The 72,089-nt window shown below is 45.3% G+C and overlaps 1 protein-coding gene across 1 annotated transcript; it reads left to right on the top strand.

Annotated features, from left to right (window-relative positions):
* Positions 1-27,057: 27,057 nt before the first annotated feature.
* LOC144371890 (uncharacterized) lies at positions 27,058-65,522 on the top strand. Its single transcript, XM_078035196.1, is given in 5 exon segments — positions 27,058-27,112; positions 61,206-62,225; positions 62,622-63,145; positions 63,530-63,688; positions 65,400-65,522. Coding segments are annotated over 5 exon segments (1,881 nt in total).
* The last annotated feature ends 6,567 nt before the right edge of the window (positions 65,523-72,089 follow it).

Raw genomic sequence — 72,089 nt, 5'->3', positions numbered from 1 at the left:
AGAAAGAGAGCTGGGAGGAGGTGCTGAACACTTTTATTGGGAGAAGCCATTCAAATAGGGCAAGGAGTCAGGTTTACAAAGGACAGGTGAAGATAACTCAACCCCCATGGGTGATGCCTATACCTGGAGCCATGCCTCATTATCTGAGTGAGCAACATCCAAGTTACTGCAACCTGGCACTGCCAAGCCAGACTGAAAAAAATAATTGGTCAGAACCTTGTGCATCAGGACTTGAAGGCATCTGCATCCCAGGTAGCTCCGACCCAGCACCACAGGGTTGATGTCAACATCTGCCACCATCTTGAAGAGTAATCAAGTCTCCAGGAGCCATGGCTGAGGCGGTTTCTGAGTGTCTAGGGAGGTGACATGGTGAAACAACTCCCTTCACCATCCCAACCCCTATGCAAATAGTCTGATTTCTATATTCCAAAAAAGTTGTATAGAAAATGTGTTTGACAGATTCTCATTAAAGTAATGATAAAAACCATAATATTTATTCTTTTACTCAATAAAAAATAATGCTGGGCTGGGATTCTGGCTCAGTGGTAGAGCTCTGGCCTAGCAAGTGGAAGGCTCTGGGTTTGATACTTATCACAACATATAAATAAATAAATAAAAAGAAAGGTATTGTGTCTGACTACAACTAAAAAATAAACATTATAAAGAATGCTGCTCTGCCACCGTGGTTTGGGTGGTGGCGGGCTCTCCGGGAGTTGAGTTGCATGAGAGAAGTGGGAGCCTGACTGTGACAAAAGAAAGAAGAACCAGTTCAGATTTCAGAGCTCACGTATAATCACAGTGAAGCATTCTGGACTCAAAATATATTATCAAAGACCATTTCCTGCCACAACTAAAATGCCAGAAAAACCAGGGAGCCATAAACACTGTTGGAAGAAAATGCACTCTCACAGCTATGACTTTCCAGTTATTTTCCAGCAATTTTTATGGGGAACAGGGACAAAAGATCTGTAATTGGTCCAGTAGAAGACTTCAGAAGGAAAGCAAAGAACTTTAGGCATCTGGTATGGCATGGGAGACTCACTAGAAAATTCCTTGGGATTATCTTTATGCTTCTTAACCAATGTACTTCATGCCAACTTGACAGCCGCAGAAATCAAAAGGTGATCTTCCTGCCTCATATCTGAGATGAGCACCACCACAATTACTTTGTCCCCCAAAAAACTGCAGAGAAGAGAACAGAAATAACACAAATTGAAGTTGTATCAATTTGCAAGTTTGGATGTGATGTACTATTTGTTATTGCAAATATTGGTTCTTCTGCAAAAATAAGAAGCAGTATCAAACAAGTTCAGAAGAGAGTTAACACATTTGTGACATATATTGATAATCAGATCTTAAGGATTATGCCATTTTATTAATTGGTTTGTGTTCTATCCTATTGAAAATTTGCTCAGCAATCAATCATGAATTAGCTAATTTGTATATGGAATAGCAAACAAAAGTTTCACTGAAGAAGTAGTTGATTGAGGATACATTGATGGTTTCCATTTATATACAAGCAACTACATGTACCACTATCTGACTTAAACAATTCATGAATAGTACAGTTTTACTTCATCTTGTTGCCAATGAAATTTCTGCTTTGTTGAAGGCTTCAGAAAATGTCAAAAACTAATTGGAGGGCTAGGGTTGTGGCTCAAAAGTAGAGTGCTTGCCTACCATGTGTGAGGCACTGGGTTCAATCCTTAGAACCACATAAAAATAAAATAAAGATATTGTGTCAACCTATAACTAAAAATAAATATTTAAAAAATGCTTACACCCAGGACAATATTGTCTTATTGATGGTTAAGGAAACAATCTATTATACACTGTTAGGTTACTCTAAGGTGATGATTTCCATATTTAACATAAACATATTTCACATCTGTAAGTGGATGACAAAGAAAATATAATTTATGAGAAAGTGTTTGTAGCACAAGTCTTCATACTGCACTTGAACCCCTGAGCATGAGTGTGAACCGATATATCCAAAATTCTGTTGTCATTTGCACATGTCCTGTGTCTGTCCTGGAGCTGTCACCCACTATCCTGAGTAGGATGCTCATCAGGCCCTGCAGGTGCAGCAGCCACAGCACCAGCCCCCATGGAGGGCAGCCTTCAGGTGCAGCAGAAACAGCTGCAGAGCCCAGGAGATTCTGGACACCAGGCTGGGCTCAGGGGTACAGTGCAGAGCTTTGGAGGAGGACAGGCAGGCCTGAGCCAAAGCATGGACACTTGTGTGCAAATTCCATTCAGGGCATGATCAGGATGTTCACAGAGACCCTTCTCCCCTCATTGCTGAGGGCTCAGGCCCTATAGGCCCTCAAAGGAGTAGCCACATTGTCCTCCCCAGAAGAGCCACTGAGGTACAATTCTATAAACTTTACTGCCTGAAGCTGGTCAAGACACTCCTGCACCCTGACACCACCTACTGCCATCTCATCTCCTAGGGAAACTTCCTCCTCCCTTTGTCTAGTGAGTCCCTCTCACCAGGCATCAGAAATATGAAGAGAGGTCTTCCCAGCATGTCCTGTGCATTTCTGTCAAGGGAAAACACACAGGGTATCACACATGTTTTTAGTCTTCCTTTTTGTGTGACTGTCCCCTGTTGAATCTGAAAGCAGCATCTAGCGTGGCACCATCAGGACCGAGCCTGGCTGCTGAGCTCCTGCTGCCTCCTGCTGCCCTCTACACATCCTGCCTGCCTGGGAGGGCTGTGGTGCAGGGACACAGACCATTCTGTCCCGCAGCAGCCACACTTCCTTCAAGGCACAAGAATCTCCTTCTCCCACAACTGGGGATGAACATCTCCCCATATGCTCCTCCTGCCCAATTGCAGCTGACAATCTAGGGATTCTCAGGAGAGTTAGTTGGGAACAGCTCTAAAATCAAATCCTCTCTTTCTTTTCCATTTCTTTTTCCTTGTACCTGGGCTCCTCCTTGCATACCTGCCTAGGTCTTCCAATCCTGTCCCCTCCTATCTGAGTTCCCAACTGTCAGTCCTCACTTCCCACATGGCTGTCCTCATGTGGGTCATAACCCTCTTCTCCTGCACATCATGGCCCTTGGCCTGCCTCTGGCTCCACTCCTTGAATTCTCATGGGAGAGTCCAATATGGTGCCTGGTGGTCTTTAGAGACCAGAAAGGAGAGCAGCAGATGTTCAGAAGCTGTTCGTGTGGCCAACATGGTCCACTTTGAACAGAGTAGACAAAGGAGCCATCCAGCTGCCAAAGGTACCTGTGTCCCTCCAGTCAGAGGGAGGCCACCAGCACTTGTGGACGTGTTTGTCCTGCAGCCAGGCAGTCACAGAGCCAGAAGTTCTTCTCTGTGTGGGGCAAGCCAGCAGGGAGGAGCTGCCCATGCCCACCTCTGGAACAGAACTTCTGACCTCTTAGGGCCCATAACCAATACTTGACTCTGTGAACTCTCTGTGTAGCTACAGATTCTGAGGTCACCCAGTGTCCTGAGCAATGGAAAGGCCACTGTTCCAGGCAGCAGGAGCACAGGGTCAGCCCTTGAGCTTCATGATCCTCAGTTCTCTGTAGTGGAGAGGGAGACATAGCTTCTAGTACAGACATGGGTTTTCAATGTCCAAGCTCACTGTAGCCAGCTTAAGGTCAGCAGACTCTGTGGCCCACAACTGTAATCCCAGCTACTTCAGAGTCTGAGGGAGGAGGACTACAGGTCTAAAGGCAGTGTGGGCCACATACGTACTGTCCCAAATTAAAGTTTTCAAATACTTGCAGTTTTATTCTGACACTGCATAGCCAACATGAGGCTCCAACTGATCACCAAAACTAAGCAAACAAATAAAAACTTTCCATTGTACAAATAGGCAAAGTAGTATGTTCATGGTTAAAATATTTGGATTTCTGATGCACATTGTATTTAGACTTCTCAATATAGTTTATATTTTAAATAGCATGTACACCGCTTATTTTATTTCTTTTATTTCCAACCACACTTGAACTCTGGCTGAGAGGATTCACTGGGTGGGTCTTTCTGACCCTCCTCTTTGGATCACCAGGGTTTCTGCCCGAGGACCTGTGAGCTAAGCACTGGGCACAGCCTCCCTGAGAGCCAGGTTCTGTCATGACTCCTGGTGCTCCTCACCTGGCTGTGGGCTCTCAGCTTGGCTTAGCCCCAGGTTGTGGAGCTCCTTTCTTTCCTGGATCCCCTGACAGGCAGCTAATAGGCAGGGCCTCTGCTTCCCCAGGTCCTCTGCCCCATTGTCAGGAAAGCCATGTCCTAACAGCCCAGGGCCAGAGCCCATAACTCTTGGGTGGCACCAGCCTGAGCTCAGCCTTTTGAGCCCCTGCCCCAGCCTCTCCCATTTAGTCCAGGCCTGAATGACTGAGCTGGATTTTAATGCACAGACCTCATTTCCACAACTCAAACCAAGGTTGTCACCAAAAAAATTATAACTTACCTCCATTTGCATCCTCAGGTCCTGGCTTGCACCAATCCTCCAGACAGAGATTCCTTGGGTTCCCACTTTCCTTCTGAATTCCACATGAAGCATAGTGAGGCTTACAGGGCAAAGCTCTTCACCATTGCCCAGCTTCCAGCCCCCTCCTCCAGTTTACTGAGCAGCAGCTCTGTGGTGCTGTGCATGGTGAGGACAGGTGAGCCTCTCCCCAGCCCAGGCAGGTACAGGGATAGGGGCACATTGGTTCAGCTCAGGGACCTATGAGAGCAGAGAGGTGTGGGTTTTGTTTCTGAGAGGATTATGATTCCTCATGAGCAGAATGGAGCTGAAGCCCTTGGACGCTCTTCTCCATGGCTCATACATGTGTCTCCCTTGGCCCAGGAAGAATAAAACCCAGGTTTGAATGTCCAATGTGCTGGGGATGGAAAACAAAGAGGGAATCTGGGTCCTTTCTGCTTTCTCTGAGCTATTTCAAATCCTCACACACTCCAACATTCTTAGTTGATTTATTTCTTAAACCTTCCCTGGAGGGATAAATGAAACTCAAACTTGCTTTTAAAATCATTCTTACTTCTCCAGAAAGGATGCTTAAGTGAAAGACATGTCTGGACTTGAGCCCTGGTGCTCAGGAGGCAGTGTCCTGTGTTAAGTGTCTGGGGAGACTGAGGCAGGCAGGCCTGAAATCAGGTTAGGTCCTTTCCTCCCCTGGCATCTGAGTCAGTCTAAGCCAGTTTCAAGTGAAACCCAAATGTCTCCAAAGACTTAAAATTCAACTCTCTTCTTGTGTGTATCGCTCTTACCTTACACATGAAAAATTAATCTTTTTTTGTTTTTTCTTAATCCTGCTGTATTCCAAGGTCCTTTAATAGAATCAACATTAGGAAACAATACAGTCAGGCATGGTGGCACATGCCTTTAACCTCAGCAGCTTAGGAGGCTGAGGCAGAAGGCTCACAAATTTAAAGTCAGCCTCTGCAAACAAGCAATGTTCTAAACAACTTAGCAAGACTCTGTCCTCTCTCTCTCTCTCTCTCTCAAACACACACACACACACACACACACACACACAAAACAACAACAACAACAAAAAGCTATATGTGTATATATACATATATGTTTGAAGATGTTGATCAGTGGATTGCAACTCTGGGTTAAATCCTGGGTAGCCCACTGGAAAAAAAGGAAGAAAAAAAAGAAAGAAAGAAAGAAAGAAAGAAAGAAAGAAAGAAAGAAAGAAAGAAAGAAAGAAAGAAAGAAAGAAAGAAAGACAGAAAGAAAGAAAGAAAGAAAGAAAGAATTATAGACCATTCTTTGAAGAATGAAGAGAGCAATAAGTTAAAACTCACAGGACAGTGACCAAATCTATCCTATGGCTCCAGGGTAAGCATGTATTCTGTAAAAAAATTTATGTTGTCCTATTCTGACCTGCGATGCCTGGGGACATGGGCCTGTGCTGAGTGACATATGAGCCAGCCCTGCACAGCCTGCTCGGCCCTGCTGAATTGCGTGTGCCCACAGCACAGCCCAGTGCCCTGAGCACTTCGTAAGAGGCTGCTCACACCCTGTGCAGTTCAGTTCCTGTCAGAACACTGCATGGCCATGAGGGCCCCTGCTCAACTCCTGGTGCTCCTGCTGCTCTGCCTCCCAGGAAAGGGGGGACAACACTGAGCATGTACTAAATGCACTATGGTCAGTGCTGACTACCCCTGCCCATAAGTTCTTTAACTGCATGTCTAATTATTTGAAACTTTGTTTGATTTTGTCATTTCAAATATTAGCTGCCAAATGTGACATCCAGATGGCACAGTCTCTATCGTCCCTGTCTAAATCTTGAGGAGAGAGAGTCACCATCACTTGCCAGGCAAGTGAGTACATTAGTGATGATTTATACTGGTACCAATAGAAACCAGGTCAAGCTCCTAAGCTCCTCCTTTATGATGCAACCAGTTTGCAATCTGGGGTCCACTCGAGGTTCACTGGCAGTGGATCTGGGACTGATTTCACTCTCACCATGAGCATCCTGGAGCCTGAAGATGCTGCTAATTATTACTGTCAACAGAGTTGGGATTCTCCTCCCACAGTGACACAGGTCATGACAAAAACCTCCCAGGGAGCAGAAGTGTGAGGCTGGGCTGCCTCCACCTGCTGAGGGCACTGCTAAGAGGCAGTCAGGCCCTAAGGGTCACTAGGAAGTTTTCCTTGAAGGAAACTGGGAGCCCCTCTGCACTCTTACTCTCTTTCTCCTGCTAAACACTAGCAGACAGACATGAGAATGTTCCTCATTTTAAAATAAAGAACATGCATCAGTGCACCTAGGAGAGGTGCAATGGCATAGATATTGGTTCAAACCACAGTAAAAACCACTGAAGTTATGACAAGCAGAAGTTGCCCCCCACCCCCACATACTTAGTACTGAGATTAAACTCTGGGTATTTAACCACTGAACCACATCCCCAAGTCTATTTTATATTTTATTTATTATTAGAGACTGGAACTCACAGCATGGCTTAGCACCTCACTTTTGTTGAGGCTGGCTCTAAACTTGTGATCATCCTGCCTCAGATGCCCCATCTGCTTTTAGGGCTGCACCACCATGCCTGGCACAAGCAGAGGTTTATTAATAAAAGTGAATGGAAATATGAATGACAGCTTTCTAAATATTTAATGGGATAAATAATTGTATGCATTTGTGTGTTGCAATGTGAGATTTCCAAACCTGCATTTTGTGATCATGAAATCACATAATTAGTACATTCCTCACACTACATATTTATCAAACATTTATGGTGAATCTTTCCATCCCCAGTGACTTTGACAATAAAAGACACAGATCTAGACATGGGGATGCTCTGTTCCTCCCTTAGCAATCAGTGTCATCTGCCACAGAAGGTGGGAACCTCTACCCATGAAGCCCTTGACTCTCTGGGACCCTCTTCTCAATTATCACTTTTGAATCTCTGGTTGTCTGCTAGTCATTTGTCCTCAGCTACAAGAAAAATCAGTGATATGAGCTGGACATCTTTGTTCCTTACAGAATCTGTCCCAGTGATAGATGCAATAGGGTCAGCTCCCTGAGAAATAGTGAAGATTAGCAGTGAAGCCTCATGGGACCCAGAGTCTAAAACCCTAACCATGTTATGCCTAAGATCTACCAGTAGATGGCAGACAAGCCCAGCCAATCAGTCACCTTGTCTTAGAAATATCCGAAATATCCGAAAACAGAGTGGACCACAACACACAGCATGCTCCTCACACACAGAGTCCACCTAGCAATGGTCCCCCTAGTCCACAGTCACATCCTCGGTGCTCTGGGTGACTCTATTCTACTGCACCTTATTGTAGAGCAAGCTGAGCCTTTCTAGTCCTAATTTCCCATATCCAAAAAAACTCAGAAGCCTAAAGTTTTGGAATAAATTCCAGTAGATTTTGGATTTTTATATGGGAATGATCAGTTAGTAAATGATAAAAAGTTTTCAGAATCTGAAGAAACACTTCCAGGTTCCCACATTTAGAAAATGGATCTTCAACCTGTGTTCTACTTTGCATCATTACAATGTTTGACAATGAGCACATGCAAACAGGAACATCATGGACCAAGATTATGTGCAACTATAATGCCTTAAAATATTTAAAATATTCTGAATAAATTCATTAGCCGAAAATTGATTTAAAAATACCCCTATTTTCTAAAACACTGTTTTAGGAAATGTGCCTCTTGTGCATTTCCAGAGACCCTAGAAGAGAAAGCTGAAGGAATTCTAGTGCAGCAGACCCCAAGTGAAGGTGTTGGGCTTTTCTTTTTTGTGAGTCATTTGACAAATATTATAGAGAAGGTTAAAAGACAAAACAAGGGTCCCCTGAGCAGGAAGGCTGGGACATGGCCTGTGAGGGTTTTCTGAGGTGATGGTTTGAACGTAACTGGTGAGAAAAGTAAAGTGATCAGCTCTAGTGGCTGTGATGGGCAGTCCAGTAGATATTTTATTGCAGATCAAGACAAATAAGTAGAATTCAAGAGCTGAGAGAAGGTAGTGAAGATACCACCCAGAGCCCAGTGAGGCTGTGGGGAGAAATTAAGGCTGAATCCTGTTGGTCTCAGAGAAGCTGCTCTTTGACAGTTGTGAGGAGCATTTTCACGATGGAGACAATGATATCATAAAAAGAACAGAGGTGTTGAGTGTCTTTGGTCAAAGGATCATCTTAATTAACTAGAAGTTACACCTGCAAGGAGGGTAATGCTAGTGTCAGAGCTTCACTGATATGGAATGTGAGTTGAGGGCAGCTGCAGAAAACTCCACCCATGTCCCTTGATCTGTGGGACAGCTCTGTCCCCAACCTGATGGCCTAACTCAGGGCCAGCATGAGAGCTAGGCAGAGTACAGAGGATCATGGGAGGCAGAGCTTCTTCCTGCTGGACAGCACCACCATCTGCCTCAGGAACCTGGAGCCAATCACCAAGGAGCTCAGAGCCTGTCCTACTTCTCTCTGCACTTGAAGTTTCCTTGCAGCTACACTCGCATTGCAGGAGAGTGTTGCTCTTCACTAAATCTCACAAGGGTGAGGTTTCTTGCTCCTCCAATTCCTCCCTAGGGTCAGAGCCATATCAGTGCCTTGGCCAGATCCCTGGGGAGCTCTGCCTCAGAGAGACCCACAGGGAGCTCCTCTGCCTCCTGTTCCCCTGGCTCCCAGCTGAAGAGAACATGTGATGGTTCTGCATGTCTGTGAAAACCCCTTCAATGCTTTGGACCCTTTTCCAGCACGCTGGATCAGCAAGCCCAGTGACCAAAACTGCAGTGATTCAGTTCTATTGTGGAGACTGTGGTTAGACCCTAATTGAACAAGCAATGATTCAGTCTTAGTTCTAATTCAAGTTTCAATTGACAAACTGTGCTGACACAGACTCTGTGAGAATCCTGTCTCCAGGGGAATAGCAAGGTGGAGTGTGGGCAATTAGTGACCTTGGCATCAGCAGAAGCCTGGGAAGACCCCTGGAGGCCTCATCTGTGCTGCAACCTGCAGGCCCAGTGGTGTCTCAGCCTAAGGTGCAGTGGGTCATCGAGAGACTTCCCCCTAACCATCAGCATCCTGGAGCTGAGATGGTGCAGTTCATTACCCTCAGGAAGGCCACAGTGGCCTCCAAAGCAACCCAGATGATTCCAGAGGGAAATAATAGCTGCCATCTGCCTTCAATCTCTTTTTGCCAGTGCATAAGTGTTCTCTCTAGTGACATAAAAGCAGACTTCTGCAGTTTTATGTTTCTTCTGACCCATGGAAGTGAGAATGTAGGAGACAGCAACTTAGCTTAATTCATGTAGGAAAGATGCTTGGTCCCTTATGCCCTCTTTTGCTTCCCAAGGGACATGGCAGAGACAAAACACTATGGGAAGTTCTTGGTGTTATCTGTAGGGTAGTAGGAGGAAATGGAGAGTCAGAAAAATTCATAAACACCCAGGGCTCTGCTCAGGGTTAACAGTGACTACACAAGCCAAATCATGTGCCAGGGTCCCTGCATACAGGGTCCTGACCCGATGATGGCTTCCTCTGTCATAGACAGAGGAATTATGTTAATGATGGGTGCAGCAATTCTTCTCAGGTCCTGCTAACAGGTAATTTCCTCTGCATTCCAGAATAAGGCCTTGGGACACTTCTCTGTATTGTGATCTGGAATATGAGGGTCCCAGCTCCTTTTGGCTTTGAGTCTGCAGAATTCATCCAGCTATGTCTTCTCCTGAACCCAGAGCAGGACACAGGGCTTCATGGAAGTGGGAATTTGTGGACACTCAGACTTTTCTGGAGTCAGTGTCCTGTGCCCATTCACAGGACCTTATATCCTAACAATGTGTTTTGTGTCTCTTTTTCCTCCGACACACCAGAATTTTTCTATTTGCTAGGACCCACCAGTGGAAATTTTGAAATCAGATAAAACAAGGACATACCTGAATATAAATTCACTAACAAAGTATTTCAGGCATTTTTCAGAAACACCATTCAGAATCCACTCAAGGATGGTTTGAAACAGGCTTTTCCACAATAGACCTGGGCATAAGAGGCAGCTTTTGTTACATTCACAAGCTCATGATCCTTTATATTGACCCTGAAACCCTTCTCAGACAAAGCATGTGACTTGTGAAGATGACAATAACCTTCTACACCCCTGTGAAAGTCCCCCAATATATTTCTTACTATATTACAAATAAGCAGCTTCTCCACTGTCTGCAAACTCTGCTGCTGCACCCTAGTGGGGAAGCCAATCTGAGCTTCCTGCTCCTGACCTCCTTGCCAGTTTACCTCATAGCTTAGACTTTCTTTTTCTAAAAACTGATGTCACACTGCTTTCCAAATTGGCTGCACCAATTTGCAGTCCCACCAACAATGAACAAGTGTACCCTTTTCCCAGCATCCTCTTTAGCACTTGTTGTTGTTGGACTTCATGATGGCTGCCAATCGTACTGGAGTGAGATGGTATCTTATGGTGGTTTTGATTTGCATTTCTTTGACTGCTAGAGATGGTGAGCATTTCTTCATGTACTTATTGATTGATTGTATGTCCTTCTCTGAGAAGTGTCTGTTCAAGTCTTTGGCCCATTTGTTGATTGGGTTATTTGTTATCTTATTGTCTAATTTTTTGAGTTCTTTGTATACTCTGGATATTAGGGTTCTACCTGAAGTGTGTGGAGTAAAGATTTGTTCCCAGGATGTAGGCTTCCTTTTTATCTCTCTTATTGTTTCTTTTGCTGAGAAAAAACTTTTTAGTTTGAGTAAGTCCCATTTGTTGATTCTAGTTGTTAACTCGTGTGCTATGGGTGTCCTATTGAGGAATTTGGAGCCCGACCCCACAGTATGTAGATCATAGCCAACGTTTTCTTCTATCAGATACCGTGTCTCTGATTTAATATCAAGATCCTTGATCCATTTTGAGTTAACTTTTGTGCATGGTGAGAGAAAGGGATTTTGTTTCATTTTGATGCAAATAGATTTCCAGTTTTCCCAGCACCATTTGTTAAAGATGCTATCTTTCCTCCATTGCATGCTTTTAGCCCCTTTATCAAATATAAGATAGTTGTAGTTTTGTGGATTGGTTACTGTGTCCTCTATTCTGTACCATTGGTCCATCCGCCTGTTCTGGTACCAGTACCATGCTGTTTTTGTTACTATTGCTCTGTAGTATAATTTAAGCTGGGAATGGAACCACCATTTGACCCAGCTATTCCACTTCTCGGTCTATTCCCTAAAGACCTAATAAGAGCATGCTACAGGGACACTGCTACATCGATGTTCATAGCAGCACAATTCAGGATAGCAAGATTGTGGAACCAACCTAGATGCCCTTTAATAGATGAATGGATAAAAAAAATGTGGCATTTATACACAATGGAGTATTACTCTGCATTAAGACATGACAAAATCATAGAATTTGGAGGGAAATGAATGGCATTAGAGCAGATTATGCTAAGTGAAGCTAGCCAATCCTTAAAAAACAAATGCCAAATGACTTCTTTGATATAAGGGGAGTAACTAAGGACAGAATAGAGACGAAGAGCAGGAGTAGAAGATTAACATTAAATAGGGATGAGAGGTGGGAGGGAAAGGGAGAGAGAAGGGAAATTGCAGGGAAAGGGAAGGTGATCCTCAGGGTTATACAAAATTACATACAAGAGGAAGTGAGGGGTAAGGGAAGAATAATACAAGTGGAATAAATGTTTTACAGTAGAGGTGGTCGAGAGAGAAAAGGGAAGGGGAGGGGAGGGGAGGGGGGATAGTAGAGGATAGGATAGAGAGCAGAATTCATCAGACACTAGAATGGCAATGTGTAAATCAATAGAAATGTAACTGATGTAACTGATGTGATTCAGCAATCTGTATATGGGGTAAAAATGGAAGTTCATAACCCTTTTGAATCAAATTGTGAAATATGATATATCAAGAAAGATGTAATGTTTTGAACGACCAACAATAAAAAAAAAGAAAAAAAAGTCATCTAAATCACACAAAAAAAATTAATAAAAAAATAAAAACTGATGTCACCATATAGACCTCTGTGTGCACCAGGCAGTGAGCCCTTGGTTGGCGCTAATTGCTTTCATAGAAAAGGTTCCGGTTTACAGAACAGGCAGCCTATGGAGTTCAGGTCACTAGAGGAACAAGTCCCAGGAGACCACTCCTCATGAATCTCTGCAAATACTTCCAGGAGAAAATGGACCAACCTAATCCCTGCCCCAAGCACCACAGAGATTCCCGTCTAGGCTTTTATCTCCTGGGCAATGAGACTCCATTTGCCAAAGTATGAAAGTCCAGCTGCTTCTCTTCAGGGACAGGAAGGGGCCTGAGCTCTTATGCCAGCTCCCCTGGGTCTGAGGATGCTGCACCCAGCACACTATGTGTTCATGAGAACCACAAGTGGGTCACAGGAAGGCCTGGGTCAGTCCAAGGTCACCTGCAGAACTGTTGTGCACACACTTCCCCCAGCCTTTCTTTCTGTGGGCTTCATGGACACAGAGCAATAATGACCAAAGAGGACTCAGGGACTTTGTACATGAGTGGTGGCTGAAATCCTGTCCCCTCTGTCATGTCCTATCCCCACACAGTGCAATCATAGGCAAAAGACCCCACAGGAGAACACACACAAGAATGTGCATGAGCAAGCTGGACTGTCCTGTAGGGAAAACTTGTTCACTAGGTCCCCAAAATTTGGTCTCACATTCACCATTGATGGGCAGCAGGTGGACCAGGATCCATGGCCCCTCATCTAGGTGGGAGAAGGTGCTCGCCCTGCAGGTTCTCCTCAGGTCAGTGGCCCAACCTATGGGGTCTGTGACTCAGACTCATGGTTGCTCACATCCATAATCCTGGCTCCAGAAATGAGATGAGCATGGTCTAGAGCCCAGCTCTTCAGGAGCTGAGGACTCTACCAGTTAAACAAGAGAAGGTGGAAATCAGTGCTTCACATAGATTTTGGCTACCAGCTGCCCTCAGGATGGAGAAGTTAGTCCTTCCTTCCTAGGGTCATGTGAGGATGAGGTGAAGACCTGAGGCCACACCCCCCACCTCAGCAGGACTTCGTACAGACAGCTCTCATCCCAAAACTGCAGTGTACCTGTAGCCAGGACATGGACATTAGTGCCCTGTCCCCTCTCATCTCCATGGCATTTCACATGTGCTCAGTCACCGCCTAGTGTCTTCTGTAGCAAATGGTCCAGTGGAGACCCACTAGATGCTGTGGAGCCAGATCTCCTCAGCCTCCTTCAGCCTGGGGTGGCAGCCTCTGCTTCCTTGGATCTCGGGGTCCTGTCTCTGTTGAAGGTGCTACACAGTGGCCCTATAGAATACCCTCACAGAGTATTCAGTGTCCCTCTGGACTGAATTCTTCTCCTGCATCCAGCATTGTGGTCACTCTGCTGCCATAAATAAAGCCCCCACTGGGAAGCTTCACATAAAAAATGGACTTTCCCATGACTGTAGCATCTCAGGCCAACATCAAGTCACCAGCAGGTCATTCTGCTCCCCCTTGACTCTCAGGTGGCCATTCTCCTGTGCCACATGGCTTCCTGGTGTCTCTGAGACCTTATTTCCCCTTCCTATAGGGACACCAGTAACACTGCATTAGACCTATACCCACAATCTTACTTTTATATAATTACCTGTGTCTCACCCTCACCAAGATTGTCACTATTTCATCCGGACACCACACACGTCCTTCAAGGAAAGAAAAAATGTTTACACTCAGGACAACATAGTGGTAATTATGGTTAAGGAAATAACTTATTTTACACTGTTGGGTTACTTCAAGGTGATGATTTCCATTTTAAACACAACAATATTCCATAGCAGAAAGGGGAAAAGTAATCTGTGGGAAGATGTTGGTGGCACAAGCCTTCAGATTGCACTTCTACATGTATGCACACCTATGAACACACACACATCATTGATTCTATGGATGTCACTAACACAGGCCCTGTGTGTGTCCTGGAGCTACTACACCCTTTCCTGAGCAGGATGCTCACCGGGCCCTGCAGGTGCAGCAGTCACAGCACCAGCCCCAAGGGAGGGCAGCCTCCAGGTGCAGCAGGAGCAGCTGCAGAGCCCAGGGATGCTAGACACCAGGCTGGTCTCAGGGGGGGGGGACAGTGCAGAGCCTTGGAGGAGGCCAGGAAGGCCTGAGACAAAGCATGGACATTATGTGCATTATGCGCAACGTCTATACAGGACATGGCTAGGATGTCCACAGAGACACATTGTTGCTCTTGCTGAGGGCTCAGGCCCAAAAGAACTCCCAGGGAGTGGCCACCTTGTCCTCTGCAAAACAGACACTAAGGTACTGTGCTGCTCTTTTGATTGCCAGAATAGTAGTAAAATCCCTCCCAAACATTCTGCACCTTGACACCACCTACTGCCTCCTGATCCTCCAGGACAATTTCTTCTGCCTTTGTCCAGTGATGTCCCTCTCACTATTCATCAGAAATGTGGAGAGAGCACTGACTTCTAGTAAAGTGAGAACACACAGGTTGTCACTCATGTTCATCTTTCTTTCTGTGTCTCAAGACAGAGGTCACTGTCCCTTACAACTCACCTAGAGCATTAGCATCATCGAGCCTGGCACCCTCAGAACCAGGCTTTGCTACTTAGCTCCTGCTGCCTCCTGCTGCCTTCTGCATATCCTGCCTGCCTGGGAGGGCTGTGCGCAGGGACACAGGTAATGCTGGCCACCAGCAGCCACACTTCCTTCAAAGAACTTGAAATTCTTCCTGTCCCCACTAGGGGACAAACCTCAACTCAGATGCTGCTAGTGCACAGGGCTACTGACAGTCTGAGGACTCTCAGGAGAGAAGATTGGGGACAGCTTTTAAGTTACACCCTCTCTCCCCCTCCCATCCCTTCTCCCTGGATTCTGGGCTCCTCCAGTGTCTCTCCTCTGCCCTCCTGCCTGGGTCTTCTCTGTCCTGTCCCCTCCTACTCTGAGTTCACACCTGTCACTCCTCACTTCCCACATGGCTGTTCTCATATAGGTCACAACCCTGTTCTCCTGCACATCCTGGCCCTTGGCCTGCCTCCGTCTCCACCCCTTGGATTTTCATGAGAGAGTCAATGATGGCTCCTGGTGGTCTTTAGAGACCAGAAATTAGAAGAGCAGGTGTTCGGGGCTGTATGTATTGATGCCATGATCCTCTGTTAGCAGAGTCCCTGCATCATGTCAGCTGTGACCTGCCAGAGGCACCTCTGTCTGTCCAGTCAGAGGGGTGACCAGCAGCCGCTGTGAATGTGTTGTCCTGTGTCCATGCAGTCATTAAGCCAGCTATTCTGCCCTGTGTGGAGGAAGCCAACAGAGAGGGCTGCCCTTGATCAACTCTGGACATAGAAATTCTATTTGGGACACAGAACACCTGCTGGTCTCTATGACACTTGCTTCTCTCTGTTACTGGAGCCCATCATGTGCTTCAGTGTCCTGAGCAATGGGAAGGTCACTGTTCCAGGCAACAGGAGAACCCTATGCAGGTCCTGAACTTCATGGTGCTCATGCTCAGTCCTGAGAGTGGAGAGGCAGCCATGGGTTTAGGCAAGAGATGCCAGCTTTACCTGCCCAGGCTCAGGGTGTCTGCACTTAGAGTCCAATGGGCAGGGTGGCATATGCCTATAGTCCCAGACACCTTTAGACCGAGGGAGGAGGACTGCAGTCTCAAGGCCACCCCAGGAAAACTATAGAAACAATGGGTATGAATAAAATGAAACTGATTTGGGTGTAGTTCATGCTGGCCTAGCATGTAAGAGACTTTGTGTAGATCACCAGAACTGACAAAGTAACAAAGGGAAAAAATAAATATAAAAACTCATTTTTGAAAAGTTAAGAAATATCTGTATGCAGACATATACTCATACTAGAGATGCAGAGGAAACACAGGTATATCCACATAATTTATCTTCTATATATTCTATATGTGGCATATAATATTCCTTTCATTCATTTCTAAGCAATTTGAACTCTGGCTGAGATGAGGCTCTGGTGGGTCTTTGCTGATCCTCCTTTCAGGTCCAGCAGAGTCTCTGTCAAGGACAGTGGGCTTAGCACAGAGTGCAGCCACCCCACAGAGCCAGGCCCAGCACTAACTCCTGGACTCTGAACCTCCCCTGTCTGTGGTCTCTCAGCTTGGCTCAGCTCCCCAGGGTGTGGAGCACCTTTCTTCCCTGGATCTGTTGCCCACAGCCTGAGGGCAGGGCCTCTGCTTCCCCATGTCCTCAGCCTCACTGCTAAGTGAAGTTAGTAAATCGATAAAAAAAAAATGCCAAATGTCTTCTCTGATATAAGGGGGGGGCGACTCTGAATGGGTAAGGGAGAAAAAGCATGAGAAGAAGACTACAACTAAATAGGTAAGAGAGGTGGGAGAGAATGGGAGGGAGAAGGGAAATTGCACAGAAGATGAAAAGAGACCTTAATCGTTATACAAAATACAGGTATGATGATGTGAGGGAAAAAAAGAAATGTGTCACATAAGATTGGATAGAGAGAAGTGATGGTAGGGGAGGGGAGAGGAAGGGGGATAGGAAGGGCAGCAATAGACACTAGTATTGCTGTATGTATATACGTGTCTTTATAACCAATGTGATTCTGCAATCTGTACACTTGGAAAAATGAAAAACTATACCCATTTGATTCAAATGTATGATATGTCAAGATCATTGTATTGTCATGAGAAACTAATAAGAAAAATATTTCATTGTAGTATCCCTTCCCTAAGGAACTTAGCAAAAGAACAGGGATATTTAAAATACAGTGAAACTTTTAAACCTTCTCCTTTCCCTTTAATTTACTGCTCACAAGCTCTGTCCTGCTGTTTGTGGTAGGAACAGGTGAGCCCTCCCATACCAGGGCAGGAGGAAGTATCAGGAGACAACTATTGATCCCAGAAATGATGTATAACTGAGGGAGGCAGGGGCTGGGGCTCTGCCTCAGAGGTAGAGAACTGTGCAGTATGCACCAGGCCTTGGGTTCAGTCACCAGATCCAAAGGGAGAAATTAAAGAAAAAAAATGAAACAAAAGAAAAGAAAAAGATTGTGAACAGTTATTGGGAAGGTTTTTTATAACTCTTAGAAGAGCAGGAGTTTTATTTCTGGAAAACGTACAAGAGGACCTGATGGAGGACATGATGTTTAGAAAAACTGCAGCCCTCTTTAGATCTTGAGGCATTATTAAGACTTAAAACACATGTGGTAATACTGGTAAAGCAGAATTATACACAGAATCTGGATCTTTACTGTGTTTACTAAGATGCTGGCCATGCCCTAATTCTCCAAACTTCAAATTCTAAAGTTTTTAAAATCTCTATTGTTTGTAAAATTATTGTTACTTATCCTGAAAGATAGTTAAGTTGAAGATCCTGGCTGGCCTTAGACCTGCTGGTCTGGAGAAGATGAGCACCATGATAGGTATAAGTGTGCTCTGTGGGACTCTGAGGCAGAGAGGGCTGGGTCCATGGGTGGGTCCCTCATTCCCTGACTCTTACCCATGCTGTGGCAATATCCAGAAACACCAAACACCTCAGTGAGTTTATACATCTTTCTCTCTTTTTGTCTTTATTTCTGTTTTTTACCTCCAAAGATAAATTCCATCCCCTTACTTCTGTAATGCCTCCTCCTCCTCCAAGGATCACCAACACAGAACTGTGCTTAAGACACAAGGACAGCCTGTCCTCAACCAGAAAGTGAATACAGATCACCTCTCACAGCTCAGGGGGCTGACTGTGTCCTGTGGCCCCAGGGAACCATGTTCACCCCAAGCAAATATGAGCTGCCCTAGTCTGACCTGGGACACCTGGACACACTGAGCCTGTGTTGATTGACCAGGAGGAGCCCGCCCTGCAGCTGTGCCCAGCCTGCCCAGCCCTGCTGATTTGCATGTTCCCACAGCACAGCCCACTGCCCTGAGGACTTCTTCAGTGGGTGCTCACACCCTGTGCAGGAGTCAGTCCCAGTCAGGACACATCATGGCCATGAGGGCCCCTGCTCAGCTCCTGGGGCTCCTGCTGCTCTGCCTCCCAGGTAAAGAGGGACACTAATGGGGATTTACTAATCAGAAAATCATTGCTGCCTGGCTACACAGGAAAGTGCTCTTGTAACATCACTACTTACAAGGATATTTCCATTTATGTTTCAATGCCAGGTATCATATGTGACATCAGAATGACCCAGTCTCCATCCTCCTTGCTTGTGTTTCCTGGAGACAGAGTCACCATCACCTGTAGGGACAGTAAAATAATTTTCAGTGGTTTCAGCAGAAAACAGGACAAGCTCCTAAACTCGTCATCTATAGTGCATCCAACCCGCAATCTGGAGTCCCCTCAAGGTTCAGTGGCAATGGATATGGGACAGATTTCACTCTCACCATCAGCAGCCTGGAGCCTGAAGATGTTGCCCCTTATCACTGTCAACAGAGTAACACTGTCCTTCCCACAGTGATACAGGCCAAGACATAACCTCTCAGGGAGCAGAAGTGTTAGGCTGGGATGCCCCAGCAGCTCCTCCTGCTGCCTTCACCTCCTGAGGGCACTGCTCATCTGCAGCCAGGCTCTGAGGTCACTGGGGGGTTTGCTGGAAAGGCCCAGGGAGGCTCCTCTGTGGCCTTACTCATTTTGTTCCTCCTTAGCTTCAGAAATGCAGGCCTGACAATGTGTCTACTGATGGAATTAGGTGGATATCAGTACACCTCTCTGGGGTGGGGTTATGATATCAGACACAGAGTTTGAAGAATACATTTGTATTTTCCCATATTTATTGGATTAAATACTCATAATATCCTGGTTATGATTTACTTAGAATGGTAAAAGAGCCTGTCCCTTGCTCCACAATCATCTGTGGGCTCTACATTGTCCCATGAAGCTAATGGATGGACTGACCTGAGATGCAGCTAGAACCGAGGACTTCAGGCCAGTTCTCTGTGAGACCATCACCTGTGTTCTCCTGATACATCCCAATGGTTCTGTGATGCCCAAGGTGGGGAAAAGGGCCACCACCTGTCAAAGCAAAGCACTGGAGACATGAGTTTCTTTGAAATGAGGGGGTGTTTTGTACATTTACAGGTGTTTCTCTGATCAGAACCATGTCCTAGAATAAGCTCCTGCAGGGACCAGTAGAGAGGCTCCACAGCAGCAGGAAACCTGTGCAGGGGACATGGTGTTGTTGTAAAGAAATTTGGGGAAGGGAAGTTGGGGGCACCTTGTTGGAAACTACACTGAAAAAAAGATCCTAATTGTTAAAGAAAAGGAATGAGGACTAGGTGCCTGGATTTGGTCTTTTCATTCATGGGAACAAGGGATCAAAGTGCTCCACATGCAGGTAGAGGAAGTACAACACTGGCAGGTTTCCCTATGACAAGGGTTGAAGGTTTGGATACCTGAAGATTAGACTTACATTGCTCAACCACAGTGTCCTCATGGCCCCAAGACAGGATGGACAGACTCTATCTTCCGAGCTCTTCCCGATGGTGGGCACCATGTCTCACTGACTGAGGAATAAAGGAAAAACACTGCATTTGGTTATATGAATACTGCTGATGATATTCAGAAGCAAATGGGCAGAAATCCTTTGCCTTTTAGTGACATTTATTGTCTCACAATCAAGAGTTTACCTTGAGTCTTAGATCAGAATTTGGACTAGGAGTTTTGCATAAGCAGGAATTGTTAAGATTATGGGGACTCTTGCAAGGAGAGTAAATGTATTTTTCATAGTGACATGATCATGAGTTTCAGGGGTACAGAGCAGAATGCTATTGTTTGAATATAAGGTGGCCCCAAAACTCAAGTTAATGCAGGAATTTTTAGATATGAAATGTTGAGATTATGAAAATGGTAACCTCAGCTGTAGATTAATCCATTTAGTGGTTTTATAATTGGATGGACTAACTGGATGGTGACTCTCGGCGTGCTAGGCATTCCTGGAGGAAGTTAGGCCACATGTCCTTGAGAAGTCTACCTTGTCCCTGTGACTTCTTAGGAACCTTGAGAGGAGCAGCTTCTCTTCTCCATGCTCGTCTGTCATGGGCCTCACTTTGGACCAGAGGAATGGAATCAAATCAGACAACCATGAATGAACCGAACCTCTGAAGGTGTGAGCCCAAGCCAACATGTCCTCAAAAGAAAGAAAAAAAAGTGAAAAATGTTTAACTCTTCCATGAGTATTTTCCAGTCCAAGCCTCAACCCTCATTCAGCTAACTCATATACTGAGCCCCCTCCTATGGCATGTTCACAGGTCCACATGCCCCACTCACCCCAGGCCAGGCCTTCTCTCTCGGGCGACCTCCAAACCCAGCTGCCCCAAGCTCAACAAGCTTCCACCCTATCAATGTTGGAAGTTGCTTTAGTCATTTTTTTTCCTTCTGGGAACAGGAACCTGACAAGGATTTAACGGGACAAGTTTATTTAGGGCTCACTATTCTGAGGTCTCAGTTAATAGACAGCCAAGTGCATTGCTCTGGGCCCCAGCTGAGGCAGAACATCCTGGAAGAAAGGTGACAGGGACAAATACCACTTAGGATGAGGTACCAGGAAGCCAAGAGAGAGGCCCTGCACATAAGGGGCAAAAATCTATCACTCAAAGGCACGTCCCCAATGACCAGCTTCCAGCCACACCTTGCATGCCCACAGTAACCCCCTAGTTAATCTTCAGAGGATTAATGCACTGTTTAGGGATTGGATGACAACTCATAATCTGATTATTTCATTGAACCCTTGCATTGTCTCACACATGAGCTTTTGGTGAGCATTTTATATCCACATCATAACATTGTGCCCTGACCCGACAGGTGGGCTCATGACCACCTCACAATGTGAAATACATTTAGGCCATTGAAGAAATTTGCATACTCTTAACAGTTCCTGGATTGCTCAAATCCAAGTTCAATGCAAATTCTCAGTGTGATCTCCTGTACAAATCAAAATCTTGTTAAACATATCCAATATACAAAATCACCAAGTAAGCATTTCCATTCCAAAATTTAAAAAAAGAAGAAAAATTTTAAAAGGAAGAAAGTCCCAGGGCATACAAAGAAGGAATGGGACCAGTATCCAAATATCCAGCTGGAAAAATTAGTCCTTTAGCCCTACATCCAGCATCTGGGGCACACAGCACTCTGATATTCTCTCCAAAGGGCTGTGGAGCTCCACAGATGGCTTTGTGGGTGCAACCCACATGCCTTCTCTCTGGTCTTGTTTCTGCTTGATCCTGCAGCTTTCCTCAGCAGATGTTCTGTGTTACTGGCATCTCTCAGTCTCAGGGATCTTCAATGGGTCTTCCACTTCTTTCAGTTTCCCAAAAATTGCCCTCTCAGAGGCACCCCACATGGACTCTGACCTCGGCATACTTAGTCTGGCCTCCAGGATGTCCTTTGTAATCAGGTGTAAGCTTCCACAAACCCCTTAGCTCATTCCTCCTGCATTCCTGTATAATCATCACTGTCATATCACAGGAAAATATCTATCAAGGTCATTCTAAGTGAATTTGGGGAATAAATGAAGACACAGACAGAAAAAATACCTTTTCTTTGGGTTCAGTGACTGGTCTTCAGCAGCAGCTTCCACAAGAGGGGCAATCAGGCAAGGAAGAGAGCTGGGAGGATGGGCTGAACACTTTTATTGGGGAGAAGCCTTTAAAATGAGGCAAAGAGTCAGGTTTTCAAAAGAACAGGTGAATGTAACTCAACCCCTGTGTGTGACACCTACACCTGGAGCCATGCCTCATTATCTGAGTGGGCAACATCTTTGTTACTGCAACCTGGCACTGCCAAGCCTGACTGAAGGCAATAATTGGTCGGAACATGTTGCATCAGGATGTGAAGGTGTCTGCATACAGGGAAGCTCCTAACACAGCATCACAGGGTTGATTCCAATGTCTGCCACCATCTGGAACAGTGGCCAAGTCTTGAACAAGGAGCCTTGGCTGAGGTGGTTTCTGAGTGTCTGGGGAGGTGACATGGTGAAACAACTCCCTCCACCATCCCAAACCCCTATGGAAATTAATCTGATTTCTATATTCCAACGAAAGTTGTATAGAAAATGTGTTTGACAGATTCTCATTAAAATAATGATCAAAAACATAATATTCATTCTTTTACTCATTGAAAAAAAAATGCTTATATCCAGGACAACATCGTCTTATTCATGGTTAAGGAAACAATCTATTTTACACCATTAGGTTACTTGAAGGTAATGATCTCCATATTTAACATAAATATATTCCACATCTGTAAGTGAATAACAAAGTAAATATAATTTATGGGAAGGTGTTTGTAGCACAAGTCTTCAGCCTGCACTCAAACCCTTACACACGAGTGTGAACAGATATATCCAAAATTCTGTTGTCACCTGCACAGGCCCAGTGTGTGTCCTGGAGCTGCCACCAACTCTCATGAGCAGGACGCTCAGCAGGCCCTGCAGGTACAGCAGCCACAGCACCAGCCCCCAGGGAGGGCAGCCTCCAGGTGCAGCAGGAGCAGCTTCAGAGCCCAGGGGATGCTGTACATCAGGCTGGGCTCAGGGAAAACAGCGCAGAACCTTGGAGAAGGCCAGGAAGGTCTGAGCCAAAGCATGGACACTTGTGTGCAAAGTCAGTCCAGGGCATAACCAGGATATCCACAGAGACACTTTGTCACTCCTTGCTGAGTGCTCAGGCCCAAAAAGACTTCTAGGGAGTGATCACCTGGTCTTCTGCAAAACAGACTCTAAGGTACCATGCTGCCCTCCTGACTGCCAGGATGCTAGTAAGTTCCCTCCTGCACCCAGGCACCACCTACTGCAACCTGATCCCTCAAGGAACTTCCTCCTGCCTTTGTCCACTGAAGTCCCTCTCACTAATCATCAGAAACATGGAGAGAGGACTCAGTTCTGGTAAAGTGAGAACACACAGCGTCTCATGCATGTTAGTCTTTTTTTCTGTGTCCCAGGAGAGAGGTCACTGCCCCTTACAACTCACCAAGAGTATTAGCAGGGTCCAGCCTCACACCAGCAGGACTAGGCCTGGCTGCTGAGTTCCTGCTGCCTCCTGCTGCCTTCTGCACACCCTGCCTGCCTGGGAGGGCTGTGTGGCAGGGACACAGGTCATTCTGGGAACCGGCAGCCACATTTCTTTCAAGAACTTTAACTTCTTCCTGTCCCCACTAGGGGACAAACCTCCACTCAGATGCTGCTAGTGCACAGGGCTACTGACAGTCTGAGGACTCTCAGGGGAGAAGATTGGGGACAGCTTTTAAGTTACACCCTCTCTCCCCCTCCCATCCCTTCTCCCTGGATTCTGGGCTCCTCCAGTGTCTCTCCTCTGCCCTCCTGCCTGGGTCTTCTCTGTCCTGTCCCCTCCTACTCTGAGTTCACACCTGTCACTCCTCACTTCCCACATGGCTGTTCTCATATAGGTCACAACCCTGTTCTCCTGCACATCCTGGCCCTTGGCCTGCCTCCGTCTCCACCCCTTGGATTTTCATGAGAGAGTCAATGATGGTTCCTGGTGGTCTTTAGAGACCATAAATTAGAAGAGCACATGTTCGGGGCTATATGTGTGGATGCCATGATCCTCTGTTAGCAGAGTTCCTGCATCATAACAGCTGTGACCTGCCAGAGGCATCTCTGTCTGCCCAGTCAGAGGAGTTAACAGCAGCAACTGTGGGTGGGTTTTTCCTGGGCCATGCAGTCACTGAGCCAGCTGTCCTGTCCTGTGTGGAAGCAGCAGGGAGGAAGCTAACCTTGCCCAGCTCTGGACACAGAACTTCTGTCCCCTTGGGCTCAAGAACAACTGCCAGTCTGTATGACACCTGCTCCTATCTGTAAACATAGCCCCATGGGTCACGTCCTGATCAATGGGAAGGTCACTGTTCCAGCAGCAGTAGGACCTTGTGAAGGTCCTGAACTTCATGGTGCTCATGCTCAGTCCTGAGAGTGAAGAGGCAGCCATGGGTTTAGGCAAGAGTTGCCAGCTTTACCTGCCCAGGCTCAAGGTGTCTGAACTTAGAGTCCCATCCACAGGGTGGAACACACCTATAGTCCTGGACATCTTGAGACTGAGGGAGGAGGGCTGAAGGTTCAAGGGCACCCCAGGAAAATCATAGAATCACTGAATATAAATAAAATGAAACCTATTTGGATGTAGTTCATGCTGGCCTAGCATATAAGAAACACTGTGTAGATCACCAGAACTGACAAAGCAAAAAAGGAAAAAGGAAAAAAAAAATCACACCTTAAACCAAAAGTCAAGACATATCTATGTGCAGACATATACTCAGAGTAAACACAGATATATCCACATAATTTATCTCCTAAATATTATGTATGTGGCATATAATATTTCTTTAATTAATTTCAAAGCATTTTGAACTCTGGCTTAGATGAGCCTCTGGTGATCTTTGTTAACCATCCTCTCAGGTCCAGCAGGGTTTCTGCCCCAGGACAGTGAGCTCATCACAAAAATCAGCCACCCCACAGGGCCACACCCAACATGGACTCCTGGTCTCTGAACCTCCCCTGGCTGTGGCCTCTTTCCCTGTCTCAGTCCAGGGTGTGGAGCACCTTCCTCCCCTGGACCTGTTGCCCAATAGCCTGGGGGCATGGCCTCTGCTTCCCCAGGTCCTCAGCCCCTCTGCCCAGGAGAGCTGTGTCCTAACAGCCCAGGGCCAGAGCCTGCAGCTCTGGGGCAGCCCCACCTGAGCTCAGCCTGGCTGAGCCCCTGCCCAGCTTCTCCCATCCACAGCTATGGGCCAGGCTACATGGGCAGTGACCACACGGACTCCATTTTACCCTGAGACTCCACCTCCTGTAAGAAGTGCTTCTCCCATCTGAATCCTGACCTCTGTGCCCATCCACAGGGGCTGGCACAGCAGTTTGGCAACACAAAATGGCAATTCTTTTACAATGTAAAGTTGTTCTCTTTGTGGTCCCCACATTTTCTGGGCCATACATTCTGTGAGAGAATAGTCATCTAGATGTTGGTGACCATTATTTAACTTGTGGTCAACTAGAGTGTTTTTGACCCACTTCCCTGCTGCTTATGATTTTAGGTCTTGTGTTGTTTGTTTGTGGTTTTGAATCAGCAACAACCACTTTTGATTAATGTGCTGCCATTCTTTACTTCTGGGTAAAAAAGTGGACTCAAACCCCTGGAAGGGGTCCAAGATTCAGACTTGCCACCTGCAAGTCTGATCGATGGGGTGATTTATTGCAATCTCTCCATGACACTACTACACAAGCAAAGTCTTTTTTTCCTCTAAAGCTCTGTACACATTCTCACAATTGTCCACTTGCAGGTTGTCACCTTGCTAAGGAGAAACTTGACCTGAATGTACTTTTCCCAGCCCCACAGTAAAGATTTCATTGTAGTCTCTCTTCCCTAAGGAACTTAACACAAGCACAGGAATATTTAAAATAGGGTGAAGCTTTTAAAACTTCTTCTTTTCCTTTAATTTACTGATAACCAGTTCTGTCCTGTTGTTTGTGGTAGGAACAGGTGAGCCCTCCCAGATCAGGGGAGAAGGAAGTATCAGGGGATACACCTGATGATCCCAGAAATGATATGTAAATGAGGGAAGGAAGGAGGGGCTGGGGCTCTGACTCAGAGGTAGAGAACTTGCACAGCATGCACCAGGCCTTGGATTCAATCATCAGCACTAAAGAGGGAAATTTAAAAAAAGAAAAAAAAAGAAAAGGGGGAAAAAGATTGTGGACAGTTATTGGGAATGCTTTTTGATAACTTTGAGAAGAACAAGGGTGAGAAATTTTACTTGCTTTATTTCTAGAAAAGTTACAAGAAGACCTGATGGGGGACATGATGTTTAGAGACACTGCAGCCCTCTTGAGGTCATGAGGCATTACTAGAGCTTAAAAACACATGTGGTAATACTAGTAAAGCAAAAGTATATACAGAGTCTGGATCTCTACTTTGTTTACCAAGATTCTGACCATGCCCTATATTCTCCAAACTTCAATCTTTAAAGTTTTTACAAGAACTCTTTTTTTGTAAAGTTATTCTTACTTCTCCTAAAAGATAGTTAAGTTGAAGAACATGGCTGGCCTTAGACCTGCTGTTCTGGAGAAGATGGGCATTATTATGGGTATGAGTGTGCTCTGTGGGACTCTGAGGCAGGGAGGGCTGGGTCCATGGGTGGGGCCCTTCTTCCCTGACTGTTACCCATGCTATGCCAATGTCCAGAAACCTCAAACACCTCAGTGAGTTTATACATCTTCCTCTCTTGCTGCCTTAATTTCTGTTTTTACTTCCAAAGCATAAAATACCCCCTTGCTTCTGTAATGTCCCCTCCTCCTCCAAGAATCACCAACACAGAACTGTGCTTAAGACACAAGGACAGCCTGTCCTCAACCAGAAAGTTACTACAGATCACCTATCACAGCTTAGGGAGCTGACTGTGTCCTGTGGCCCCAGGGAACCATGTTCACCCCAAGCAAATCTGAGCTCCCCTGGTCTGACCTGGGATGCCTGGACACACTGAGCCTGTGTTGATTGACCAGGAGGAGCCTCCCTTCAGCTCTGCCTAGCCTGCCCATCCCTGATGATTTGCATGTGCCCATAGCACAGCCCACTGCCTAGAGGACTTCTTAAGAGGCTGCTTATATCCTGTGTAGGAGTCAGTCTTGTCAGAACACAGCATGGCCATGAGGGCCCCTGCTCAGATCCTGTGGTTCCTGCTGCTCTGCCTTCCAGGTGAGGGGGAACAGTCTTGGGGATTTACTAATCAGAGTGTAGTCAGTGCTACCTGGCTACTCAGGAAAGAACTCTTGGAACATCACTATTTACAAGGATATTTCTTTTATGTTTCCAATGGCAGCTGTTAGAAGTGACATAACGATGACCCAGTCTTCATCCTCCTTGCCTGTGTCTCAAGGAGACAGAGTCACAATCACATGTAGGGCCAGTGAGGACATTTTTGATTATTTATATTGGTATCAGCAAAAACCAGGTAATCCTCCTAAGCTCCTCATCTATTGTGCAGAGAAGTTACTTTAAAATTTCAGGTTACTTACACCCTGTTCAGCATGAAGAATAACCCCCCAATAAGATGCTTGCTGTCACCCCTGATGAGCCATTATTCTGACTACATTCTGGGAACAGTCACCTAACCTGTGCCATTTTTTAATGCTAATCCATTCAAGTCAAGTCTAGGTCCCCCCCACACCCTTGACATTAACTGTGGGACAATCCCTGTGATTCCTGGAGTGAGCTCATGCAGAGGTGACAGGTTAAGATGGAAACTTGGGAGTGGACATCAGGATGATGTCCATGAATTATAACTTGACAGAAATCTGCTGATTACTGACAATATTATCTTCATCTTAACATAAATTAATCTATCTACTTGTTCACTCTTCCATCAATGATTTTTGGCATAAAAATATCAGCATCAAAAATATAGATATACAATCTGTATACGGGGTAAAAATAGGAGTTCATAACCCTTTTGAATCAAACTGTGAAATATATCAAGTTAGATGAAATGTTTTGAACGACCAACAATAAAAAAATATATAGATATAGATCTCAGTTAAGGGCATTTCATTAATGACTTTCACTCCTTACTATATATATATAAATCATTTTTTGAACAATCACTTTTCAGTATAGCACAGATTTAATCCCAAACAGAGCAAAACACATTATTGACGATGATATTTCTGCAGTGTGCCTCCTGCCAGACACACTCATAAATTATCTCCACAAAAAGATTTCATATTGGAGATCATCATATGTTATACTATGGAGTTGTGCACCATGATTGTTGCGACTAAATGTAAAACAGCCTGAGTGAGAGGGGACCTTCTGTGGGGCACTTAGGGCTGCCTGCGTGTGAGTTATATGCACAGGATATGAAGATGCTGATTTCAACTTCTGCTCCACTTACTCTAGAAACATGCCCAACCTCCCCCTCTCCTTCTAGGGTCAGAGCTGAGGAGAGACAGTTGTAACTAGCCACCTGGTCCTGATGTCAGATGGCTGCATGAGTCAGCCCTCAGCAACCAACCTCTTTCTCAGGATGGACCCTCCCATCGAGCACCACCATCCTGGGGTATCTGAATCCTCCTTTGTGGGGAACAATAAACCTTAGATGACATTTTACCTACAAGCTGTCTTTTTATCATTTCAAAAGATGCTTGTTGCTCTTGTAACTTTTATTTTCATTGACCAGTTGATCTTTTTCAACTGTGAAAGTTGTACCTGAATTTTAGCGGAGTTCACTGTTTTTTTGTGCAATATAAAAGGCAGGACATAGTCTTGTGTTTGAGAGTTTCCAGCTGCATGGCAGAGTTAGCAGGAATAAGTAACAGCCCTCACACTGACAGGTGCACCTGAGCCAGTGTGTGACCCAGGCACTGCTGTCCTCATGGTCATAGGAACCAAGGTATGCAGGAAAGAGTAACTGCAGGAAGGAAAGAGAGCAGAATCATTTCAATCCCTGTTGAATTCTGTATGGAGTCTTCTGTGATGTGTGTATGTGGTGTGTGTGGCTGTTCCTCTGTGTGGATCAGGGAAGGCCCAGGGACATTGGGAGATGTATCTGAGAGGGGAGAAAGGAGCCCCATAACCAATGGAGAACAGCAACAACAAGACCAGAAGGGGCACTTGGGAAAAGCAGGGACCTCGAGATCTCAAAAAAACATTGTTCATTGAAACAAAAAAATATATTTCCTTTTTTTTTTTTTTTTTTTTTTACTTCTACAGTCTGCAAAATCAACCAGGCATACAGTGCTTGATAACCTTTTCAAAATAAAAATCACTAGTTAATTGACCACAGTCTACATCCTGGATGAGCCGACTTTCAACAGTGCTGTGAAGACATAACTGTGCATGATTTTCTTTACTTCCAATCCTCTTTTTCCCCTTCACATGGGACTTTCTGATCTGTCTCTAGGATTGAGATACAAACTATTTTCTCTTTTAACTTGACCTTCATAGTGTTTGCTGTCTCAAGAGGGTTCCTATGTAGGTGACCTTGGACACCTTCACTTCCCCCTCCTGTCTCCATGTCCTCTGTACCTGTGTTAGTGGCTGGGATGTGTCACAGCACTGATGTGCTGAACCTCCAAGGCCACAACAGACTGCAGGCCACATCCAGGCCACACCATGCTCCTGATACATCCTCCTCAGCAGAGCCCAAGGGTCACCATGCTCCTGGTACACCTCCAAGTGGGTCTATTCTGGATACAAAAATAATGTAAGAGAACTGGATTAAAAAAGAAAAATCAAAGCTTCTCTTGCCTAGGCAGAGGACACACCAGTCACACATGACCCTGGAGCCCCAGCACTCCTACAGGGAAGATGGGGGTCTGAGCAGGGTCCTCAGGAGGCAAGGAGTAGGTCCCTCCCTTGCTCAGAACCTGCAGAGGCTGAGGAGAGAGGCCCAGCATCTGGTCTGGTGGCACCTGGAGCTGCAGCACCTCTGGGACCTTCCCTGCTACTCCCCTTGGGTATTGTGCACCCCACCCAACTGCTGAGTGCTGTCCTGGACCTGAGAGCCCCTGGAAGTTGCCAAGGGTCATAAAATTTTCTAATTATCACCCTCCTCACCTTAGACATTTACCATTTATTTCTGGTGAGTCTTTCAAAGCCTCAGCATTTGGAAAAAGAAGGCACAGATTCTAGACATGGAGGTGCTCGTGTCCTCCTCAGCCATCAGTGTCATCTGCCACAGAAGGTGTGAACCTCTTCCTATGGAGCCCTTGACTCTCTGGGACCCCAGGGTTAGGGTGAAGACGCCCTCTGTGCTCACCCCTCCCAGGAGTTTCTCTGTCCCCCCTGTGGGCACAGGTCTTAGCACAGGTGCTATGGCTGGCACAGGATTCTCTCTCCTTGGTCCCTCCTGAGCAACCTTCCAGGAAAGAAGGACTGGGCAGTGTTAATGGCAGATGTCCTTCAGGAATGACACTGATGAATGGGGTTGACAGCTGGTGGCCCAGGATGGTAGTGAACTTTTCACACTGTGACCAAAAGACCAGAGAAGAACACATTCAGAAGAGGGACATTTACTTGGTGCTCATGGTTTTAGTGTTCAGTCCATGGTCGGCCACTCCACTGCCCTGGGCCTGAGGTGAGGCAGGGCATCGTGGCTCCTCCAGGCACTTTGTCTGTTTCTGAGTTATTTCTGGGTTTGGGGTGTGTCTGCCTTGACCTTTGTCAAATGCTTATATTGGAGTATGTCCCTATATGGCCTGAGTCAGGGATTCCCTGGGAGACTGGAGATAGCACTCAGAAAATCCAGGGGTTACCGCTCACTGTTTCTTTGCAAACATCAGGGGCACTTCAGTGACACTGAAGGCGTCTTTGACAGAATGTCATACCCAAGATTAAACACGACTAAATGTCTGGAGACAAAATTGGTTTTGGATCTGTTGTGACTGGACCTTTCAAAATGTCCCTGATTGGAAATAATAACATTCCAAATGGATACAAATCAGCTGGTCTCTGCTCAGCAGGGGACTCCCAGTCACCCACATGGCCCAACACAAGGATCCATCAGCCATCCTCCCATCCTTTCCAGTAATGTTCCTGCAGGTGTCATCAGCCAGGGCTCACAAGACTCCTGATAATTCTGAGCATCCAGCCACCAGGCAGAATGACCACAGATGGGCCCTCATCTACCCCACAAGGCCACCAGGTCAAGTACTGTGGAGTCTTTTTAGGGATCTGGCACTGTACTGTGGGGAGCACAGATGCACCCTTCCCAGGCCTCAAAAATTGAATTCAGTGCAGTATTGAAGAAAGCATTTGAATCTTCCTGTCATCATCAGGTTGAAACCTCATAAATACAGGACACTCCTGAATTGGAGAGATAGAGATGCTCCCCCGCCACCATCCCTGCAGGCCTGCCATGGTCCTGTGAGGCATTTTAATGGAAGGTGAGATATGAACTGAGGGCTTGAGGACACTTCTCTCTATTCTCACCACCTCTGTCCTCTTGATGTGTGCCAACGACCCTGCAGATGCCCAAGGGAGAGAAAATAGTCACTGTCTGTTGACCCAAACCTCTGTAGACTCTATTTTCTCTAATATGAAGTGGACCACCTTCCTCTTCAGAGACTCTTGGTACTGTCATATGCTCCAGATGTGGCCAGTGGCCAGGCTCCTTCCCACCTGGAAATATGTCCACTCACCCTGAAAGCCAAGGACATTTTTGGAATGAAAGTTCAGGGAGGGAAGGCAGTTAGACAACAAACATTGTGGATAAAATGGTGAAATCACACAAATAGGAACAATCTTCAGGATAAGTGGGCATTCCTAGGGACACACTTATTGCTAAGGGTTCAGTGGATTTGACAGACAGAAGGTTCACAGTCATTAAGTTTGAATGCCCTCAGGGTTGGTTGTTGTTGTTATTATTAAATGACTCCAACTAACACTAAGAGTATGGAGCAGAGTGTTTGGTTTTGGCCTATGTTAACTGATTAATTTCCATATCTGCAACTCCCCTGCATTCTCCATCCCTTCTAATTAAAATGTGATATTTTGAAACATTTTATTAATTACAAAGCACTAATGGTGACTAGAACTGGTCAACCAAGTTGTCCTTGAACCACAGAAAAACTGCGGAGCTGGAACCCTAGCACCATGAGTCTTTGGTCCCTCCATTTCTGCCTAGAGTGCGTTGAGCAGCTGAATACTGTGTGGCTTCAGGTTCCAGACGTGGTGGAGGAATCCCAGTTCCTGAACTGCTAACATGTAGCTGGAAACTGTTTCATTTTATCATGGAACCATGGTTCAGCAGAGTGCCAAAAATCCACTTAGGACAATTAACCTAAGGAAAGAAACAAGCACAACAGCAAAGCATGTTTCACAACGTGCAAGAAAGCCCCTGTTTCTCTAGCAATGACAGTGGACAGGAAACTCCTCAGAGTGTTCCTCTGCATGTGGCTACTAGAGGGGGCCAGCACACAGCACTGAAGGCAGACAGGGGCCACAAGTTTTTGGAAATCATGTCCAGTGGACACTGATCCTGGGGTGATTGTCACTAGTACTTCATCACACCCTTTCTTTAATGCCCTAGGTTTTATTAAGGGGCCTGGAGGATGCAGGTGGATAAGGAAGTGGACATACCCAAGATTTCACCCAGCAATGATGCTTTAGGAATCCAGGTGTGTGGACTTCTCTGGGGAAAGTGTTGCCAGGTAGCCCTGGTGGCTGTGGGCATCTGCCTTCTGCCTGTTGGCTGAGAGGTGTGAAGCTCCCAGAGAGAGACCTGGTCATTCTCTCTGCATCTGCAGGTCTCTGGGGCTGTTTCAGTGTGTTTGTTGCAGTGGATCTGACAGCCATGTCCCCTGGACACAGCAGCCTGGGGGCTGGGGTGCCACTGTCCATCACACTTATGGTGGCCCATGGCAGAGCACATGCTTATAAACCAGCACACCGGGTGTCAGACCCGCTGATAATCTGTAATTCCTGGTACATCAGAGATGATTAAAGAAAGACATACATACACACACACACACACACACACACACACACACACACATCCAGTAGAAATGAGCACCGTCTTTATTTTTTTTCTCTGTTTCTTTTATAAAGCACTGTTAATTATAACAAGGGGGAAGAAAAAGCACCCTTTGGTCAGCTTAATCTTTATAAGCATGTATAAACATTCTCAGGAAAACTTTGTTTATGGTCACAATGCTCCATATTTCTTATCAATTAACTTGTGGTTAGTTATTCCCAGGCACACACACACACACACACACACACACACACACACACACACACATATAAATTTTACACTTGGCAGAACATTCTCTTCTTAAGACAGCAACATGGGCACAGTTCAAAGAGTTCATACTTTCTCACAGAACTTCTTGTTTTGCTAAGCACAGCAAAACTTAACTATCTGTTTGTGTGAGCTCACAGTTCCCCCTTAAATAACAATGATGGCAATTGTGCCTGTCTTAGGTTGTGAACCATACTGCAACATTCTTACCCATCATGGAGGACTTCCATTGATGAGGAATGAAAGCCTCATCTTAGGTTGATATGAGCAGTGATTCATCTTAGCTGTCATTGACAACAATCATCCAAACATTAGGGGGGCATATGAAATCATCACAGGAGGATGAGATAAGAGACAAGTGATCATACAACAACCAATGACACAAACAAGTATAGAAATGCCAAGTATCAAAATCATACATATCATTAATTTTAACCAGAAAATATTAGGAAGCCAGGATGTTAAATATTAAAATAATTTTTCATTTTTTTCTAATTGTCTGATATTATCAATCATTTCTTTCAAATGATGAATTTCTGTATCAATAGGTACACTGTTATCTGTCAGATTAAAGCAACACATATTTTTTACTTGAATACATTTTTTATGGTGTAACAATAGTAAAAAATCTATGGCAGCTCTATTATCCCAAACTCCTTGTCGTAAAACCTGCTGTTCTTTATTCAACAAGGCTAGAGCAGTAGATGTACGATTAATGTTTTTTGCCATTACACATGCTAATTTCATAGCTGTCTTATAAGCTGCTACTGTCAATCCAGAGATCCCCACAAAGGAACAGGTCAATGTATCAAACTCTGCTTTAGATAATAAGTTTATATCATCCTTACAGTCCTATGTTAGCGTAGCCATTCTTCATAAGCAAGGAGAAGGAAGTCCAGGAAGCAAATCACCAATGGAGGGAAGGAAAACTGTGAGACAACTAAGACAGCAATGTGTTCCATGAGTCACACTTGTCAGTATGTAGTTGAAGGTATAAGTTCCACAGGAAAAAAAAACAGCCTCTTGGAAGTGGGACATGTCCATAACTTGAAGGAATCGCAAAGGTATTATTACATGCAAAGGAAGGTCCCATAGATCTACATTTAGTTGCACAATTGTGAAACTCAGCGCAGGTGTCATTATCTGTTACAACAACAGTAGTGGTTATAACTTAAATTGCATTGCTGAGTAAGTGCCCCAATTAGAATAATCAGCATAAGTAATAGTTTTATCAAAATTGGAGGAAAAAGTTATATATTTTATTTCTTCTGTTGGATGACAGACAGGTAGTAAACAGAAACACAATACTGCTCCTAGATGGACATCTTGTTTTAGGCAGATATTATCAGTCCCTGCCAATTGAGCCAATCTCAGCCATACATTGGTATGATTGAAAGAGGCAACTTCCACAGCTCAAAAAGGAGAAAAAAAGGTTAGGGACAGCATCTATAAGATATAAAACAAATCAAAGAGGTAAGAGCATTCATGATGTAGTTTTAGAAGAGTCAAACCATATCAAATGAGAAGGAATCCATCAAGGTCTGGGATCATTTTGTGGAAAAACACAGGCAGCTCCTTTTCCCCACATTAATACAGGATCAGCACCCATCCATTGTCCTGTTAAAACATCTTTGCACCTTACAAGTGGATGGGCTGTTTGTCCCTTAGCATGCCATAAGCAATCTGCAGCTGTCAATTTTGTAGCTGGGTCTACAGTTAAAAAATTTAAAATAAATAATACATGTGCTAAATAAGAGCAGGGACTGCCACTATCTTCTCCCCCCTTTTGTTTTTGACAGATATGTTTTAAGAGATGATGAGTTCCTTCTTCTATGCCCTGTCTTTGAGGGTTATAAGGAATATCTGTCATGTGTTTTACATCATAAGTGTGAAGAAATCTTGTAAATGATGTAGTAGTAATGCTGGTCCATTATCTGTTTTAATATGTTTAGGGAGACCCATAATAGAAAAAGCTTCCATATAGTGAGCAATTACATCTTTGACCCTTTTTCCTGAATGAGGAGAAGCATAAATGAAATGAGAGTACGTATCTATAAACACATGAACATATGCTAATTTGCCAAAAGAAAGATAATGAGTAATATCCATTTGTCATAAATGACCTGGTAAAAGGCCTCTGGAATTAATTTCAAAATGAGGAGAGTGTATCTGTGCAGAGCAGAGGGAACAATCGCAAATAATTTGAGAAGTTGCTTTACAATAAATTTTACAATGATGAGCTAAAGAAGAAGCATTAAGGTGAAATTGAGAATGTAGAGTTTTGGGAACCATAGATAGAAAGGCAGACATTTTTGAGGCTAAATCAGTGGCAGCATTTTTTTTACTAAGTGGTCCTGGTAAAGTTGAATGAACTTTGTGCCTAAGAGAGAAAACTTTTATTCTTTTACTAAGGGCTGGATAATCATACTCGCAAACACCAAGCCTACCTGTGTAGGTTAGGGTTAGGAATATCTGTAGCCCTTAAACTAAAAACTTTTGTCTCTGGAAGCTCCTCTTAATGGTTTTTTTTTTTTTTTTTTTATACTTGTCAGGCATTTTTGTCTGAGAATCTTTCTTTGTAGCCTTAAGTCTTAACTTATCTTACTTATCTCAGGCTAACATAAGGTGTATACCTCAAATAATAATAATAATAATAATAATAATAATAATAATAATAATAATAATAATAATAATAATAATTATTATTATTATTATTATTATTATTACAAATGTTTAGGAATGGTTGTGTTTTGGTTTTAAATGTCTATACTGAGTGTTTAAGATGAAGCAGTCAAACTGACTTTTGTTTTTATCTATTATGAATAGTCAGCTGAGTTATTATGGGAGTCATTTTTGGGGAAACTTTACAGTAGCTTTTTAGTTTTGTTAGTGTCATTTGCGCTAGGATGGGTCCAGGTCTTGCTTGACCATGTGGCTTCCCTCAGAAGCATCAGGGATGTCTCCCTTTTCTAATTACCCTCCTCTTTATAGTAAATGTTCTGATTTGCTTTTTGTTCTCCAGTGGTCTCATTAATCTTCCTGATCGAGATGTCATGTGGCTTAGAGTTGCAAAGCTCTTTACAGAAGTTCCCTTTTCTCTGATTTAGACTGACTTAGAGGGCAAGAGCAAAATATTGGTTTTCTTGGCCCTTTTTATTTAACTTTAATTTTAAATCTTTATCTTAAACATCCAGTAAATAAATTTTAACAGCTTTATATTAAGAGTATTGGGCTTTAATGTCTATAACTATGTAATTATTTATCTTTCTTATTAATTGGGGTCTATATTATCCTATCCATCTTGTAGGTGATGGCTTATTATCTTAAATTAACCCATGTGGTGTGTTTTTAAAGCAGTACCTTTGAAAAAAATTAACAGGCAATCTTCAGGACATTTATAAGAAAATTACAAAATAAAGTTAACAAGAGTGAAAACATATTTAATTTGTGTAATAGCTACCTTGAATTTTGGCTGAGTTATACATTATATCCCCTGTTTGAGATCCTAGTAATCTTGATAGAAAAAAAAAAACAACTTTTGAACATAACTTTTAATGAACTAAAATCTGGCCTACTGCTTTTCTAGTCATTTTTACATTTAGTAAGATGGGACACAGAGCCTTATCTCAGGTAAGGCAGGGCTCTTCATAAATCTTAAGTACTGTAGTTATGAAGCTGATCTTTGTCTTTTAAGTATCATTTTACAAAGATTATATAAATTGTTTGAGGTCACATGAACATTAGCTAACACCATATGATATCACATTTATAACATGAATTAAAGAAAGGCTGAAAATTATCAACCATTTGTGGAAAGGTAGTAAAATATTTTGTGTTTTTAAATATTAACCTTTACATAGATTGGGCTGTCTTTAACTTAAAAATACATTTAAAAATTCTGAATAAATTTATTAGCCCCAAATAACTCCCAATTGATTTTGAAAAAAAATCCTGTTTTCTAAAGCAATATTTTAGGAAATGTGCCCCTTGTACATTTCCAGAGTCCCTAGAAGAGAAAGCTGGAGGAATTCTAGTGCAGCAGACCCCAAGTAGAGGTGGTGGGCTTTTCCTTTTTTGTGAATAACTTGACCAATATTAGAGAGAAGGTTGAAAGACAAAACAAGGGTCCCCTGAGCTGAAAGGCTGGGACATGGCCTGTGAGGGTTTCCTGAGGTGATGGTCTGAAAGTGGATGGTGAGAAGAGCACAGAGGTCAGCTCTGTGGGCTGTGATGGACAGTCCAGTAGATATTTTATTGAAGATCAAGAAAAATAGATAGGATTCAAGAGCTGAGAGCAGGTAGTGAAGAGACCACCCAGAGCCCAGTGAGGCTGTGGAGAGAAATTGAAGGCTGAATCATGTGCATCTCGGTGATGCTACTCTTCTGATAGTTCTGAGGAGCATTTTCCCATGGAGACAATGACATCATGACAAGAACAGAGATGTGGAGTGTCAGCGGTCAAGGGATTATTTTTTTTAACCAGAAGTCACACCTGCAAGTAGAGTGCTGCTGTTGTCAGAGCTTCACTGATGTGAAATGTGATGTAAGGGCAGCTGCAGAAAACCCACCCATGTCCCTTGATCTTTGGGACACCTCTTTCTCCAACCTGATGGCCTGACTCAGGATCAGCATGACAGCCAGGCCACTGGGTGGACACTGTGCAGCTGTGGTGAAGATGTCACAGCTGGATGATGGGGACTCCATGGGAACGTGGAGCAGCTCAGTGCAGGAGCTTCCTGGAGACAAGAGGAAGGTCAGGAGAGCAAGAGTTCACCTGCTGGAAAAAGTGGCAGATTTACAGGTGAAAGATTGTCCCCCTTTTAAGGAGATTAGGCCTGAGCAGTCTGGAAGTGTTCATGTGCAGGCAGGATGGTCACATAGCACAGAGTATCATGGGAGGAAAAACTCCTGTCTGCTGAACAGTACAACCATCTGCCTCAGGGTTCTGGTGCCACTGCACCAAGGGGGACAGAGCCTGGCTCTGCTCCTCTGTGCACTTGAGGTTTACCTGTACCCACTGCCAGAACTAGAGAGTGTTGCTCTTCACTAAGTCTCACAATGGATGAGGTTTCTTGCTCCTCCCATTCTGCTATGGGTTCCAGAGCCATATCTGTGTCTGGGACAGATCGCTGGGAAGCTCTGCCTCAGTGGGACCTAGAGGGAGCCACACAGCTTAATTTGGTTACTCTGCCTTCTATTCTTCCGGCTCCCTGTGGAGGGACTGGTGCTAATTGTTTTCATGAAAAAGATTATGGCTATAAGGTCAGGCAGCCTTTGAGCTCAGTAGAGCACTCCTCATGAATCTCTGCAACTACTTCCAGGAGGAATTACCCCAACCTAATTCCTGCAGCCTGCACATCAGTCATGGTAATTCACAGAACAGCCCATCTTGGCTTTTATCCTCTGAGCAATGAGACTCCATATGTCAAAGCATAGAAGTCCAGCTGCTCCTCTGAGGGGACTGGAAGAGGACTGAGGTTTTCTGCCAGCTCCCCTGGATCTTAGGATGCTGCACCCAGCACACTTGGTATGTATTCATGAGAAGCACTAGTAAGTCAGAGGAGAGCCTGGGTCAGTCCAAGGTCACCTACCATACCTCCCACAGCCCATCTTCCTGTAGACATCATAGACAGAGAGCAAAATAATCAGGGACCTTATAATATTGTGGGTGGATGAAAGTCCCTAATCTCTGACATGTGCTGTCCCCGAACAGTGCAATCATGGGCAAATGAACCCACAGGAAAACACACACAAGCATGTGCTGTGAGCAGACTGGTCTGTCCTGTAGAGGAAATCATTGTGCACTGGGTACCCACAGTGTGGTGACCATTGAAGGACAACAAGTGGACCAGGACCTCTGCAGGGTCTCCCAGGTCAGTGACTGAACCTTTGGGGGTCTGTGGCTCAGATTCTTGGTTGGTCACATTCATAGTCTCCTACTGGCTCTAGAGAGGGGAAGGGTGTGGTCTAGAGCCCAGCTCTTCAGGAGCTGAGGACACCCTCTGAAAATTAAGAAAGAGAAGGTGGAAATGAGTGGATTCAGACCTCCAGCTGTGCTCAGGATGGAGAAGTTCGTCCTTCCTTCCCTACAGACAGCTCTCTCCACATAACTGCAGTGCACCTGTAACCAGGACATGGACATTTCTGCCCTGTCCCATCCTGGCATTTCACATGCGCCTAGTCGCCCCCTAGTGTCTTCTGTAGCAAATGGTCCAGTGGAGACTCCCAGCTGCTGTGGAGCCAGGTCTTTTTGGCCTCCATCAGCCTGGGTTGGCAGCCTCTGCTTCCTTGGATCTCGTGGTCCTGTCTCTGTTGAAGGTGCTGTGCCAGTGGCCCTATAGAATACCCTCACAGAGCATGCAGTGTCCCTCAGGACTGAATTCTGCTCCTGCATCCAGCATTGTGGTCACTCTGATGCCACAAAGAGGCACCCCACTGGGCAGCTTCACATCAGAAATGGATTTTCCCATGACTGTGGGATCTCAGGCCAACATCGAGGCACCAGCAGGTCATTCTGCTCTCTCTTGGCTCACAGAGGGCTGTCCTCCTGTGTCACATAGCTTTTTCTGGTGTCTCTGAGACCTTATTTTCTTTTCCTATAGGGACACCAGTCACACTGCATTAGACCCATACCTAGAACCTCACTTTTATATAATTACCTGTGTCTCACCCTCACCAAGAATGTCACTATTTCATCCGGACACCACACACATCCTTCAAGGGAGAAAAAAAATGATGAAACTCAAGACAACATAGTGGTAGTTATAGTTAAGGAAACAACGTGTGTTACACTGTTGGGTTACTTCAAGGTGATGTTTTCCATATGGAGCACCTTTCTTCCTAGGACCTGTTGCCCACAGCCTAAGGGCAGGGCCTCTGCTTCCCCAGGTCCTCAGTTCCACTGCCCAGTAGAGCTGAGTCCTTCCTCACAACCCAGGACCAGAGCCTAAAGCTCTGGGGCAGCCCCAACTGAGCTCTGCCAAGCTGAGCCCCTGCCTCACCTCTCCCACATACTTTACTAGTGAACTCCTGTCCTTGATCTAAAGCTCAGGACACATTTCCAGAAATGTTTACTCACATTGTCACCTTAGTATGTAAATGTTAGACCTGATTGTTCTTTTTTCAACCCCAACAATTTAAAATTTTATTCAAATCTTTCATCCCTATTTAACATAACTTATAAACACAGGGATATTTAAAATAATGTGAAGCTTTTAAAATCAACCCCACCCCCTTTTTGGCAAGGTAAGGTCACATGAGCCTTCTCAGAACAGGGCAGGAGAAAGAATTAGGAGACCCAAGTGATCATCTCACAAATGATATATGAGTAGGGATGAAGGGGATAGGGGCTATCAGTCAGTGGTAGAAAATTTGTAAACAAACATAAGACCTTGAGTTCAGTCACTAGCACCAAATCAAAAAAAGTGATGGCTGTGGACTCATATTGAAATGAGTATTTTTGATTCCACTTAGAAGATTGAAAGTGAATAGCTTTGCTATTCACTCCTGCAACAGTTAAGAAAAAATACAAGGGATTCTATGATGGAGAAACATTTTTTTATTGGTTGTTCAAAACATTACAAAGCTCATGACATATCATCTTCCATACATTTGATTCAAGTGGGTTATGAAGACATATTATCTTCCATACATTTGATTCAAGTGGGTTATGAACTCCCATTTTTTACCCCAAATACAAGTTTCAGAATCACATCGGTTACACATCCACATTTTTACATAATACCATAATAATGACTGTTGTATTCTGCTACCTTTCCTATCCCCTACTATCCCCCTCCCCTTCCCTCTCATTTTCCCTCTCTACCCCATTTGCTGTTGTTTAATTCTGTCCCTGTTTTTTTTCTCTTTCCCCTCAAAAACTTTTATATGTAATTTTGTGTTTCAGCCCTCTTGACACCATGAGGCATATTTAACAATATTAAAAATCACACAAGATAACATAGACAAAGCAGAACCTGGATCATTTCTGTTTTTCCCAAACTGTGGACTCAGACCTATATACTCCAAACTTTAAAATTCTGTTTTTGTTTTGAGCAATTGCTAGAGGACTTTACACTTGTTTCTGAAATTATTCAAACTTCTCCAGAAAAGATACTTAAGATGAAGAATATTGCTGACCTTAGACCTGCTCCACTAGGGAAGATGGGCACCATCATGCATGTCAGTGTGTTTGTGGGACACTGAGGCATGTGGGGACTGGATCCATGATTGGGTCCCTCCTCCTCTGGCATCTCAGCCATGATACATCAACTTCTGGAAATGAGTTTTTGAATCCTAATCTTTTTCTGTCTTAACTTTTCTTTACCATCCTAAGCATGGAATGATTCTATTACATCACAGTATCATGCACATGAACACTGAGCAAGGACAGGTGAAGTACCTTCTCCTGCCACAAGTTTTATGGTGATGAAGCTCCACCCAGCCAAGGGCAAGCTTCAGTGCCTGTGCTCGTAACTTCTATAATGCTGAGGACATGATCTTCTGAAGGAAGAAGCTCTAACTTCTGAATGGATAAAGATTCCATTGGGAGCTGATGGAGCATTAATAGCTAATTCCCTTTTGGTTAAAGAAAGACTGGGGAAGTAAAAGCATTGGAGTCCTGTGGGAAAAGCAGACTGTAGGACATGAGGCTCAGAACAGGGAAATGTAGCCTGAAGAGCTGCTCAGCCTGACCAGGGAAAGTTCTGTGTGTGTCAGCACTATGGCTTGTGGGTGTCAATTACTTTCATGGAAATGTTTGGAATCCCAGACCAGCCCATCTCTAGAGCTCATGTTTGCTAGCAAGACCCCTCCCACTAGACAGCTTCCTCATAAATGTCTGCCACTATCTCCAGGACAAAGTGTCCCTTTGCCACTTCTGCTGTTGTGCTTTTCCCACTCATCACAGGAGGTAGACACTTGCCCCTCTAGTGCTCTTCTCGTATTTGGTGAAGGAAACTGGGATGTTTTTTCACAGACTTTTGTGGTTGAATTTGAATATTTGACAAACCTTCCAGGTGTTTCACCATTTCACAACAGAGTCCTGTTATTTATCATTGCTAGTCTGACTTCACACTAAAATGAGCTGTTTATTACATTCACTTACCTGGAAAATGGAAGAAACACATTTTCCTTTTCTTCTGAGGAGTCAAAAAAATTATGGGTTGGAAGATGTGAAGAGCAGAGCGATGACCAGGAGCACTGACTGCAGAGCTCACTCTGGGCTCCTCCTGGGCACACTTTGTAGAGCCTCAACCTCCTTCTTTGTACAGTAGAGATAAAAAGTTTATTTGCAAAGATTCCTGTTCTGAATGTTACAGAATGATATTAAAGGAGACTGTCAAAAAGTAAATTTATCTTTGCTTGTTTTTGTGTTGAAAGGCCTAATATGAACATAGCAGTCCATCCCAGTGGCTTGCAAGGCTTAGGCAGGAAAATCACAAATTCAAAGCCACCTTCATCAACAGGAAGGAACTAAGCAACTCAGGGAGACCCTATCTCTAAATAAAACATAAAAGAGAGCTGGGGATGTGGCTCAGTGGTTGAGTGCCCTTGAGATCAATCCATGGAACCCAATAAATAAATAAATGACAAAAAATAAAAGTAAATTAAATAGAAGTCCATCTCAAATTGTTAAGCAAATTCAATGCAATAATTATCAAAAGCACAATTTCATGTTCTTTCTTTATTTATTTATTTTTTGCATAAATGTGAATTATTTATTACAGTTAACAGGATAATGCAGAGAACACAGAGCGAGTAAATAATCTTGCAAAATATAAGTGCACTCAGGGGACCCAGTTTCTGATTTCCAATGTTTTAAATTTAATTTTCTTGGCTGTTTCTCAGTGGTGATGGGCAGAGACCCCAGGTTTCCCCCGTGCTGCCAGTGCTCTCACAGTGACCTGACCCCAGACACTCCCTTCTCCCTACCACAGTGCTGGGGAGTGAGAAGTCACTGTCCCCTGCAGACTCAGCAAGAGTATTAGCAGTGTCCAGCCTGGCACCATCAGGATCAGGCCTGGCTGCTGAGCTCCTGCGGTCTCCTGCTGCCTTCTACAAACCATGCCTGCCTGGGAGGCTGTATGGCAGGGACACAGGTCATTTTGTCCCCAGCAGCCACACTTTTTTCAAGGGACTTGAATTTCTTCCTGTCCTTACTAGGAGAAAAACCTCCATTCATATGTAGCTTGTGCACTGTGCTGGTGACTGTCTGAGAACCCTCAGGGGAGCAGTTGGGGACAGCTGTGAAGTCACACCCTTCCTCTCCCCCCATACCTTCTGCCTGGATCCTGGGCTCGTCCACTCTCTCTCCTCTGCACTCCTGCCTGGGTTTTCTCTGTCCCTTCCCCTCCTACTCTGAATTCACACCTGTCACTCCTCACTCCCCACATGGCTGTCCTCATGTGGGTCACAAACCTGTTCTCCTGCACGTCCTGGGCCTTGGCCTGCCTCTGACTCCACCCCTTGGATTCTCAAAGGAGAGTCAAAGATGGTGCCTGGTGGTCTTTAGAGACAAGAAAGAAGAGTAGCGGGTGTTCAAGGCTGTATATGTGGCTGACATGTTCCACTGAGAGCAGAGTCCCTGCATCATGTCAGCTGTGACCTGCCAGAAACACTCCTGTTTCTCCAGACAGAAGGGTGGCCAGCAGCAGCTATGAGTGGGTTTGTCCTGTGGCCATGCAGTCACTGAGGCAGCTGTTCTTTGCCCTGTGTGGGAAAACACAAGGGAGAAGCTGCCCATACCCAGCTCTGCACTAAAAACTTTTGTCCTCTTGGAGCCCAGAAAAACTGCCCATGTGTATGACACCTGCTTCTATGTGTAATCAGAACCTCTCAGGTCACCCAGTGTCCTCAGCAATGGAAAGGTCAATGTTGCCATATCAGCCAAATAGGAGCAGGTCATGAACTCCATGCTTATGCTTATGCTCAGTCCCTCTGAGTGGAGTAGCAGCCATGGTCTAGGCAAGAGATGGCAACTTTAAATATCCAAGCTAACTGCTTCAAAACTTAATGTCAAATTGGTAGGGTGGTTGATGCCTATACTCCCACCTACCTTAGAGGCTTAGCAAAGAGGAATCCAGGTTCAAGGCCACCCCAGGAAAAATATAGGAACACTCTATATAAATAAAATTAAAAGGTGCACTCATACATTGCTGGTGGGAATGCAAATTGGTACAATCCCTATGGAAAGGTGTATATAGATTCCTCAGAAAACTGTGAGTGGAGCCACCATTTGACCCAGCTATCCCACTCCCTGGTTTATATCTAAAAGACTTAAAATCAGCATGCTACAGTAATGCAGCTGTATCAATGCTTATAGCAGCTCAATTCACAATAGCTAGACTATGGAACCAACCTAGGTGTCCCTCAATAAATGAATGGAAAAATAAAATATAGTATATATACTGAATGGAATTTTACTCAACTTTAAAGAAGAGTAAAATGATGGTATTTGCCAGTAAATAGTTGGAGCTGGAGAATATCATGCTACGTGAAATAAGCCAATCCCCAAAAACAAAGGCTGAATGTTTTCTCTAATCCTAATAGTTCAGAACCAGAGCCTGCAGCTATCAGAAAGCACCTCCTCAGCTCAGCCTGGCTGAACCCCTGCCCAGCCTCACTCATCTACAGTTATGGGCCAGGCTACATGCGCAGTGACCACACGGACTCCATTTTACCCTGAGACTCCACCTCCTGTAAGAAGTGCTTCTTCCATGGGAACTCCTGCTTCTGTGCCCATCCGCAGTGGCTGGCACAGCAGTTTGGCAGCACAAAATGGCAATTCTTTTATAATGTAAAGTTGTTCTCTTTTTGGTCCCCATGTTTCCTGGGCCATGCATCCTGCCAGAGAATGGTTGCCTAGATATTGTTTACCATTCTTTAACCTGTGCTCAACTAGAGTGACTTTGACCCACTTCCCTGTTGCTTATGATTTTAGATCTTGTGATGTTTGTTTGTAGTTTAGAACCAGCAACAGCCACTTGTGATTAATGTAGTGCAATTCTTTACTTATGATAAAACCCTGGGGCAGGGGGTGGTCTAAAGGTGTAGACTTGTAGTCTGCCCCTTGGCCTGCTGGCTAGTGAATCCTGACCACTAGCTGGTGAATAAGTGTTTCTTCTTCTGTAAGATCAGGATTTATCTTAAACTGGTTGATATATTGCAATCTCACCTTAACACTTAAAGCACAAGGACACCCTGTCCTAAACCAGAAAGTGGCTACAGATTACCCTTCACAGCTCTGGGGGCTGACTGTGTACTGTGACACCAAGGAACCATGTTCACCCCAAACAAACCTGAGCTGCCCTGGTCTGACCTGTGACACCTGGATATACTGAGCTTGTGTTGATTGACCAGGAGGAGCATCCCTGCTGCTCTGCCCAGCCTGCCCAGCCCTGCTGATTTGCATGTGCTCACAGCACAGCCCACTGCCCTGAGGACTTCTTCAGTGGCTGCTCACACCCTGTGCAGGAGTCAGTTCCCCTGAGGGCATAGTATGACCATGAGGGCTCCTGCTCAGCTTCCTGGGCTCCTGCTGCTCTGCCTCCAAGGTAAGGAAGGACACTACTGGGAACCTACTCATCCCTCTCTGGTCAGTGATGCCTGTCCCTTGGAGGGTGGAGTCTTGTATCATAATTAATGATGTGGCAATTTTATTATTTATTTATTTACTTAATGTTTTCAATGTCAGGTTCCAGATGTGACATCCAGGTGACCCAGTCCCCATTCTCCTTGTCTGCATCTGAGGGAGACAGAGTTACCATCACTTGCAGGGCCAGTCAGGGAATTAGAAATTATTTACACTGGTATCAGCAGAAACCAGGACAAGCTCCTAAACTCCTTATCAGATATTCAATCAGTTTTCAATCTGGAGTTGAGGGGTTGAGGTTCCATGGCAGTAGAGCTGGGAAACATTTCAATCTCACCATCAGCATCCTGGGGCCTGAAGATGTTGCCAATTATTACTGTCAACAAGGTAGCAGTTCCCCTCCCAAAGTGACACAGGCCATGACATAAACCTCCCACAGAGCAGAAGTGTGAGGTTGGGCTGCCCCAGCTGCTCCACCTGCTGAGGGCACTGCTCAGAGTCACCAGGCTCTGAGGGCCACAGTGAGGGTTTTCTAGAGGGAAGAGGGAGAATTCTTTTTCCAGAGTTCCATTGCTTTTCTTCATCTCCAGCAACTCAGAGAAGACAATCCTTTTCCTGGTATAATTCAGGGTAAAGGTTGTTTCCTCTGTGTCGCTCTGTCATGATTCTGTGAAGTGCACTGTGTTGTGTCAGCTGGTCTGGATGGACAGATGCCTGGAGCATGAGCATGTCCAGGAAGGTGGGTGTCATGTTTGGGGGACCAAGTGAGGAAACCCTTCCTGAGTGTAGGAGGCTCAGCTCAATGGCCTGATCTAGGCAGACTGCAGGAGAAGCAGGGGATGCTCATTTTTGATCTTCTCAAGATCTTCCTCCTCCAGAGCATGAGCTTCTCCTGCCACCAGGCTTGGACATTGACCCCAAGTACTTTGGCCTTTGGACTTGAATTGTACCTGCTGCCTCTCATGGAATCATGGACCTGCAGCCCTGGATTAGGGTCCATCATGGACTCTCTCCATCTGGGGCTTCTGCCCTCCTGACTGAGATGCAAACCGAGGAGGGCAAGGCAATGCTGGTGATCACTGGTTCTGACATCATCACTCCTAATGCATGCACACACACACACACACACACACACACACACACACACACACACAGTTACAGCACCTTCCTCTACAGGGCACTCCCTGTGCTTTCCAGTCTGTTGTATGTCACTATATTCTTGGTCAAGCTGAGCATCTCCCTTCTGAACATCCAGAGTCCAAAGTGCTCCAATAACTTTTTAATGAGTCCAGTGTGGGTTTTGGTCTCTGAATGGACATACTCAACTAGTAAAGTTGAATCCAAGTTTCCAAAAATTGAAAAGCAATAAAATCTGTTTTTCCTCCAAACACATATTTTATGTCATTGGTTCAAAGGACAGAATCCATGTCCTGGTGGTCCCCTGCACACTACTGCAGCCTGGCATCTGAGAAATTGTCTAAGATAAGAGCTCAACTCTAACCAGGGCCTTGACTCACCAGGACCCCTCACCTCGGCTCCTCAAAATGAGGCTTCCTGCTCAGCAATTGGGGCTGCTGATGCTCTGGCTCCCTGGTGAGGACAGAGGGGATGATGAGGGAGATTAGGGAGGACGGAGCTCTTTTTGTATGCTGTATATGCAGGTTTTCTCTCCATGATGGGACATGTCAGGTTTTGATTTATACAATGGAGGAATATTTTTAGAAGATAAAGGATTTTTTGTACCAGTGGATACTGGGATATTGGAAAAGAGGGGGGTTCTTTGATGACTTCTGAAGGCATCGTTCACCTGGCAAGTCCATAACCCATTAGAATTCGTGTAACTTTGTAACATGAACCAAATCAGGTCTCTCTCTGTCTCTCTGTCTCTCTGTCTCTCTGTTTCTCTCTCTCTCTCTCTCTCTCTCTCTCTCTCTCTCTCTGTGTGTCTCTACACACACACACACACACACACTCACACACACACACTCACACACACACACATACACACACATACACACATACCCCATAGTAGCCTGAGATTAAGGTTGGGAGAGAAATCATGGACATCGCTCATAACGGTAGTATAACCTTCCATTTCTTTCTCATTTGAGGACCCACAGGTGCTACTGTGATGACACAGGGTTTTCCCTCCTGCCCCCTACTCATTCACCTCCTGAAGTTCCACCCAGAGCCTTCTACAGACAGATGGATACATTGATTGTTGCAGATGGCAGAAGAGTCTATGTGGTTTTTGACCTTTTGGGCTTCCAATTATCTCTGGGTCTCAGGCAACTTCAGTGGCAGAGGGTCAGGAAAAGATTCCATGCTGGACCTCAGGAGAGTGGAGGCTGAGGAGGCTGGTGTTATTGCTGTGAGCAAACTATAAAAATTAACTATAAAAAATAAGTATAAAACCCCACAAAACTCCCTGCTGGGTGGCCCAGCTGCCATATGTGCTGCTTGTCAGGTGAGAGGCACGGCAGATTCTCTGTCTGTTGGAGAGAAAGATCCTGGGATCTCAGGGGCACAGAGCATAGTCATGGAATCTGGACCATGTACCTAGCTTAGAGCTCAAGCTCTTTTTAAGACCTTGTCAGAGGGGCAGGGCAGGATCAGGAGGGAGAGTGAAGGATCTTAAAAAGCCTCTCTGGTCAACCCAGTGTGATGGAAGGGAGCTGAATGATAGTTCAGGCTGGGGCTCCCTTCCATCAGGTGCCTTCACCAGGACCAGGCACAGAATCAGGTGGTTTGTGGCAACACAAAAGTATGTGTTTTCTTTAGCATTTATATTGGCGTAAACTTCATCTGTACATGGCTGGAATTGAGCAGAGCTGTGATAACCTCCTCTCCCTCACCCTTCTCTGTACTTCTTATATCTCTGGTCCATGTCCCTCTCCAGCTAAGGGTAAGGGTCAGAATTCTACTCTACTCTCCCAGGGAGGCCTCATGTTGATACCTTTGACCAGATTCAGTCATGGATTCTGAAATAACAAGGGAGTGTTATGAATCCATGGATATATTTTTAAATAATAAGCCAAGTGTGAAAGAATTACAGAATCAAAATAGATACCACATTCCTAAAACTATGGGTGGGTATAAGAATCTGTAAGCCAATACTTGCTCAAATGTAGAAAAATACTGTTTCTCTTAGGGTCATAGATCTGTGGTCCTCATTGGCTGGGATGGGCACAGTGCTGGGATTGGGCTTTACTGAGAAAGCTAGATGGAATCTCTTCTCTTTCTCAGAGAGAATTTCAAATGTCACAGATCCTGCCTGGCCCTCAATGTTGTCCTTGCCCACTGCAAGCCTCATGGAAATGTGGTGTGTCTTGCACTCTCCAGAGGCCTAGTGACTCAAGGGTCAAAAATCTCTGTCCTAATGTGCTTCTCTGACATCACACAATTCTAGTCCACCCAGTGGTGCACAGAAGAGTTCCCACCAGGTGACCCTTTCCACAAGATAGACCTGCGGTGAGTCAAGAAATAATGGTCACTCAGGAGGGACCATGAGGACAAGATGGAAAGGAGGTCGACCAAAATGCAAAGCTGAGCTTGGAAGATAAGCAGACATACAGGAGCCCAAGGCCATGTCCCAGACACACGCAGAGATGGTCAGTGCAGGATCACAGGAGAGGAGGCCCCATGAGGACTTTGCATCCTGCCACTTTGGATTACCCTGATCTTAGCAAATGCCCACAGGAGAAACCCAGCCTGCTGTTTAGGACTCAGCTGTCAATCAAACTCACAGCTCAAATCAACTCCCAAAGCCCAGTCAGATCCTCTTCCCCAGGGCAGCCCCTCTGCCAGGGCCACACCGTAGCCCTTGGGTTAGTCAAGATGTTAAAGAGGAAACACAAAAAATGAAGAACCTCAGCTCACCTAAAAGGTCTACTGTAACTCAGAAATTGTAGGTGTCCTTTTCATTTCTTCCAAGGCTTCTGAGTGTTACAAGCTTTGTAAAGTGGTTATTTTCTTCTGTCTTTAGTGCAGTGATTTTGATGGTCTGCTGAGGCCTGCTTCATCCTAAGTGAAGTCGAAGGTCATTTTGTAAACTGAATATAATGTACGGGTTCCAGCTTTGTTACTGAGTTAAACAGTTAGATCTAGAGACAGAAAACCCTGTATCCTACATGGACACAAATGGTGAAAATAAAGAAAAGCCTAAAGAAATGATGATGGTCAAAGCTGAGCTCACATGACTGACAGGGAGGGCTCCATATTCCAGGGTAAGGGTGGGGCCATGATGCTTCATTTCATCTGTTTCAAACTGTGTTCTACTATCTACAGTGATCCATGAAAAGTGTTTTAATATTGTATAACAGAATTTTTTAAAAAATTGAACCAAATGAACAAATTATCCTACTTAGGAAAACATACTGTGCTTAAGGTTAGACTTCCAATGTAACAAATTCCATCAAGAATACAACTAAAGATAAAATAAGTAATTAGTTAGTGTAATGTAAATAAAATATTGCAGAGCAGTTAGAAAATTGGATCCTTCTAATTGAAAATAATGGTCTCATTAAATAATTTTTTATGTCTTAAATCAATTTCACAATAAATTTTTTTCTTTAATTGATGACATGGTCAACTAACATTATTCAAGTAAGGATTTCTGGGAATATTTTACCCTATTGAAACATAAAAATGGAAATATAAATATGAAATAGATTAAGAAAACTAAAAATGTGAAAACCTGATAAAAATTCTGATTACACTACAAATTTTTCTGAAACACAAGAGTCAAATTCTGGTCAAGAAAAGACCACTTGAGTTACTGCAGGAATCACCTGGACCTTTGTAAACCTTTCCCTACCCCATCCCTGAGGAAAGAAGTAGAATAGAGAACAAAGTATCCAATTCCCTGATCCTTCCTGTAACCCAGGAGGAACAGAGCTGCACTTACTTGTGGCTTTCTACCTCCTCTGTGGGCTGCCTGGTGGACTGCTGTCTCTATCACATGACTCAGAACTCAGAAAGGGACAAGTGCAGGGCTCAGGTCTCAGATGAGGGAACTGTGGACAGCAGTGGTGGGTGCCACTGTGTGTGACCACTGCATGAAGGAAAATAGATCAGGCAACACACAGCACAGCCAGGCCCTAAAGAAACTTCCATAGAACCCTCTGGATAACCAGCTTATGTCTAAACAGCCATGAATTCTTGGGAAATTGGAAGGGGAAGCACATCTCAGGCATCTGCATGCCCATGAAAGATCAAAGCCTTCACCCAGGCAGACCCCAGTCCTCAGAGCAAGCCCTGATCACCCAGTGAAGGGGTTCCACAGCAGAATTCAAAGACTGGAGAGGTAAATGTTTAATTTAAAGTCTGCATTTCAACTGAAGATAGAAAGGCACACAAAGAGCAGGGGAAAATTAGATATTGAAAGGAACAAAAGCCTTTAGAAATAACCCCAGCAGAAAAAGACATCAGAGTGACAAGACATCACATTTCCAATGTCTGCCTTACAGAGGCTTCAACAGGAAAAGGAAAATGATGGAGGGTGGGGTGGGGACTGAATAAAATCAGAAAAATGTATGTGGAAAAACTGTACTATCACTGAAGAGATGTACATTATATTAAAAAGGAATCAACTAGAATTCAATATGTAACAAGCATAACACACTTGGCAACACAAAACAGCAATTCTTATATAATGTAAAATAGTTCTCTTTGTTTTTCTTAATTATTGGGCAATGTACATTGTCAGAATTTAATTTTCTAGATGTTAGTAACCGTTCTCTAAATCGTACTCAACTAGGGTCACTTTTGATCCACTTCTTTTCTGCTTCCTTGCTGCTGTGCCAACCTGGAAAGCCCTGTGGCATATACTAATGTATACATTACCTTGTCTCATTAACTGTCCAGTTCAGCTTCTGTACTTGCTTGCTTACATTTCCTAAACCTCCAAGTGTCCCTTGTGTAGATATTTGGCTTAAATATGAGGCCAACTGAAGGTGGGCACACCACTCTATCTCGTTTTGGAAAGCAGAGTGTCCACCACTGGCCAGTAATAAAGGCTTAATTGGAATAGCAATGTGTGGTCAGAGAGTTATTTGAGCATCTCAGTATGGGTATAGCAGTGTCCATATACAACTAAAAATATTTTTTTAAAACTCAGTTTTAATATAGACAGCAATCAATTTATTAAGGGGTTAATAAAAATTTAAAGTAAGCAATAATAATTGAATAAAAGTGTAAAATACATATAAATTTTGGAAATTTCCCTGAATGCCCATAATATAACTTTTGGTGCAGTCAGTCTTGAGAATCCTGAGAAATAAGAGTGTAAACATGCAAGTGTCCCTCAGTGTTTGGGGCACAGCAGTTCCTGGCTTCCTCACCTGGCATGTTCATGAATTGATTCTCCAGTGAATGGTGACAGGCTGTGGCTTAGAGAAGGTGGCCTGCTGCCCTCAGGGGCCTCTGGTCTCAGGATCCACCCTGACACCTGGGTTTGGAGAAGCTCCTCTGGAGGATGGATCTCTAGTCTCACCAGGGACCCAATCTCAGCTCACACTGAAGAGACCTCCCTTTGGGCCAAGGCAGGAGCAGAGGGCTGTGTCTCTCCTCCTGACCACACAGGGGTATGTGTACCACTGGGCTGCAGAGTCCTCAGAGTACATCTTGGTGCTAGAGTGACAGTGCCAACTTTGTACTTAGCACTCTGACCTTACCTCACTCACACAGCTCCAATACACAGGAGCCCCCCAGCTCTCAGCGGTCACATGCAGGCTTGTACCTTTGTGGACCCAGCTGACAGCCCCTGACATCAGAAACAAAACCACAAGGAACCCACGTGCCTAAGTCCCATCTCTTTCAGTTGAGCCTGGTAACCCTGGAGACTCACAGTCCCCTCCCCACCAGGGCCCAGGAAAATTAATCTCACCCACCCTGATAAACCCTGGAAATGTGTGCCCAGAAGAGAGAGACCAGCTATGTCGACTGGTAAGATTTGATGTCCACACAGAGCATGGTGAGCTGACCACAGGAGCTTGAGAATCTGCCCTGGATTTAGAAATGCTGCCTTTTCTTTTCTTTCTATGAGAAATTTAGGAATATATTTTTGATGAACAAAGAATTTCTAAGATATTTTATTACATCAATAATTTCTGATATAAAAAAAAGCAAAAAGGAGGCTTTTAAATATTGCATATTCATGTAAAACTTAGCAGCATTCTCTGAAACTGTGTTTTATTTAAGATTACTTTGTGAAGGCAACTTTTTCTAAACCTGATCTATTACTAATCAGATCCTACAGATTTCTTTCTGCTCCTGGTTTTCCCACAATTCAGGTTTCCACAGTGAGAATGGGCACGTGAGTTTCCCAAGCCTGCTCAATAGGCACCTCACACCTGGCCTGACTCAGAGGCATTCACTGCCCATCTCTGGAGGCTCAAGTCTGGAGTCCAGAGGCAGCAGGCCAAGCTCTCTCTGCAATCAAACATGGGCCCCTTCCCTGTCCCTTCCAGGCTCTGCTGGCCCAGGCCTTGCTTGCCTGGTAGCAGCTGAACCCCAGGGTCTTCACAGGGTGCCTGAGTTCTCCTTCTGCCTGTGGGCTTCTGCTTGTGCCCTGTGTCTTTCTGTCATGTCAGTAGTGGCCTTCATTTGTCCCCCATGGTACAAGGTGACCTTTCCTTAAACACCTACCTCCATCAGCACTACGCCATGTCATGTCACATTGGGAGCTACTGAGTGATAGACTGTCACCATGTTTTAGGGGCAACACAATGAAACCATGAAGTGGAGTCTGCCACAAAACAAGCACTGGCTTCATGAAAGAAGGTTTGATTCATGAGTAAATGCTACGGGGTTTTAAATGAAAGAGACAAGTCTCTTATTACCTTTAAAACCAGCTCCGGGACAGCTTCTCCTTGCTCCTGCCTCCTGCCACCTAATGCAGTAATGAGGTTTACAGAAGAGACTAGCAAGCGAGAGAGAACATGCCAAGGAGTGGGCTTTAACTGGGTACAAAAAATTCAAGGGAAAATCCCATCCAATGAAAGTCAAGGGGGCAGCATCCCAAGGTCAGGGGTGACAATTGGGTCTTCGGGGCAGCGGCCAGACATGCCTCTGAACAGACAAGCCCTTGGACCTGGAAAAGGATGGGGAAGGCTCTAACACAGCTGTGTCTAAGCCTCTCACCCAGCCAGGGAGGTAACTCGAATCACTGGGAGGATGGCCTCCCACAGTGGAGTCATTCTAATTTCTCACTTGATACCCATTAGGACAGTTCTTTTAAAAAAGCCATGACATTGATAATTGTGCACACTCTCCTTGATGTTGGTTCTCTTCTCCTTTCTTTTCCGTCCATCACCAGCTTAGCTGATTAAGAGGCCAATAATTGGGAGAAGGTCCCAGAATGACATAGTCTCGCATCACATATCAGATAGAACAACACCAAATTTATAGAATGGAGCAAACCATGAGGGTGAATGAAATGTCAGTGAGGTAAAAGTGACATGTTAGAATCACACCCTCCCCAGATATTTGGCAGCCAGTCTTAGTGCTGCAGTGGAAATCAGGGGGAAATTCAAGGTCATTTTACTTTCTCCTCCAACCTGTCTAACAAGTCCTATTGGGGTTTCCCAGAGCTTATACAGATCAAGTTCCAGGTTAAATTTGCTCTATAGTCTATATGCTATTAGATTCCTTGGACTGTTTATTTTGAAACTGAGTGTATATAAATCCAAATTTTGTGGAACAGTGTAACTTATTCTTTCAATAGCTGTAGGATTCTGAGTTCAGGTCAAAAGCAATTTGACACTGGCACCAATCTGCAAGAGGTGTGAAAATCCAGGTGACCTGACAGCCGAGTGTGCTGTTTTTTTGTCACTCATGTACTGTGTGTTTTTCTGAGCTGGGGACTCATGGTGTGGCCACCTCACACAAAGGCCAGGAGAGAGAGACAGTTTATCACCCAAGTCAAGGAAAGAACAGGACCACTGAGAGGACATGATTGTACACAGTGAGAAGATTACTGTGGGAAGATCTTCCCCCCCCAAAAAAAAACATTGGAAATTAAGAGTAAATTATTGATTTTGAATGTGAGAGAAATATTTCTTTCTCCTGTTAGGTTCTTGTGACTTTTTCAAGGACCCAGGGAGAGACCATTTCCAGCACTTGTTAACATGGTAACAGAAGCCACCACAGGAGTCTTAAAAGAGCTAAAGCAGGTGGGTTTGTGGGGAGAAAACTTCCTCTGTCAGTTCTAGTGGGTGTGGGGTGGGGTGTCTTTCTTCTCCAGGTTACATGGGAGGGAGTCAAACAGCATGGCCATTCACTCCCCAGACATTGCCCTGGACACACTGTCCACTTTCTCCTGTTGGGTGCTGTATTGGTGCTTCCTATTGAACTCACTGAGACTTTGGCAAAGATTTTCCCTTTTGCCATCAGATCTTATGCCCACAAAGATGGTCTTCATCTCATCACTTTCCCTGCAGTCACAGAAGACATATTTATTCAAAGTCAGTCTACCCTCTCCCATTGGCTCTTTCCACCCAGCTACACCCACCAGGCAATTTGCATGCTGCTCCCTGGGGAGGGCCTTCCTGCAAGGCTGATATAAAAGCTCAGGTCTAACGTGCCCTTGACTCACCAGGACTACAAAGTTCAGCTTCTCAAAATGAGGTTCCCTGCTCAGCTCCTGAGGCTGCTGCTGCTCTGGATTTCTTTTGAGGGCAGAGGGGATGAGGAAAGAGAAGAGAGAGGTGGTGAGCTCAGTTGTGTGGGTGTCACTGCATAGCATGGGGCATGTGATGTTCAGATCCATGAAAGCAAAAAAGTTACTCGAAGAAAAAAAAATCATCTACTGGTGAAGACTGGGACATAAAAAGAGGAGAGTGGTGTGGTCAACCTCTAGACAGGCATTGTAGATGTAAAATTCCATGTTATATGACATTGGGTATTTCTGGATAGAAACCCAAACTATATACTCAAGAATGCACAAATAATTTATTTGAGAATGGAACAAAATAGAAATAATTAAAATGTTTCATAATATTATGAATAAACTTTCATTTCTATCATTGTTTCAGGATCCAGTCAGGACACTGTGATGACTCAGAGTTCCCTCTCCCTGTCTGTCACCCCTGGAAAGTCAGCCTCCATCTACTGCACGTCCAGTCAGAGCCTCATACACAGTGATGGAAACACCTATTTGCGTTGGGTTGTGCACAAGCCAGGCCAGGATCCAAGGGGCCTATTATATGGGGTTTCCAACTGTTTCACTGGGGTCCCAGACAGGTTCAGTGGTAGTGGGTCAGGGACTGATTTCACACTGAGAATCAGCAGAGTGGAGGCTGAGGATGCTGGGGTGTATTACTGCTTGCAAAGTACACATGTTCCTAGCACAGTGGTGCAGCCTCTGACAAAAAAACTCCCTGCCTGGGTGGTCCAGCTGCCACCTGAGCTGCTGTTCTGGGCAGCATCAGAGCAGATTATCTGAGAGAAAGTAGTTGTAGCTGAGGGCCTTGGATCTTGAATGCTATGGCCACAGCTCAGTCACCACCTATCAAGATCCCACCAGCTACATGAGCCCTGGTGTGGCAACAGCAGAAGGGAGACCCTGTGAAATAGAGTTGGAGTGCTCCATGTTGAAATTAAGTCAGCTGAAGCAGCCCTAAGAGCTATGCAAAAACACAGAGTTCTTCTGTCAAAACAAAGATGAGAAATATTTTCATTATAAATCTAATCTTTATTTTCCACAGTATATTTAAGAAATAGGTATTGGAAGCACTCATCCTATTGTGTTAATGCATGCACAACAAAAAGATGCAAATGATGACATCAGTAACACCCAGGGGTGCTGAGGGGCAAGGGAGAGGTCCTATATAAATGAGATTCAAGTCAAATTTTCACAAGCTTTTACCAAGGTGTTAGAAATTTTGTATGTTATAATTTACTCCAAATTAACAGAAATAGGGGAAAAAACTATCACATAAACAGAAAAAAATGAGAAAGAATTGAAACATTATATTCCAAAATAAACTAAAGAGAAAGGTGGTTGTAGTGGAGCAGATTCAGGGATTAAAAAGGCACCAGGAGGAGAGAAAGCACAGAAGAATGGCAAGAGAAAGTTCCTTCCTGTTTGTAACTCTGCTGAATGTAAATAGGTGAACATCCAGTCAAAATGTGTAGATTGGCAAAATGGATTGAAATTGTGTATGTACATGTTCATTTAGTAATCTCATGTTAGGTCTTAGAACAATCAGAGCTTGATGGTAAAAACATGAAAAATAATTAGAAAAAGTAGTCATGCTATTATCAGAAATATAGAATTTTTTCAAATTTGATTGGAGAGACAAAAAAAAATTATACAGTGATAATGGGGTCTGTTCTCCTGGGTATAAATGTTACAAACATACATGCACCAAAAATCAAGGCTGCAAAACACATCTATAAGCAGGGACAGTTGTGAGGGACAAATAGACAACAATACAGTAACAGAGCGTACCCAATTATTGTACTTTCAATAGTCCCTGAAACAACCAGACAGAGGATAAGTCAGGAAACAGAGACCTGCAGCCATGCCACATACCTAACAGACATGTAGGTGAATTCTACCCACAATGGCTTGCTGCATGATTGCTCAAGTGCACATGGAATATTCTCCAAGATCCTGTATGTGTTAGGACACAAAGCAAATCTCAATGACATAATAAAGACTTAGAATGTAGAACATGCATATTATCTCCTCTGATGACAATGGTATGAAGTTACAAGTTAACAGCAGAAAGTGAATGGGGAAATTCACAAATATGAAGAAAGATAATGCACTCTTATAAGAGCTGGCACAAATGAAATGCTGTAGTGAGCTCTTAATTTCTGGGACCCAAAGACCAGACATGAACACTGAGAGAACAAGTTTATTTTGGCTCATGGTTTTGGAGGTTCATTCCATGGTCAACTGGCTCTATAGTCCTAGGGCCAAGGTGAGGCAGAACGTCACAGGAGGGGATGTGGCAGAGAGAAGCAACTCATGTCATGTTAACAGGAGAGAGATGAGGAGAAAGAGGAAGGGACACAGGAAGGTCAACTCATCGAGGACATGCCCCCAGTGGCCCACCTCTTCTAGCCCTGCTCCATCTGTTTACAGTTATTCCTGGCACTGTCCTTTCAGACTAAGATAGACTGATGATGTCACACTCTCCTAATCTAAATGGTTGACCCCTGAAGACGCCCAGGTTAACAGAGGCTTTTGGGAGACATTTCACATTCAAATCATCACAATCCACTCTTGAACTTGAGAAGCTTATGTCCAAATCACAATGAAAAGTGCATTTAGTCCATTTTTTAGAATCCCACAGTCTTCACAATTCAGCGTTACCTTAAAGTCCAAGTTTAAAGTTTCTGAGACCCAAGGGAAACTCAGGGTGGTAAGCCCCTGTAAAAGTCTACAGCAAGTTACATATGTCCATAGTCCAGGGGCTGAATGTCACCATTCCCATTTCAAAGGGGAGGAATATGAGCACAGCAGAAAGGGATGGTGCCAAAGCTGGACTGTAAAATCGAGTTGGGCAAACCCACCCTGCATCCCCTATCTAGCACCTGGGCATGTGGCACAGTGAAGTTCTGTCCAAAGGGTTAACACAGGGCTCTGCCCCTGTGGACTTGAAGGCTGCAGTCCACATGACCTCCCTTCCCACTTGTCTCTGCTGGATTCAGAGTTTCCCTCAGCAGATTGTCCCATGCTTTTGGCATCTCTCAGTCTCAGGGTTTCCTCTTCAATGCCACCTCCATTCTCACATCTCCACACCTTGTTTTCTCAGGTTCTGGAATTCTACACTGGAACAGCTCTTAATGAGGCTGATGATGCTGTTCACCCTGAACCTTTTGATTAGGATGTGGGTCTCACTGATTTGCTTAGTGACTCACTTTTGCTGAGGCTGGCTTTGACATCATGATCCTCCTGACTCAGCATGGACTTAGTTTCATTGGTTTCCCTCCAATCACGGAAGACATTTTATTTATTCAAATTCAGTCCACACCCCACATTGTCTCTTTCCACATAGCTGCACCTACCAGAAAATTTGCATGCTACTTCCTGGGGAAGACCTTTCAGTAAGGCTGACATAAATGCTCAGCTCTAACCTGACCTTGACTCACAAGTACTCTTCAGCTCAGCTTCTCAAAATGAGGCTCCCTGCTCAGCTCCTGGGGCTGCTGCTGCTCTGGATCCCTGGTGAGGACAGAGGGGATGGGGAGGAGAAGTGGGAGGGGGGTAAGCTCAGTGCTTTCTACATCTGAGCTCTGTACATGTCAGTTGTGTGGGGGTCACTGCATAGGATGGGGCATGTGATGTTCAGATGCATGAAAGGGAGGAAGTTTCTCGAGGAAAACCAAATCATCTACTGGTGAAGACAGGGACATAAAAAGAGGAGAGTGGTGTGGTAAACCTCTAGATAGGCATTGTACACGTAAAACTCTATCTTATATGACATTGGGTATTTCTGGATAGAAACCCAAACTGTGTACTCAAGAATACACAAATAATTTAGTTGAGAAAAGAACAAAATAATTAAAAGGTTTCATAATATTATGAATAAACTTTCATTTCTGTCATTATTTCAGGGTCTAGTGGGGACACTGTGATGACTCAGAGTCCTCTTGAAAGACTGCAGGGCCCCAGACCCAACGTTAAGAATTCTAACCCCCGTGCCCTCTAGAAAGTCCCCATGCACAAGCACTCCCCAGCCGCACAAAGCACTCCCCACAAGCACTCCCCAGCCTCACGTAGCACTCCACGACTGCATGTAACACTCCAAACGCTATTCAATGCCACTGCCAGATGTTCCATATAGATAATCCTGGGAAAGACAAGCCTGAGGAAATAGGGTAAAAACGGGAACAATGAGGGTAAAAACGGGAACAATAAGGATGGGATGTAATTTATGGGTTTCTTTTCTGAGAACGTAAAGTGGAAAAAAACAAGTTTACCCCCCAGGTGACCCCAGGACTGAATTCCGAGGAACCTATAGAATGGCTGTTGCTGTGCTAAGCTGAAAACTGACCCCCGCTCCCTATAAAAACTCTGTACCCCCGAGCCCGGGTGTGCCAGTCACCGAAGCTCTGGCCGAGGTGTTGCTGTGCCCCCACGGGTACCTGTGTGAGAATAAATCCTCCTGCGGTTTGCATCCAGTGTCTCGCGTGGTCCATTCCGGGTTGGGGAATTTGGGGGTCTTTCATTTGGGGGCTCGTCCGGGATCACTGGTTCAGCCCAGACCCAAATCCGGAGGACACTCGACATCACTGGGAGGTAAGCCAGCTAGCTCGAGCTCTTTGTCTTGTCTTGTGTTTAATGTCTTGTGCAGCGTCTGTAAGGTCTTTGAGATTATGCGTAGTCACCTAGTATTTGAAGCAGCTTGAGAAGGAGTTGATGAACTCGGACTTCTCCCCTGCCAACCTGGGAGACGTCCCATGGATCAGAGGGGCCCGTTTCTTTGGGGTCCCCAGTGTTTCCGAGGGATACACCGTCTTTGTAGGCAACGGAGAAGCGCGAACTTCTCCCAGGCCGTCGGATACTTTCGGTTTCTGCCGAAGAAGCGCAGCGCTCCTCTTGTTTGGTTTCGTTTTCGTGTCTGTGTGTCTACCTCTTTATTTTTCCTTTGAAACTAACATGGGAAACTCATTAACCACCCCTTTGAGCCTCACTCTAGATCATTGGCAAGATATTCAAGATCGGGCAAACAACCTGTCCGTGACTGTCAAGAAGAAGAAGTGGAAAACGCTCTGTACCCTAGAATGGCCAGCCTTCAACACTGGCTGGCCAGCAGAAGGAACCTTTAACCTTGATCTTATCTTGCAGATGAAATCCCGAATCTTCACCCACGGTCCTCACAGACACCCTGACCAAATACCCTACATTATTACCTGGGAAGACCTAATCTCCAATCCGCCCCCTTGGGTTGCTCCCTTCTCTCCGCTCAAGCCCACTCTCCGCTCTTCACATGAACCTTCCGCTCCTCTCGTCCCAGCTCCCCCTCCCCCTCCTCAAACCTCTCAACTTTACCCCGTCCTTGACAAATCTGAGGCTTCTTTGAATTCAAAGACATCGCCGAAGAAGGTCCTGCCACCGGAGGACTCACCTTTGATTGACCTGCTGACTGACGAGCCTCCTCCTTACCAGCCCCAACCCTTACAGCCCCCTGAACCCGATCACTTGTCCTCAGAGGGAGAAAAAGAACAGGAGGGCCCCACCGCCAGTGTCTCCCCGGACCCATCCCCCATGGTGGGACGACTCCGGGGACGTCGGGCTCACTCCACCTCAGGGGACGCCTCTAAAATCCTCCCCCTACAACAATCAGGGGGCCCTAACGGCCAATATCAATATTGGCCTTTCTCTGCCTCTGATCTTTATAATCCTGCACAAATCGGACCCCCCAATTGCTAGCATTGGATAAAGATTAGGGGAGTCAGGGCCAGGAGCCCCCCCCCTGAGCCCCGGGTAACTCTACAAGTAGGGGGGCAACCTGTGACCTTCCTGGTGGATACCGGAGCCCAACACTCGGTGCTAACACAGGCGCCAGGACCCATGAGCCACAAAATGACGTGGGTTCAAGGTGCCACTGGGAGCAAACCATACCGATGGACCACCAAAAGAGAGGTACACCTTGCCACAGGTAAGGTCTCCCATTCGTTCCTGCATGTGCCAAATTGCCCATATCCACTACTAGGAAGAGACCTATTGACCAAATTGAGGGCCCAAATCTATTTCAAAAATGGGGGTGCCACCTTCACAGGGCCAAATCAGACCCCTTTGCACGTATTGAGTTTTAAATTGGAAGATGAATATAAACTTTTTGACAATCCGTCGGTACCTAAGAAAGACATGGATTACTGGCTTAGTACCTACCCGGAGGCCTGGGCTGAAACCGGAGGAATGGGGATGGCTAAACAACAATCTCCAATAGTCATCCACCTAAAAGCCACTGCTTCTCCCATTAATATTAAACAATATCCTATGTCCAGAGAAGCCTATCAAGGCATCAAGCCACATATCAAACGCCTTCTAGACCAAGGCATTCTAACACCTTGCCGGTTGCCCTGGAACACCCCCCTACTACCTGTCAAAAAGCCGGGGACTAATGATTACCGGCCAATCCAGGACTTACGGGAAGTTAACAAAAGGGTAGAAGACATTCACCCCACAGTGCCAAATCCCTACAATCTCCTCAGCACCTTGCCTCCCACCCATACCTGGTATACTGTCTTGGACCTGAAAGATGCCTTTTTCTGCCTAAGACTTTCCCCCCAAAGTCAGGCTCTTTTTGCATTCGAATGGAAGGACCCCGAAGAAGGAGTCTCCTGACAACTGACTTGGACGAGGCTACCCCAAGGGTTCAAAAACAGCCCAACACTCTTCGATGAGGCCTTGCATCAAGATTTGGCTGATTTCCGTGTAAGGCACCCTTTCTTAATCATGCTTCAATATGTAGATAACATCTTGCTGGCTGCAACCTCCAAGGAAGACTGCCTAGCAGGTACGGAGAAGCTATTACAAACTTTGGGACTATTGGGGTATCGGGCATCAGCAAAAAAGGCCCAAATCTGTCAGACAAAAGTCACCTATCTTGGCTATGAACTCAATGACGGTCAGCGCTGGTTAACAGCTGCCAGAAAAGAGACTATCTCGAGCATACCACCCAACCAGAGTTCCAAACAATTGCGGGAATTTCTAGGAACCGCCGGGTTCTGTAGACTCTGGATTCCTGGGTTCGCTGAGGTAGCAGCCCCTCTGTACCTACTGACTAAACAAGGCAACTCCTTTTCCTGGACTAAGGAACATCAATTGGCATTCAATCACATTAAATTAGCCCTTCTGTCAGCCCCCGCCTTAGGCCTACCGGACATTACCAAGCCCTTTGATCTATTCGTAGATGAAAAGCAGGGCTATGCAAAGAGAGTTTTAACCCCAAAACTGGGACCTTGGAGGCGACCTATAGCCTACTTGTCAAAGAAATTAGATCCAGTGGTGGCAGGATGGCCACCATGCCTCCGGATGGTAGCGGCTGTGGCTCTTCTGATTAAGGATGCCACTAAACTTACCTTGGGACAACCATTAACCCTATTAACCCCTCATGCCATTGAGACCATAATTCGCCAGCCACCCGACCGCTGGATGTCAAACGCCCGACTCACCCATTACCAGTCTTTATTGTTGGACACTGACCGAATTCAGTTCGGCCCCGTAATGACACTGAACCCAGCAACCCTCCTGCCGCTCCCGGGAGAAGTAGATCCTCACAACTGCCAGCAGATTCTTGCAGAGATACAGGGGACCCGGCCAGACCTCACAGACCGACCAATGAAGGATGCAGAGCTGGTCTGGTATACAGATGGGAGCAGCTATCTACTTAATGGAGAACGACGAGCGGGAGCGGCCATTACCACCGAATTTGAGGTAGTATGGGCGAGTGCACTCCCCGGTGGGACGTCAGCTCAGCGGGCGGAACTGATAGCTCTGACTCAAGCCTTAAAGTTGGCAGAGGGGAAGAAACTAAATGTGTATACGGACAGCCGATATGCCTTTGCCACTGCTCACATACATGGAGAGATATACAGGCTCCGGGGATTACTGACCTCAGAGGGGAAAGAAATCAAAAATAAGACTGAGATATTAGTTTTGCTTAAAGCTTTATTCTTGCCTAAAAAGTTAAGTATTATGCACTGCCCCGGCCACCAAAAAGGGGATACCCCAGAAGCCAGAGGGAACAGATTAGCAGATGAAACAGCCAAGAAAGCTGCCCGAGGGCCACAACTCCTGATAATGACTCTATTGCCCCAGCGGGCAATGCCACGACATGATGACCATAAAGAGCGATGGGTCTATGAGGACAAAGATTTGGATATCATCCAAAAATTAGGGGCCACTTACGACCCAGCAGGAAGTACTTGGAAATACCAAGGAAAGACTATCATGCCCCTAAAGAATGCAGAGCAGCTAGTGAGGTCCCTACACAAACTGACACACCTTGGGGCTAAAAAGATGAAAGAACTCTTAGACCAGGGGGAGAGTGCCTTGTACCTCCCGAGCAGGGATCATCTCCTTCGCCAGATAGTAGCAAATTGTCAAGCATGTGCCCAGGTAAATGCAGGTAAGATCAAAATTGGAACAGGGGTCCGCGTGAAAGGACATAAACCTGGAACTCATTGGGAGATAGATTTCACTGAAATCAAACCGGGTGTATATGGATATAAATATCTTTTAGTTTTTGTTGACACCTTCTCTGGATGGGCAGAAGCATTCCCGACTCGGCATGAAACCGCAAAGGTGGTTGCAAAGAAGTTATTGGAAGAAATTTTCCCTAGGTATGGGGTACCTGGGACAATTGGGTCAGATAACGGGCCTGCCTTCGTCTCCCAGGTAAGTCAGATGGTGGCCAATGCATTGGGGATCAATTGGAAATTACATTGTGCCTATAGACCTCAAAGTTCAGGACAGGTAGAAAGGATGAATACAACCATTAAGGAGACTTTAAACAAATTAACGCTTGAAACTGGCACTAGAGACTGGGTACAACTCCTGCCTTTAGCCTTATATCGGGCCCGAAACACTCCAGGCCCACAGGGACTAACCCCATTTGAGATTCTGTACGGTGCCCCACCACCCGCTGTTAACTTTTATGAAACTGAAACCTGTGCCTCCCTCGCCCCATCTATGCAGACTCATTTGCGTGCCTTGCAGTTGGTCCAGAACGAGGTCTGAAAGCCTCTAGCCGCAGCATACAAAGAGGAACTCAAAACCCCATCGCTGCCACATCCCTTTAAAGTCAGAGACACCATCTGGGTACGCAGACACCAGAGCAAGAACCTCGAGCCGCAGTGGAAAGGACCCTACACCGTTCTGCTGACGATTCCTACTGCAATCAAGGTGGACGGCATCTCCGCTTGGATCCATGCCTCTCATGTGAAGGCCGTTCATCCACAGGAACCCACCAGCACCTCTTCAGGATGGAAATTGCAGCGCACCCAGAACCCGCTAAAGCTAAGACTCACTCGTTGTTAATCTTTCTTACATTGTGTTACGCCATCCCTATGCCAGCTTTCGCTCAGCAGCCCCACAACCCCCATATGCCTATGAATCAAACTTGGCAGGTACTCACCCAGCACGGGAGGACAATTTGGTCTATCACCTCTACAATTCATCCCCCTGGGTCCTGGTACCCACCTCTTTTCTTTGATCCCTGTAAGTCCATATTGGGACGAGCTGTAGATCTCAAAGGGAGGCTACGTCTCCATCACAAGATCCAGGATGCTTGTCCCTGCCCTCTAGATGGCCTCTATGTTTGCCCAAGGGATGGTAGAACGCCCGCTATGGCCCATTCTTGTGGGGGACCTGACCCCTTTTACTGTGCTTCTAACGGTTGTGAGACCACAGGAGATGCTAGATGGAAACCTTCCTCGAGCTGGGATCTGATAAAAGTGTTCAAAAATTATTCAAGCAAGGCGAATCCGAGCTGTCATATAAAGATAGACTTCACCCCAGCAGGAAAACAAGTTGTTACCTCCTGGCTAGCTGGGAGGGCATGGGGTCTCAGATGGGACATAACAGGATTTGACCCAGGCTATATCTTCATAATCAAACTAACCTTGACCCCAATTGTGATCAAGCCACCAAAGCAGCCAGGAGACTCACCTAAGGTAATCCCCTCAAGAACAGCCTCTCCATCGCTCCCTACTACTACTACTATTCCTACTACTACTACTCCTACTACTACTATCCCTACTACTACTATTCCTACTACTACTACTCCCACTACTACTACTACTACAACTAAGGCTGCCCCTCCCTGAAGATCCCGATCTCAGCTGATCCCAATGGGCCCCAACTCGAAACTGCCAGACTCAGAACAGATATTACTGAATCTAGTTGAAGGGGGATACTATGACCTTAATCTCACCCAACCCAATTTGACTACGTCCTGCTGGATGTGCCTCCAAGCAAGCCCTCCCTATTATGAAGGATTAGCTGTTAACCAAAATTTCACCTATGGTGTATCTGCCAATTGCAATTGGGAGACAAAATATAAATTAACCTTACCTGATGTAACTGGGAAAGGGATGTGCTTGGGGGCACCCAAAAGCGACCAAAGTGACCTCCTAAAGCTGTGTGCACGCATAACTGTAAGTGTACCCCCATCTGATCCATCTAGATATCTAGTACCCCCACCAGGTTTCTATTGGGCATGCAACACAGGGATCACACCATGTGTCTCAACATCTATTCTTGGCACATTCAATGACTTTTGTGTGCTAGTCAAAATTCTCCCAAGACTGCTCTATTATTCTGCAGAAGAATTCGAAGGTCATTTCGTAGGAAAAACTCGGTTCACCCAGGAGCCTATCAGTATAACCTTGGCAGTTTTGTTGGGAGCAGGAGTATTAGCTGGAGTGGGAACTGGAACAGCAGCACTAGTCGAAGGTCCTAGACAGTTGGGAATTCTAGAAGCAGCAGTACATCAAGATCTAAGGGCAATAGAAAAATCTGTAACTGCCTTAGAGAAGTCCTTAACCTCTCTATCAGAAGTAGTTTTGCAGAATAGGAGAGGTTTAGACTTGCTATTCTTAAAGGAAGGAGGGCTTTGTGCTGCCTTAAAGGAAAACTGTTTCTTCTATACAGATCATACAGGAGTGGTGCGAAAATCCATGACAAAACTCAGAGAAAGATTAGATGCCCGAGAGAAATCCCTACGAGAGCGGGGCTCTCAAAGTTGGTTTGAAGGATGGTTCAGTAAGTCCCCATGGCTGACTACTCTATTATCTACTATAGCTGGACCCTTGATTACCTTGCTGTTGATTTTAACGTTTGGACCCTGTATTTTTAACAAATTGATGCAGTTTATAAAAGACAGGCTTTCTGTAGTACAAACCATGGTCCTTACACAGCAATATCACTTGCTTCAACAACAGGCTAAATCTGGACCTGAACAGGCAGATCTATGGATATAACATTATATCCACGATATAGAAAAGGGGGGAATGAAAGACTGCAGGGCCCCAGACCCAATGTTAAGAATTCTAACCCCTGCGCCCTCTAGAAAGTCCCCATGCACAAGCACTCCCCAGCCGCGCAAAGCACTCCCCACAAGCACTCCCCAGCCTCACGTAGCACTCCCCGACTGCATGTAACACTCCAAACGCTATTCAATGCCACCGCCAGATGTTCCATATAGATAATCCTGGGAAAGACAAGCCTGAGGAAATAGGGTAAAAACGGGAACAATGAGGGTAAAAACGGGAACAATAAGGATGGGATGTAATTTATGGGTTTCTTTTCTGAGAACGTAAAGTGGAAAAAAACAAGTTTACCCCCCAGGTGACCCCAGGACTGAATTCCGAGGAACCTATAGAATGGCTGTTGCTGTGCTAAGCTGAAAACTGACCCCCGCTCCCTATAAAAACTCTGTACCCCCGAGCCCGGGTGTGCCAGTCACCGAAGCTCTGGCCGAGGTGTTGCTGTGCCCCCACGGGTACCTGTGTGAGAATAAATCCTCCTGCGGTTTGCATCCAGTGTCTCGCGTGGTCCATTCTGGGTTGGGAAATCTGGGGGTCTTTCACTCTCTCCCTGTCTATCACCGCTGGACAGCCAGCTTCCATCTCCTGCAGGTCCAGTCAGAGCCTCCTACACAGAGATGGAAACATCTATTTGCATTGGGTTGTGCACAAGCCAGGCCAGTCTCCACAGAGTCTAATATATAAGGTTTCCAACCGATACACTGGGGTCCCAGACAGGTTCAGTGGCAGTGGGTCTGGGACAGATTTCACACTGAGGATCAGCAGGGTGGAGGCTGAGAATGCTGGGGTGTATTACTGCTTGCAAACCACAAAGAGTCCTCCCACAGTGGTACAGTCCTGAACAAAAATCTCCCTGCCTGAGTGGGCCAGGTGCCACCTGTGCTGCTTTACTGGGCAGCAGCTCTGCAAATTGTCTGAGAAAACGAAACTGCAACTGGGTCCTCTGGACCTTGAGTGTCATGGCCACAGCTCAGTCACCACATTTCAAGGTGCCACCAACTGCAAAAGCCTTGGCATGGCAACAGCAGAAGGGAGACCCTGAGGAATAGAGTTGGAGTGTTCCATGTTGAAATTAATTCAGCTAAAGAGGCCCTAAGAGCTATGCGAAAATACAAAGTTCTTCTGTCAAAATAAAGATGTCAAATATTTTCAGTATGAATTTATTCTTTATTTTCCAAAGTATTTTTAATAAATAGGTATTGAATGTACTCATCCTGTTGTGTTCACGCATGCACAACAAAATTAGTAACACTCAGGGGTGCTGAGGAGTAAGGGTGGTAGTACACTAATGAGATTGAAGTCAAATTGTCAACACCTTTTGATAAGGTGTTAGAAATTAGTATGTTATAATTTACCCCAAATTAACAAAAATAGGGGGGAAAAGGCTATCATATAAACAGAAATAATGAAAAGGGAATTAAAATATTGAACTCCCAAAAAAAACTAAAGAGAAAGGTGGTTGTAGTGGAGGAGATTCAGGGATTAAAGAGGCAGGAGAAAGAGAGAAAGCACAGAAGAATGGCCAAGGGAAGCTCCTCTGTGTCTGTAATTTTGATGAATGTAAACAGGTGAACATCCATTCAAAATGTGTAGATTGGCAAAATGCATTGAAATTGTGTATGTACATGTTCATTTAATAATCTCACCTTAGATCTCCAAACAAGCAGAGCTTGATGGTAAAAACATGAAAAAACATCAGGAAAAGTAGTCATGCTACTTTTATGTATTTATGTATCAGAAATACATAAGTTTTTTTTTCAAATTTGATTGGAGGGAAAAACAAAATTATACAATGATAATGGTGTCTGTTCTCCAAGGTGATAAATGTTATAAACATACATGCACCAAAAATCAAGGCTCCAAACACATCTAAAAGTGAGGACAGATTTGAGGGACAAATAGACAACAATATAGTAACAGATGGGATCCCACTACTGTAGTTTCAATAGTCCCTGAGACCCGAAGGCAGAGGACAAGTCAGAAAACAGAGACCTGCATCAATGCTACCCACCTAATAGACATGTAGGTGGATTCCACCCACAATGGCTTGCTGCATGATTGCTCAAGTGCACATGGAATGTTCTCCAAGATCCTGCATGTGTTAGGCCACAAAACACATCTCAATGACATTATAAAGATTTAGGACATAGAACATGCATATTTTCTCCTCTAATGACAATGGTATGAAGTTACAAGTTAACAGCCGAAAGTGAACAGGAAAAATGAGAAATATGAGGAAAGATAATGCACTCATATAAGAGTTGGCTCAAATAAAATGTTTTAGTGAGATTTTCATTTCTGGGACCAAGAGAGCAGACATGAACACTGAGAGAAAGACAGGGATTTTTTGGCTCATGCTTTTGGAGGTTCAGTCCATGGTCAACTGGCTCTATAGCCCTAGGGACAAGGTGGGGCATTTTGTCACAGGAGGGGACATGGCAGAGAGAAGCACCTCAGGTAATTTCAACAGGAGAGGGATGGAGAGAGAGAGGAAGAGACACAGGGAGGTCAACTTTCCAGGGCATACTCCGAGGGTGCACCCCCTCTAGCCCTGCTCTACCTGCTTACAGTTATTCCTGACACTGTCCATTCAGACTAAGGTGGACTGATGATGTCACACTCTCCTAATCTGAGTCGTTGACCCCTGAAGACTCCAAGTTAACAGAGGCTTTGGGGAGACATTTCACATTCAAATCCTAGCAATACACCCCTGACCTCAAAAACCTTATTTCCATATCACAATGCAAAATGCATTGAGTCCATCTTCAAGAATCCCACAGTCTTCACAATTAAGCATCACCTTAAAGTCCAAGTTCACAGCCTCTGAGACCCAAGGAAAACTCAGGGTGGTGAGCCCCTGTGAAAGTCTAAAGCAAGTTACATATGTCCAGTGTCCAGTGGCTGAATGTCACCTTTCCCATTTCAAAAAAGAGGAACAGGGCCACAGCAAGAAAGGATGGTGCTAAAGCTGGACTGCCACAGCAAGAAAGGATGGTTCTAAAGCTGGACTGTAAAATCTAGTTGGGCAAACCCACCCTGCATCCCCAATCCAGCAGCTGGGCATGTGGCACAGAGAAGTTCTTTCCAAAGGGTTGACACAGGACTCTGCCCCTGTGGACTTGATGCCTAAAGCCCACATGGCCTCCCTTCCCACTTGTGTCTGCTGGATTCAGAGTTTCCCTTAGCCAATGTACCATTCTGTTGGCATCTCTCAATCTCAGGGTCTCAACAGCAATGCCACCTCCATTCTCAAATCTCCACACCTTGTCTTCTCAGGGCTGCTTCAGGGATTCAGCCCTGATGCACCCTGCCTGGCTTTCATGCCCTCCTTTGAAATCTCAGTCGAACTTCATGACCCCTGACTCCTGCATCCTGCATTCCTGCAGAACCAGCTCCATGTGGGTAAGGCCCATGTCTGCCACCATCTTGAGCTGTCAACAAGGTTTCTGGGACCATAGATATACCCTCTTCTGAGCCTGGTTGGATGAGCACAGGAAACTAGATCCCAGGAGCCCCCATGCAAGCAAGGTGTCCCATGGTCTTTTTTCAAAGAAAATTTAATTTTTACATCTTTCATGGTGACATTGGTGTGGTCTGTTAATTCCTGATATGTCCCTAAGCCAGTTTTTCCATTTTTCATGGGCACAGCACATGTCATGGCCTGAGCCCCTACTGTGCAGAGCCAAGACTTGAGGCAGAAACTGAGCTCTTGACTCACCTGATCTACAGGGCCTGCCCACCACCATCCTCCTGCTCCTGTACCACAGGAGTTCATGTTTTAGATAAAAAGTCATCCCACTTGCTCCCTGAGAGGGTGTCAGGTGTCCTGTGTGCATGTCATGATCTGGGACTTCTTTAAGGGCAGATGCAGTGTGGGAAGCTGGACATGCTGGGGCTGGAGGGGCAGGTCCCTTCTCAGCACCCTGCAGAGGCTGGGAGGATGGGCCAAGTGTGGCAGTGGTGACTGGAGCCTGGGCACCTCTGGGACACGTTGGACTGCTCTTCAGCTGCCTCAGCTGCCCTGGCCCAACTGCTGGGCATGGAAGTTCTTCCTGGGAGCCCTGGGAGACCCTCAGCAACTCTGGAAGACTTTTGCATGGGAAGCATGAGGCTCGGTTGGCTTCTCTAGACGAGGAGCCCTCAGCCTCCCTCACCATTAAAACTGACCCCTCAGGGTCTCAAAGTCCCCTTCTCTTCTCTGGCAAAACCCCAGCTTTTGCATATCTTGAGTTACACACCTAGATGCCAGCTCCCTCAAGACCAGTATATTTTCTGAATCCCTGGGGCAGTGTTGGTCTTCTGTACTCAACTAGTTGAACAACTTACTAAGGAGAGGGATCATTTTGAGTTTCCTTCAGAATCAGCCCTAGTGATAGATGGAGGAGGATCAGTTTTATGAATCTGGGATTTTTACACCCCCAAATTCCCAAGTTGCTATGCCGTTTCAACAATGCCACTAGGTGGCAAATAAAACCCACAAAGAACCCAGCCTAGTGTCCTGTCCTCAGAGGCCCTGAGAAAGCAGCAGAGATCTCTTTCCATGGGGAGCCCTTAGGCTTGGGATCTCTGCCTAGTGCCCAGGCTCATGGCTGCTGGGCATCTGTGCACAGTGGACTAAGTCTCCTCCCAAGAAAGTTCCTGAATGTTTTCTATTTTGCTTTATAACCTTTGATTATCACAACCTGAGAAGAATGACCCTCCTCTAAGGACTCATGGAGTGGGCTCAGAACTAAGGGTCAGCAGTGAGCCTGGATGAAAAAGAGGACAGGGCCACAGCTCTGAAGACAGTGCAGCCATGTGTGCAGTGGGTGAGTTGTCCTCATGAATCACCACGAGGGGACAAATCCCACTGCAGGCTCCACTGTTGTGTGGAACAGACACTGAGGACATCACATGGAGGAGGGGAAGAGAGGGGGAGGGGAGGAGAGGCAGCAATGTCAGTACTGTCCTCAGGCTGTCCCCAGGGTGCTAAGCTATGTGTGGTCACTGATCATTCCATAGGGGCCCAGGTGGCCTTAGTGCACCTGGAGCCCCCACAAGAGGCAACACTGCTAGAGAGAGAGCCCATCTGAGGAGGAACAGATGCTCCAGACATGGGAACAGCAGCTCTGAGCCTGGACTCTGGTGAACAGGCCTTCACTCAAGTGCTTCAGGCCCACGGCCCTGCAGAGTTGTTCCAGGTTCTGGAAGATGGGCAGGAACAGAGATCCTCACGAGTAAGGCTGGAGTTCTAGAAAGGCAAACATGAAGGAGACGGGGATCTCACTCTCTTCACCCTCTGTGTGGGCTGAACCCAGGCCCCTGTCTGCAGGACAGGGACTCCACCTCGG

The sequence above is a fragment of the Ictidomys tridecemlineatus genome, chromosome Y, assembly GCF_052094955.1.
Source record: "Ictidomys tridecemlineatus isolate mIctTri1 chromosome Y, mIctTri1.hap1, whole genome shotgun sequence".
Lineage (NCBI taxonomy): Eukaryota > Metazoa > Chordata > Mammalia > Rodentia > Sciuridae > Ictidomys > Ictidomys tridecemlineatus.
The sequence above is the reverse complement of the archived record's forward strand: the minus strand, read 5'-3'. Positions and strand labels throughout refer to the sequence as shown.